The following is a 72,089-nucleotide window of genomic DNA, read 5'->3' on the forward strand; positions in this document are numbered from 1 at the left end:
CATCATTTGTCTCAAAAAACAAAAACAAAAAACAAGTATGAGTAAATCATAGGAATAAGACCCTAGGTTTCAAATCATATAATTGTATTTCAAGTGGTCAACATGGTCCTTTTATGTTCAATAATCTATGTTTTAGAAACCAATATACTATATGTAATAAGACACCTAAAAAGTCTTTTGCTAATATATGCTTTACTATAGATACAGAGATCAGCATCCCCAGAAAGTTTTCATTAGTCATCATCATCTTTTTTTTTCTTTTTCTTTTTTTTTTTTTTTTTTGGAGCTGGGGCCCGAACCCAGGGCCTTGTGCTTGCTAGGCAAGCGCTCTACCAGTGAGCTAAATCCCCAACCCAGTCATCATCATCTTGATAGTGTTATGCTTTGTGTTTTCATCCTTTATACTAGTTTGAGATACATAATGCAATTACTCAGCCATTCATTAAACAAATATTTAAGTACCTACTCCCTACCAAAAAGAGACTAAAGAGACTCAGAATTATGTATAAATGTGAATGCCCTCCCTTGGCAGTAGAAACACTTGAATGAGGAGAAAAACATAATGACAATTTAAAAAAATCAATATAAAATATGTCATGGTGAGCAGTACTCATATATATAGATAAGATGGATGAAGCTAAGAAGTGCATGCTGACAGGAACCGGATATAGATCTTTCCTGAGAGACACAGAGAGAGCATGTCAAATACAGAAGCGAATGCTAGCAGCAAACCACTGAACTCAGAACGGGACCCCCGTTGGAGGAATTAGAGAGAGGACTAAAAGAGCTGAAGGGGTTTGCAACCCCATAAGAACAACAATGCCAACCAACCAGAGATTCCAGGCACTAAACCGCTACCCGAAGTATACATGGACTGACCCTGGGCTCCAGCTACATATGTTGCAGAGAATGGTCTTGCTGGGTACCAATGGAAAGAGAAGCCCTTGGTCCTGCCAAGGTTGGACCCACAGTGTAGGGGATTGTCTGGGGAGGGGTGCAGTAAAGTGGGGGTGGATGAAGAGGGGATCACCCTTTAGAAGGGGAGGGGAAGAGGTTAGGGGGCTTACGGACAGGAAACCGGGAAAAAGAATAACATTTGAAATATAAATAAGAAATACTCAATAAAAAAAAAGAAAAAATAAGCATCCTATGGCCTGCCTATTTCATTCTTACATATACATCCAGAGAAATCCATATCCCCCCGTAGAGATATTTGTACCTCAATTTTTTTTCTGGTTAATTCAATATAGCAAAGAATTAGAATCCACCTAGTTCACAATCAAAATATGGATAAATCACTAAAATTATATGTGTGTATATATTCATATATGTGTGTTTATATGAATACTATTCAGCTGGAAAGGAAAGTGAAGTTTAGAATTTTGCATGAAAATGGATAGACTTAAAATGTATTGCATTAAGTGAGTTTACACAAAAGAAAAATGCTCTTTCTCATTTGTGGAATCTAGTAAATAATATATTTATAAACAAATATGTTTGTAAGTGCAGTATAACACAGAGAATAAAATGACTAAATATAAGGGGAGAAAGAAGGTCTAAAATCAGGTAATGGACAGAAATTATGGAGGACAACATAAAGCTAGTTGTTTTTCTGGTTCTAATTCTGTCATGGGGGGGAAATGATAGTGGATAAATGTGTAAAATATATTCAGTGCTGAAAGTGTAAAATTTAATATGATGCTCCACATCTACCATTGTCAATGCCTGTCCTAACTCTGTAGAAGGTCATGGAGGTGATCTGAATGAAAATGCCTCGCCCGCATAGGCTCATAGGGAGTGGCATTATTAGGAAGTGTGGCCTTGTTGAAGGAAGTATGTTACTGGCTTTGAGGATTCAAATGCCCAAGGCACTCTCTTCCTATGCCAGAAGTTCCAAATGTAGAACTCCAAGCTATTTCTCCAGCACTATGTCTGGCTGAAAGCTACCATACTTCCACCGTGACAATATGGGACTAAACCTCTAAATTGTAAGCCTGTCCCAATTAAATGTTTTCCTTTGTAAGAGGTGCTGTGGTCATGGTGTCTCCACACAGAAATAAAAACTCTGAGACAGTTTTTGAGTTGTATGACTCTGGGTCTGGTTGATTTGAGTGTGTGATCTATATCTACTTGTTTGTGAGTTTTTATAGTAAAGATTTTAGGATTTTAAAACAACTTTAAGTTAAAAAAAATCTACAACTATACTTTACATGATTTTCTCTGTGTAGAACAGATTGAAACTTGTAAATCCATTCTTTAACTTTCACCTGCTAGAATTCATGATCTCCTCTCACTTCGTTTTATCTTTAGATGACTCATTGCTCACTTCCTACTTCTAATCCCTGGGCAATACCTGAACTGTGCCTTTGTTTTTAATCTACTATTAACAAGTGAGTGACCTAGGTAATATCCTGGAATGATCACTGAGTCCACTTCTGATCTTAGAAAGCAGAATATGATGTCAAATCAAAAAACTGTCATTCTTTTTTCTTTTATCTACTTACTACTATTGGTCAACATGGACAGAAAAGATACAGGGGATTCAGAGCATCTGAACATACTAAGAATGTATCTGCCACAACCTCTCAAAGAAATGGTTGGGGAAAACTATACAGATGATATACTAGAATAATTAATAAGTTTGACTACATGCTGGCAGTTTTTAAAGAATAAAACAACTCATTAAAAAGAATGAAGCTAATGATTAAAATAGCTTGAAGGCAAACAAAAGGTTTCTGATTTTAATTTGTCCAGGATAATGTATTCTCCTAAAAAGTACAAATTGTTACTAGTGGTTTTCAAATAAACTAGTTTTTTTATCTATCAGATTTTGAATCACTCTTATGTATATCTATAGAATAATTAACATTTACATATGCATAGAATACTGACAACGTAATAAAAGGAGTAGTCAAGTGAAAATATTTGATAAATTTTGAACATACTCCATCATGTAGCCTAGAACACTTTAATCAACTTATTTTAAGAACTAGTACTTAAAATGTTACACCAAACATATAAGGTCTTCTGTGCACTGGAAATGCACTAAACTGAAGGCAATGTGGTTAATTCCAAAAAAAGCATATTCAGTATTCTTTATCTGACTTTTCAGTTAGGTGTTGCCATGTTGTCTTATTTTTTTTATTTTGGTTTAATGCATACAGAAAGTTACCCACCTTCAGTCAGTTTTCTCAAGGTGATAATGGACAACTCAGAAGCTATACAGCCATTAGCAGATAGGACCTTCCTGCTGTTTGCAGCTTTTCTTGCATCTTCACTTTCCTCAAGGAACATTCTTCAGATAACAAGACCATGCTGTGCACCACACGTCTACATTTTCACTCTCAATCCCAGATTGAGAACAAAAGTTAGTAGTCCATATGTTACCTTGTGAGCATCATTTATTGCTCTCCTACTTTCATGGATGTATAAAAGAAATAAACAGCTCTAACAAGATATGAGATTTACTCTCCCTGGAAAACAATATACTGCACTGCATGAGGCCAGCCAATAGGTATAACAGATTGTCCTAGAGATGATAAGTGGTGTCTTCCCACCTATAAATCATAGATCACACTATTCAACATCCTGTACTCCTTGAATGATGGATTTCACAGGGTATTGTCCATCATATACTCTACTAGTAGTTCTTTTACTTTCAGCTAAAAACAGAGCTGGAGTAGACACAAATTGATGTTAAGAAAAGTGGACACAAAAACATGCTGAGAAAATGAAGTTGTGACTTTGCATTAGCTCTGAAGCACTTTAGAGTATTTGATAAGGTAATTTTCATATAATTATTCTAAGATAGATTCCCATAAAGATATGACAGACAACCTGCAAATGACCCAGGATAAGGAGACAAGATTGACTCATAAGGCTATAATAGAAATCCAAACAGCAAATCAGAAAAATCAGTGTAGAAAAATTGAGAAGTAGTATCAGGAAGAGCCACAGGATAATAATACATAAGATCCTTATAATACATGTGTATGCCATTAGAAAAATACAAAGTAAAACTTATGATATACATTTACAGTTATAAACATGACAGATGGCTTATATGAGATTTGGTGGTTTTTTGTTTTGTTTTTCATTTCTTTCTTTCTTTCTTCTTTCTTCCTTTCTTCGGTGTAATCAAAATCCCTTTGTTTCATGAGGACTGGTATGGAAGACTTCATGTTTTCAGAGAACCAGTCTCTCTTATTGCTTTCATTTTTCATCCCTAGGATATGTGACCTTCATCCTGAAGCTTAAATCATGTCACCAGACTCAAACTATTATATCTGCTCTCATAAAATAAAATTTTAAAAAATGATATAGGGAAAAACATTTAAAAGAGTGTTCCAAGAATTTTTGCCTACATATGTGATTCCAGTGTTTTTATCTGTAGAAGATATCATGACATATAATGTTTTTATGTTGACTTATTTTTATCCCTAAACAGATATAAGTTGTGATTTTAAAATAATGAAGATAAAATATACTTGTTAGGCGTTTAAAGAGATGTACAACAATCCTAGGCAATGTTTATAATCAGTAAGAAATGCTCAACTTTGTGTTTTAATGACCCTGACACCCTCCTTCTCTCTCTTCTTATATTTTGGCTCTTCTTTCTCTCTGAATCACAATCTGGCCTTCAACTCATGATTTTCTTGTCTCTGCCTTCTGAATACTGGGATCACAGGCTTGTCCCCTGAGCCTCCAGCTTGTTATCCCTTCGCTGGTCATGTACTTCCTGTAGTAAGGAAACTTGATACTTGGTGAATAGTCATAGTAAAAGTACAAATGAATTTTGGATGTGAAATTAGTATTCTGTATCTTAACTATAAAGACACACTCACATGTCAAAACTCATCAGACTCTACACTTCAAATGAGTAAATTTGCTATGTGCAACTCATACCTTATAAAAGTTTTCAAATTGTTTTAGTCGGTTTTTGATCAGTGTCACAAAGTGTCCATAGTAATCAACAGAATGTGGGGTTATTTGGACTCACTAAATGTATGAATCCATGATTCAGTTGCCCTATACTTTTGGGTCTCTGGCAACACAATACATCATAAAAAGGAGCACATGGCAGAGGAGGTCTGTTTGCCTCATGGTGGCTGAAGAAACGGCCCAGGCTTCCAATATTCCCTTTTAAGGCAAACTCCTACATAGCTTAACTTTCTTCTTCAATGCCCTATCTCTTAAAGATCCTATCAATTCCTAATAGCAACATAAACTTAAAAAAAAATTCAACATATAGGCCTTTGTAAGTATTGCAGATTCAAACTTAAGCACTGACACAATATTAAAGATATACAACCTTAAAATAACCCCCACCAGCTCTCAGTTCTGTATGCCATATGTCTGGTTTTAACATTGGCTGCTGGGCTTGCTGAATAGGGTCTCGCCAAGTGAAAATGAATATGTCTGGTCAGCTGGTCTCTTACCAAGTGCTCAGAATCCACTTTCAAGCTTATATAGTTGTGAGATAATTCCGTTTCTTATAACTAGGAACTGAAATCCCAATTTCCTTGTCTATAGTGAATTCAGAAAATTCATATGTCTTACCACATGGACACCTCTCTCATTAAATACAACAATGGAGAATTTTTCTTTCTTGGAATCTCTGTCATGCATCAGATTTCTCTTTTGTGGAACAACCTAAGTGCCTCCTAGTGATTTATTCTATCAGTCACTTACTAAAAAATTCCTTTTGCCATAAAATGTTGTATAATCATTGCCAGGCAGCTCCATATTCACTGGTTTTACTCACACTCAATGTGAGCAAATTATAAAGGAATAAAGACTGTTGAGATTATGCTAAAATTCTATTTGCCTCATCCTTCAGTATTATTATAAAGGGAAATTAACACTTAGAAACTGAAGGAAAATTTAAGATTGACATTTAGCAGTTTACATGTATGGCCATAGTTTATTGCCAGAGTTTAATGTTTAATGCATTCATATCTGCTGTCATTTGTTTATCTCTTCAGTCATTTTAAACCTTGTGATTCATCATGCTGCTTTCTTATTGCAGTGTTTCACCCTTTGTCTATCTAGTCACTCAATTAGGTTATAAGGCACAAATTTACACTGCTGTAAGACAGTGTCAGTAATATAGAGAAATCTAAATAAATACTGGCTGATAGTTAAATGAATAGTTGAGATATATTTTGTGTATAAAAGGAATTTGGGGTGATAGAGAGGAGTATCCCACTGAGCAGGAACAGATGTAGAATATTTAATTCTGGTAGCCTAAATGGAACTAAACCTTCAAGTCTATGCGGGAATTGAATAAAATAGAGTTGCTAGAGTCTTTCCATGATGAAGGTTAGTATAAGAAAAGTAACACACTGTTTTCAGAAAGAGTATACATCACATATGAAATGCAGGCCATCAGGAAGTCAACATGTTTGGTGGTGTTTGAACAGTGGGACATTGCTGGAAGCCAAAATGATCTGGAATGGGGACAAAGTCTGTGCTGATTAATGACAGTCTATTTAGTAGAGTTTAGGAATTCAAAGGAGACAAGCCTCTGAGTGTATTTACTAGTTGGATTAGTTGAATCAGCTGAAAACACCTTAAATGTGGGAAGTACCATTCCATGAGTTTTGGTCCCCAAAGTTCATGTAAAAAAGACAGAGGGCTAAGCACTAGCATTCATCTCTGGATGTTTCCTAACTACAAAGACAGTGTGACTATCTAGTTCAAAATCTGTGTCAAGATTTTATCCACCTCTCTTTCCTGCATTGCTAGACTACACCCTCTTAAAATGTGAGCCAAAATCGTCTTTTCTGCCTCAAGCGACTTTTGCCATAAAATTAAGAAAAATAGAGGATGCACAGACCTAATGGGAGAAAATGTAATGTATGTCTGCAAAGGGTGGGAAGACATGATGAAAATTTGTAAGTGCAAGGGTATACGTGAAGTTGGATTTTTAAAATAAGCAATGTGGGTTGGAAAAGATAGCTTAGGAGGTAAAGGCTCTTACCATTAAGACTGACAATTTAGGGCTGGAGAGATGGCTCAGCGGTTAAGAGCACCCGACTGCTCTTCCAGAGGTCCTGAGTTCAATTCCCAGCAACCACATGGTGGCTCACAACCATCTGTAAAGAGATCTGATGCCCTCTTCTGGTGTATCTGAAGACAGCTACAGTGTACTTATATATAAAATAAATGAATACATCTTAAAAAAAAAAAAAAAAAGACTGACAATTTAAGTTCAATTTCAAGATACTCATGGTAGAAAGACAGAACTCTCACAAGTTCTCTTCTAACCCCCTCACACAGATGTGACTACACACACACACACACACATACACACACACACACACACAGACACACACACAGAGAGAGAGAGAGAGAGAGAGAGAGAGAGAGAGAGAGAGAGAGAAACAGACAGGTAGAGAAAGATATACTATTTTTTTAAGAAATTATAGTCAACAATGTGATAAAATGAGATGTATGTACAAAGTATTTATATGTCTCTGTTAATTGAACTATGGAAAAACCAAAGAATTCTATTGTGTCCAAGAGTGGAAACTATCCATTTAAATTTTTAGATTGTTCTTCCTGACCAAGATAGCTTTTTAAAAGACTTCCAAAGCTTATACCTTCTTTTATATTCAAAACATTGCTTGGCAGCTGGCACAGAAAGTACATGTAAAAGGAAGTTGCACACAATGTTGGACAGAGAAAAGGAAGTCTGGTTTTATGCCACAGAAACATGGAAGGGAAGTTTAGATTTAATACAGTTTAAAATCAAGTAATTCCTGCTTTCTGGAGGGATGGCAAGAAAAGGGACAGGATGGTAGGGAAGAAAACCGTGGCTTAGGGAAAATTTATCAAGTCAAGAGATGTAGGATAAATTCATCCTAACAGAATTTCCCATCCTTACTTTGAATCAGTGTGGAGGGTCATATTAGCATTTATTCAACAACCAAAAGTGATATGAATTTCTAAATAGAATAGTTGTTTTTAAATACCATAAAAGGTCAGCATTTCCCCTGGAATTGTGTCAAACTCAATATGTGGTTTTTGTTGTTGTTGCTGTTGCTGTAAATGAAAGTTGGATTTTAAAAGTCAGTAATGTGTTAAAATGAGAGCATAAAAGCATATTTCCTTGTTTTACTCTATTCATAAACATAATTCAACAAATTGACTTTACTGAAAGAAAACATAGAAATTAGTAGGATTTTTTTCCCCAAGATTTTACAACTCTTTTGAGGGAACAAATAAAATCACTAGAGACAGAAACTTTTCCAAATGATTTAATTGTATTCCATAATATGGAAACAGGTGCTTAGCAAAAACTTTAAAATGTACCAAACAGGTGGGTGCTCAGCTAAGCTTATAATTATGTAATGAAAATGCATTGAGTTTTGTGGGTGATGTAATGACTTTATTGCATTTTTCTCTTATTTTGGAACAAAAAGATACTTTTTTTCCAACTCGAGTATTAAATTAAGGGTCTTGTTCACATTAGTCAAATACTCTACCACTTAACTATACACCAAGCTCAAATTACTTGTTAGCTTTGGTTGTAAAAGGACTAGAGTCACTTGGGTTCTGAATTTGTTTATTTAAGATCTGAATTTGTGTTGTAGGTTGACAAATAAGTTGTCTCTTTAGGACAAAAAAAATATTTAAATTTTAATATTCTAATCATGTATATATTTAAATAGTCTCACGAGAACCTGTTCTAAATAAGAAGTGAATATGTTCCTCAGGAGGACCACTTCATTTCCAAGATTGTTCTTCTTAGTAGAAACAGAGCAAAAGGGGTTGAAGAAATGGCTCAGCTGTTAAAAGCACTGGCTGTTCTTCCTTCAATGAGGACCAGAGTTCAATTGCCAGCATCCGCATGACAGCTCACAATAGAACCTCCACCTCCAGGGGTAGCCAGTGCCTTCTTCTGGCCTCTGCAGGCACTGAATGCCTATGGTGCACATACATACACTCAGATGAAACACTCAAACACATAAACTAGAAATACATTTATCTTTCTTAAAAATTAAATGAAGTAATGGCATGATCCAAAGGGCAAGCTGGCATAAAGTAGGAGTCAATCTTCGAATTGATTTTATTACCGTTATAGTTTGAAAAAGTTGCTTCTACTTCATTCTCCTGGGATCACAGTCCATTGCCAGAAGAAAGTTCATGGGAGGTAAAAATTACCAGCACTCACTTTACAATTTCTTACTCCTGACAGCCATGGCTGATAATTGATCAGTTCTTTGGGCAATCAATAAGATTTTCTGTCTTTGTGACTGTGTGCATGGAACACACAAGCACAAAACTAGAAAAGAAACGTACATTTCTAGATTTATGACATATCCTTGATGTAAAATCTACTTATATTGGCAGTGAAAAATAAACAATCTATGATATTTATTGTATATACTCATAGATTTTCAAAATCAGCATTTTGAAATTTTTCCTGACTCAGCTTGTCACTCAAATACTGATATTTTATGCTTAGTAAGTGATATACAAATAATGGCAATATATTATTTCATGAAATCTAGTAGGGAGCATATTTTTGGTGTCTCTCTTTGGATTATAATGGTTTTCTGTTATGGGAAAGTGATACATTTCTGTATTTATAACTAGAAGAGATTGTTAAAATATTTTTCAGTATTTTTATTACAATGAATTGTAAAACAGAAGCACACTTGAAATTTCATGATTATAAAGCTCTAAATTCCTCACTAAACATTTTTAAACCTTCACAAATACATTTGTCTCTAAAGACACATAATCATGAGCTCATTTCAGATGCTTTAAGTTAAATTACAGTAGCATTCTTATTTAGTAAATTGCATAGAACCCTGTAAATGCTATCTTTGTTTAAGGAATGAATCTCCATAGACGATTTGTGCTTTTTATATAACCCTACGTTATATTAAATATAATTAGACTGTGTTCAAATATGAACATAATATTAAGGTTTAGGATACATGACATGTCTCTTCGACTTTTTGTATATTATTCAAATGATATAGAACCTACTGCTTTTCTGATCAGAATGATAGATAATGACTTTGTACAAGTTAATTTAAAATTGGGTCTTAATATTCTCTGATTTAATTACAAAGCAGCATTATAAACTCACTACCAAAATAGTTCACACAGTAGTCTGCTATGAGGAAGCTTTTATGTGAAAGCACATTGTGTAAGCTTGCCAGAAGTGGCAGCATTTTGCTGAGCAAGTCATGGCATTATTAGAGGATGCTGGCATAAACAGAAATGCAGATCAGTAAATGAAATGAAGTAGAGAAAGAAACCAATAAAGATGGTATGTTTAAAATGTTGAATGTAGCTTATTAGAATACACGTTTAATAGTTCAGTGTGAGTAAAGACCTGAAGAAATGACCTTTCATTTCAGCATAAAAGAAATGTAATTATAATTTACTCCAACTATGCTCTTTTACAATAATACAAGATCATTTAGACTTGCTCATGAAAGTGGTTTTGTTGATAACCTGGCAGGAATAATAAATTACCTCTTTATCATGCCAAACATTGATGGGTGGAGAACTTAAAGTAGAGGAGATTTTTCTTTTATTGAAAATAGATTTTTTTCATATAATTTATCCTGATTGCAGTGTTCCCTCCCTTTACCAGCTTATCCCTACTTCCCCTCCCATCCAGATCCACCCCATTTCTGCTTCTCATTAAAAAACAAACAGGCTTTTAAGAGATAATAATAAAATAAAACAAGATAAAAAACCTAACACATTGGGAAAGTAAAAAACAAAACAAAACAAAACAAAAAGAACAAGCAAACAAAAGGGGAAAAAAAGCGCAAGAAAAGGCACAAGAAACAGCTATAGACAGAGACCCACTCACTCATTTGCAGACTCAGGAATCCCATAAAATCTCAAAACCAGAATCCATAATATATTTGTAAAGGAGCTGTAGAGTAAATAAAATAAAATAAAATAAAAATTTAAACACATAATTTTAAATTTTTTATTGGATAGTTTATGCATTTACATTTCAAATGTTATCCCCTTACCTGGTTCCTCCCTTTCCCATCTCCCTCCCTCTTCTTCTATGAGGATGCTCCCCCTCCCACCCACCCACTCCCAACTTAACACCCTGGCATTACCCTATACTCTGGAAATCAGCCTTCACAGGACCAAGAACTTCTATTGATGCCAGACAATGCCAAACTCTGCTACATGTGCGACTGGAACCATGGTTCCCTCTTTGGTTGGTGGTTTAATCCCTGGGAGCTCTGGAATATCTGGTTGGTTGATACTGTCTTTCTTCCTATGGGGTTGCAAACCCTTCAGCTTCTTCACCCCTTTCTCTAACTCCTCCTCCATTTGGGACCCAGTTCTTAGTCCAATAGTTGGCTGCAAGCATCTGCCTCTGTATTTGTCAAGCTCTGGCATAGCCTCTCGGGTGACAGCTGTATCAGGCTCGTGTCAGCATGTACTTCTTGGCATCAGCAATAGTGTGTGGGTTTGGTGACTACATGTGGAATGAATCCCCAGGTGTGGATGGCCTTTTCTTCAGTCTCCGCTCCACTCTTTGTCCCTGTATTTCCTCCCGTGAGTATTTTGTTCCCCCTTCTAAGAAGTACTGATGCATCCATATCTTGTTCTTCTCCTTCTTGATTTTCATATGTTCTGCAAATTGTATCTTGGATATTCCAAGCTTTTTGGCTAGTATCCACTTATCAGTGAGTACATACCATGTGTATTCTTTTGTGACTGTGTCACCTTACGCAGGATGATATTTTCTAGTTCTAGCAATTTGCCTAAGATTTTTATGAAGCCTTGGTAGGACATTATGAGACAAGGACCATCCAAAGTGGCTGTTGAGTCTACTTTGTGTTGGCCCCCTCTGGCTATATATGGGTCCTACACAAGTGAATTTTGTTCCCTTTGGAGAAAACTAAGTTTTCATTTGAAAGTGGTTATCAAGTGGAGAAAACTTCTGGGTTAGGAATGGAAACATCTGACCACCTCTCATTTCAGATCTAGGACTTCACCAGGCTCAGACTCATGGAGGCCTTGTGCATGCTGCTAAAGTCTGTGAGTTCATGCTTATTGGTCATGTTGTATTTAAAAGGCCAGGCTTCCTCTGTGTCTACCATCTTCTCTGGCTCTTATATTCTTTCTGCCTCCTCTTTTTCAGGGTTCCCTAAACCCTGAGGGGAGGGATTTAATGGAGAAATTCCATGTAAAGTTATGTGCTCCAAGATTAAAGAAGATTTAAAAAAAATACATAGAAAATAAATTGTGAAATATATAAAGAGATCTGGGCTCCAAAGGACAACAGAAAAAGTATACTAGGAAAAAAAAATGGTAAGCTAGGAGGCTGGAGAGATGGTGTAATGGTTAAGAGTACTAACTGCTCTTCTAGAAGTCATGAGTTCAGTTCCCAGCAACCACATGGTGGCTTACAATCAACTGTAAAGGCATCTGATACCCTCTTCTGGTGTGTCTGAAAATGCACCAGCTATAGTGTACTCATAAGCATAAAAGAAATAAATCCTTTAAAAAAAGTAATCTGTGTACTTTATTATCATATTAATTACCTCTATTGCAAAACTCAATCTCTATAAAAGAATTAACACAGCCGTCAAATGATCCTAGGCTTGAAACTGAATTAGAAGTAAGAATAGACTTTTTTCTAAGGGAAGTGTTACTTCCTTTTCTCAAGATACCCTGACCACTTTCACTCTTATATCTTACATTTTGATTATAAAAGGGTGGTGAACAAAAAGAAAGCATGTCTGAAAAGAAAATTAAAATATGCTTAAATTGCCTTCTGTGGCCTGGATGTGAAACTCATGTGTTCACTCAGCTGCACAGAAATCAGGGTCTTAGCTCAAAGGGACTTATCTTACCTAAAGCTTCTTTGCATCTCACACCCAGAATTCTCCCTCCTGAGAACTGTTCATACTTTACCACTGCTAGAGAGTTGTTGTTTCTAGGCAATATATAGAGTTGTTTGACAAGTATTTGACTCCTTCCAGCAGTTAAACGGTCCAGTAACAATTCAGAGTAAGGGGAAGAATAATCACACAACTTTCATATAAGTTATCTTGATTGGATTAGTAGGATCCAAATTCTATATAACACTTCATTGACCTGAAACATTTTTATCTTTATGTTCACATGCATCACTTGATTATTTTAATAAGCAATTTATTTTTCCTATATAGGAATAAACATATTGTGGAATATGTTTGGAAGAACAGCAACCTGTTAATTAGTCTATATTTTGAAAAGCTAGCTCTGCCATGCAGCGATTCACTCTTTCTATCAACCTACATTTGCAAGGTATGTCTTCAAAATTGGCTTCTTCCTTGCAAAAATTCTAGTAATTAAGATTGGCACTGTATATAAATAATCTATAAATAATCAATGTTATGAGTTTCTTATTCAACTCCCATCTGAATCTAGGACCTAACTAAAAGTAGGAATACATGTTTCAGAGCAAATTATTACCTTCTTTTCTTGACCCCCATTAAGAGATACAGAAAGGATAGGAAATGCATGTTTAGGAAGAGGAGCAACTATTCTGGTAGGGGAAGGAAGTTCTGTATGAAACAGGTAAGAACTTGTTTGATATAGAAGTCATCAAGCTTCACCTCAGATTTAGTTAATCATAAACTCTGGGGATGTGGCTCAGCCGTCTGTAATTTGTCAACTTTCCCTATGATTTTCATCCATAATAGAATTTGAAGATCATTGCCTAATCTACTAATAGACCTACATTTAGAGATCATATTGTGTACATGGTACAAAATATGGTACTTGGGGAATAAACATAATTACCTTGATTCAGAAAATTTCAATAGTATTAGTAGTATTACCAGATAGCACATAAAATAAACCAAACAACAGAAAGTCATCCAATGTTCAGGGCAAAGTTCAATAGCATATGCTGACATTATCAAATTATAGACACCTTCTACCTGAGAACAAAGTCTTAAGATCTGCAAATTGGGGAATTTACTGATTTCAATGTCTTCCTCTTTCAAACATGAATATCAAAACATTCATTTTATCTAGACAATAATTGGTTTTAGGAAATGAGTAAGGTAAATTGAGGCAACAGAAGCAACCAAAAAATGGACACAGGAAACAGGAAAGGTGGTTCATTTATGCAATGAAGAGCTACTCAGCTACTAAAAACATGGACATCATGGATCTTGCTGGGAAATGGATGGAACGAAAAAATCTTATCCTGAGTGAGGTAACCCAGATGGAAAATGACATGTGTGGTATGTACCCACTGATAAGTGGATATTAGACATAAAGTACAGAATACCCATGATACAGTCAACAGACCCAAAGAAGTTAAACCAGAAGTAATGCCCAAGTGAGCTGCTTGAATCTCTCCTAGAAACAAAAGAATAAAACTGTCATGATCACAGAGGGAAGAAGGGAAAGAGGACGGTGAGGGGAATGAGGGGGAGAGAGGATCAGGCATGTGGAGAGACAGAAGAAAGACCTGAAGGGCCAGGAGAATTAATAGAAATATGAAACTGCTAGGGGCCATTGGGAGCGGGAAGGAAATCTCTAGGCAGTCCCTGAGACCTGGGATGGGGAAGGCTCCTAGGAGTCAAGAAGGCTGGTGACCTTAGCTGAGATACTTAACAGTGGGGACATGCAACCTGAACAGATCACTTTCTGTAGCCAGGCAGGATCCCCAGTAGAGGGATAAGGACACCAACCCACACATAAAACTTCAACCCAAAATTTGCCCTGTCTAAACGAAATGTAGGGACAAAGATAGAGCTAAGTGTGAAAGAATGGCCAACCAATAACCAGCCCAACTTAAGACCAACCCCTTGGGCAAGCACCAATCCCTGACATTATTAATGATATCCATTATACTTACAGGCAGGAGCCTGGCATGATTGTCCTCTTAGAGGTTTTATCTAACAGCCAACTAAAATAGACACAGATACCCATATCCAAACATTGGATGGAGGTCAGGAAAACTTATGGAAGAGTTGGGAGAAGGATTAAAGGCCCTGAAAGGGGATGGGAACACCAAAGGAAGATGAACAGTGTCACCTAACCTGGACCCCTGGAAAGTCTCAGAGAGTGAGCCACCAACCAAAGAACATGCACAGGCTGGACCAAGGCTCCCAGCACATATGGAGCAGAGGACTGCCTTGCCTTACCTCAGTGGGAGAGGATGTGTCTAATCCTGCAGAGGCTTGATGCACCAGGGTGGGGGAATACCAAGGGGGAGGGATCTCACCCACTCAGTGACAAAGAGGAGAAGGAATGGAAGAGTTTTGGAAGAGAGAGAGAGAGAGAGAGAGAGAGAGAGAGAGAGAGAGAGAGAGAATCTGCAGAACAATTGAGAAAGACACTGATATTCACCTCTATCCTACACATGTAAGCACATACATTTATATAAATGTGTGTGTGTGTGTGTGTGTGTGTGTGTGTGTGTGTGTGTGTGTGTGTTAGAAAGCTTGATTTGGTCACTTGAGGCTCCTTTAAGTATTTTTTTCACACTGATGTTGTCTTCAAACATTATTGTTTGTGCAAGTTCACTGTTGTTTTATTTTGCCATGTCTAACACTGTCAATCCCATAATAAGAAATTTTCATCAAAGGGATTTTTTTCATCATTATCATTTCCATTTGGGATATTTTTACATCTACCAGTTTCTTTCTCATATGTTCCTGGTTGTTTCTTTACCTCCATAAGCATATGTAATGTCCTTGTTTACAAATTCTATCATCTCTCATTTTACCATCTGCCTTCTCTATGTTTATAAGTTGCATCTTTTATTATTTTAACACATATAATAATTTTTCTGGATAGAAGACATAGTGAATCTATGTATGGATAACAAGAATTTATAGTATTTTAAAAGCATAGGTGTTGGGCCAGTGAAACTACTCAGTAGGTAAAGGTACCTGTTGCCAAGGCTGACAACCCAAGTTCTATCCTTGGAACTTACATGAGAGAAAATATTTGACCTCCACATACTTTCCCTTCCTTTTTTGCCATAAAAAATGGCAGTTTACCTCTGAAGCATACACAGTACTCTGAATGATATGGACCAAAACTTTAAAAATCATATAGATAAAGTTCAAGTTCATATTCTTATAAGCCACTACGTGCATGAATGGTCCATGGCATCACCACTTTATGTACATTACTACAGTATAGTTCACCAGTCTCTTATTAATACATATAATTTAATAAAAAATACCTTGAGTCTGTACAAAACAGGAATGCTCATGCTGGGTCAAAGGGTACATAATAATTAAATTGAAAGTGCAATATTAAATTATCTTGCATAAAAGTTTACTAGTCTATACACATTGATAACTAGAACATGAGGCTGTCAGTTCTGGATACTAAAATTTTAATCAACATTTATGAACCTAGTCGGCTAAAATATCTCTTTTACACCCTATGTGTATAACAAACACATTAGAGAAATTACCATATTATCTGGATGTATCCTTTCTGTGCAATTTTAGTGGCTATTCTTTTGATTGTTGATGTATAAAGGACCAAAGAGTTTTAAATGTCCATGAACAGAATGAAAAGCCTGTTATTAAAACTTAGTGGGGAACATGCAAAATTACATGGGCAAGGAAGAATAGGAAGAGAAATGCCTGTTTATCCAAGACTTTATTTTATTCCAACAATAATAAAGAGCCAATAAAGGATTTTAGGTGTGTAGCAGTATGACTTAATTTATGTTCTAAAATTTAACAATTTAAATTATTCTGAAAATTAATTAGAAAAAGGAGAAAAATGACAGAGAGAAGAGTGAAACGATGCCTGCTTCAAGAGTCTATGTCTGTGATGATAGTGGCTTAGATGGTAATGGTAGCTATGGAAAGGGAATCATGTTAAAAGGGCAATTTTTAGACACTTCAATCTGCTATTCTTTCCCCATCACATACAATGCACTTTCATCTTCATGTAGTTTCCTTTGTTCCTATTCCGGACCAAGGGATGAGATGCCTTTGCTCTTTTCTGAGACAAACCTCACAGGACATAGTAAAAATCATGCAGTCAAGAAGTCTTTATTAAATGATATGACCCCAGGTAGGTCAACCACATTTGTGGCAGGTCCAATTTCCAAGAGTAGTTAGGCAACAAGCACTGTACTTAATGGGGGATGGGATAAAAGAGTAGATAATAGAGAAATTTGCAAGGGTGAATACACTGTATAAAATTCTCAACAATTAAAAATATTATTTTAAAATATGATTGTACTTTATAGTTCATGAGAGTTTTTAAGAAGCCTTAAAATGACCACATAATCACTTTCCCATGTAAACATTTACCAAAGATTACAGATCATCATATTTTACATATGTTACTTGCCTTTGTTTATATTGGGATGTATGAAGTAAGTTGTTGTTCTCTTTTTTTGTATAGGTTCTTTGAAGTAAGTGATTATGTAAGCTAGAGTATAGTGCAACATATGGCATATAAGTAGGCATTTAATTATTAACAATTTAGAATTATGAAAATGGATATGAAACTTTACATAAGGCATTTATGGTAATACTAATATATTTTCACCTATTAATACCATATATTAATGTTTGTATTGGGAAAAATATATCTGTATTCTTGAAATAGGTCTATAAAATATGATAGATGATTTCCTGTAATGCCAGCTTAATCTACTAGTAGCTTATAATGTTATTCTTCATCTATATTTATGAGTCAATTTGATATTCCTCGATCGTGATTTTGGACCAAGGTTATGGTAACTATAAAATATATTAAGTAGGCAATATAGTAAAAGTTCTTCATTTCAAGGAGCAGAAACTGATAGTACTTAATAGCGAGATTCTAGGGAAAATACTTGGGATAGCACAGCCCTCACAGAAAAATCTTAAAAGGAAGATCAGTGTGAGTACCAGAACCTACCTGAAAATGGGGGTCAGCCTGGGAACCCTAGATGTACACTATACCATGGGACAGTCTGTTCAGTAATTGATATTTCTAACAATCAAATGTTACAGTCAAATTCACTATTCAAAGAAGGAAATATTCCCTGACCCTGCTATTTATTTTCAAATCCAGCCTTGTAATAGGTGACTTTAATAAACTTAGGTCAAAATATATATTGTATGGGTAGAGGCCTAAATAATAAAAGGCAAAACTTGACATTTTCCTTTACTCACTTGGTGGGTGAATTCTTTAACCATACAAAAGAGTTCTGATGTTGGATAGCCATCATATATATATGATACACACACACACACACACACACACACACACACACACACACACTTTATCCTAGAAACAACCCCCAAATTAAGTCCACTAAAGATTATTATAACCATTTTGATGACTTTGAGTAGATGACATTTTATGGTAATTTGTCTGTAAACATTTAAATACCAATAGAATCTCTTGAGTTAAATTCTTAAATATTCATGTCTTAATTTTGTCTATGGTTACTTCCTGTAATAATTAGTCTTCATTGACAATGTCATTAGATATAGAATTATCATGGAAACATATCTCTAGGTGTACTTAGGATGCCATTTCCAGTAAGTTTTAACTGGAGAGGAAAAACTCACTCTGAATGTGAACAGTACCATTCCAAGTGTGTGGTCCTAGACTGAACAAAAAGGAAAAAGCAAACAGAGCACCAACTTCTTTCCCACATCTCTCTGTCTCTTTCTGTCTCTATCTCTATCTCTGTCTCTGTCTCTGTCCGTGTGTGTGTGTGTGTGTGTGTGTGTGTGAGAGAGAGAGAGAGAGAGAGGGAGAGAGAGAGAGAGAGAGAGAGAGAGAGAGAGAGAGAGAGAGAGAGAGGGAGAGGGAGAGAGAGAGAGAGAGAGAGAGAGAGAGAGAGAGAGAGAGAGAGAGAGAGAGACTGACCTACAAACATGCCTTCCAATCACAATGGACTAGATCACCTTACAATGTAAGCCAAAGAAACCTCTGTTAAGTTGCTTCTTGTTATGTAGTTGGCCACAACAGAAAAAAAAAAAAAAAGAATAAAACAAAACTAATATATTACTATTATCCTGATAAATTTTTTCTAGATGTAGAAAAATGAAACAGAGTCACACAAAGTGAAAAGGTACAGTGGGGAAGGCCAAGCATGATTCCACATGCCTATAATGCCAGCATTTGTAGGTAGCAGCAAGAAGAGCATGGTCATCCTTATCTACATAGCAGTATCAAGGCTGGCATGGGCTAAATGAGACCTTACCAAAAAATGCCTTAAAAATCTTTAGAAATCAGCATTATCTTTTATCATTCCCCTATATAATAAATTTTAGCAACCATTTCTCTATGCATTTACACAAACAATGCCAATAGACATGCATTATATGTAGCTTTAGTTTTAAACAAGTAAAATTATCCTAAATATATTGCCAAGATTTCTTTTCACCTGATAGTATAGCAAAGTCCTTCTTGATTCCATTCAGTAGATTCCATATGATTTAAAGGACTGTGTGATGCTCTATCTCCTGACTTACCATAATTTATATAATCAATATTGTCTTGGTGAATATTTTGGTTTCTAACTTCTTGTTTTTACATACTGTAGTGTAAAGAATATACTTCCATTTCTATTTACATAATTGAGTCTACTTAGAGATTAGTGAGTATCTGTCGCTCATTCTCTATTGATTACTTTATTTCATTTTTGAGATTATAATAGAATTCCAACATTTCTCCCTTCCCTTTCCTTCCTCGAATGCTTTCACTATACCCCTTCCCACCTTCCTTCAATTTCATAGCCTCGTTTTTCACTAATTGCTATTACAGGCACTTATTTTAACATCATCATTATGTGTTTAATAAACTCTGTTACATTTTAGTTTATATAGTTCATGGCTAAAATATCTTCACTTTATTATGTTTATAAATTAATATGTGCTAATTTTGCTCCATTATCTTTTTTCTTAAATTATATTGCATTAAGTATCAATTTTCATCTTGTATGTGACTGTCATGCATATATTCATTCATCCATTTATTTTTGACTATGTGTCTAGTGTCTTTATGAAGCAGCACATGTTTGGGCAGGTCACCTCTTAACTCACTGTCTGAATTTTCTTCTTCCATGCATCTGTGTTCCTGCACTTAGAAAGAAAGTTGGGCTCTCTATAAGATCACCAATCTCCAAAGCTATCTTATATGCTTAGATAGTACACTTTTTGATACCAGATGTGCTGGCATAAAATACTTCTAAAATTACTCACCAAATAATTGGTAGTTATAACAGTAAAGCTGAAGCTATCATCAGATTTGGTACTGTAGTAACTTCTTTTCAAGCAGGGCATGGTGACATACAACTGCAGTCTTATTACTAGGCAGGCAAAAGCAGTCAGATGCTTAGAGGTCACCCTAGGCTTTATAAAATGTCTGGTGCCAGCATGAGATCCTCAATGTGACTGTGTTTCAAATAATTTAAACACAAACAAAATTAAAGTTAAATAACTCCTTTCTTACCCAGAGGAGAAAGTATAAAAGAAGTACATAAAGGTAGTATTTCCTCAGTTTCTTATCTTATCCCATCTTTTGATAGATTTCTATCATCCAATCAACCTTCTAACTAAGATCACATGGCTTAACTCCTGATTTTTACTTCTCCATTGAAAGACTCTTTATATAGAATACTGGTATACACTACAGCAAGCTCTACTCCCATGAAACCATATTGTCTCCACTTCAGAGTCCAGATTTACCTTCCCCTGTGTCAATCTACAGTCTAGTGGAATCCCCTTGGATCTAAAATAACATTTATACAAGCATTGAAAAGATAGCATCATTTATCTTTCCTACTTTCTAATATAGGTAGGACAGTGCTGTGCTATTATATTAGACTATAAAACAAGTCCTTCTACCACCTTGGGACCTAGACCATAAGAAATTTTACATTTAGTCACTATTCGAGACTGTTTTTTAAATATATATATATATATATATATATATATCTTTCTAATGCTATTTTACAATTTTTATGTATTTCTTGTACAGCTGAAAATGCCTTTGTCATTTCACCCTACAATTCCCTACATGGATTGATAAAAGGTTGTGAATATATAATAATGTAATAGTTGTATGAAATTTGGAATAGAATAGTAGAATGACTATGTCTAGGATGGATGATACCATGGGAGAAATGGATTATACATTGAATTGTGATTTGTATCGATTGATTGGGTTTGGTAGTAACAGAAAAAATATGTCTATGCTATGCATGTGACCTTTAGTTTCTTTGAAATCCACAAAGGATGTGAGTATATGGAACATCATATTTCATAATAGAAACAGTGGTAATGCTGTTGCTCAATGGTAGAACAATTGCTTTGTAAGCATAAGGCTCCTGGTTCAATCTTCACTACTATACTCACAAAAAAGATCATTTAAGAGAATTCCAATAATACAGTACTACCACCCTGCAATAGTCAAGTCTTTCTGTTCTGGTCTAATAGGGAAGAATAGATCTAAGGAGTCTTCAGGTTGTTTATGAATGACTAATGATATTTTCCTTGTCCTTGTGGCATTTGTCATCTCTGCCTCTATTCCAGATCTGCTCTATGCTCCACTGGCATCATCTGCTTCCACAACACCTCTGAAGTCAACCACCATGTGATAAGCTCATTTCTCTATCACATTTCAACAGTCATTTGTGGTATTATGTGTATAGCAGTACACTACTATGTAATAAACAGCAATGACCCTATGCTTTTGAGCTCTTAGTTTGACTCTAATGATAATTTGATCTACTGCGTATCAGAACTTGGCACTGCCACCCTGACCCTGAGCTTTTAGCACAGAAAACTTCCACGTGGGCTCTACTGAATCACCTCATCTTCCTTATACAAACTATTGTGTTCCTGATTGAACAGATTACGTCAAAAATATAGTTTCATAATGATAGCTCCTTCTGGCTTATTCACCTGGATTCTTGTCTTTGTGCTAGAAGCACAAATCAATGTCAGCTTATCCAGTTATTATAGCTCAGATCAGAATCTGCAAGCCTTCACATAAGTAAATAAAATTCAAATAGGTCTTCTGTGCTAGACATCTAGACACCTGGACATAAATGATTACACACAGTATTAGACTCTCACTGTGGAACTACCACTACACTTCCATAGGTTTTTTAACTAACAGATAACAAGCCAGAACAAAATGAGAGGAAACATGAAAAACATGTATAAATCACAGTGTTTTACAAATACAATCTATTAGTATTTGGTGCCTATTACCTGTAACTAAACTGAAAATGACTTTATATTTTTAGTTTTAAGCAAAAGCTAGAACATAGTATATATTATTAAAGTAATATATACAGTTTACATGTATATAACTAGATAATTTGCTTTTTGTTGACAATATATACATAAGAACATACTCTCAGAGAACAAGATCAAGAAGTAGCAGTTGAAATTAAAATGATGAAGTCTCATATACTCAAAATGACTGCTATAAATGGAGACTACTCTCACAGTTCCTGTAGAAACATAATTAATATTCATGTGAAGATACAGTTTTATTTACAAATATCATGGTTTTCAGTATACTTTGTTTTAAACTGCTCCCATAAAGGAAAATCACATTCACTACCACTGTAGAAATACACACTAATAATTATATGTAGATATAGTTAAAGTTTTCAATATTAATAAGTATATCAAGTAATTTGTCCTAAAGTACAGGCTTATAAAAGAAAATTACTTTCATAACCATTTGAGAGCTTAATTACTAATCAAACATTGATACTGTTTTAGTTTCAAATATTAGAGTTTATTGTGTGATACTTGAAAATAATTGACTCTAAAAACATTTATTTTCTACAATCCTTGAAAACCAAATGCTTAACATAAACCACAAAATGTTCACCATAACAATGCTTTCAAAGTCTGTTTACTAGAACATGAATTTGGAACAAAAATAAAAAATATGATTTGAATGCCAGCAATGCTTATATTCTATCCCAGAAAGACGCAGGAGTGTGTCAATAACATTCCCATTGGTCTAAAGCAGGAATGTCTGCCAGAGCCCTGACTCACAAGCAGCCTGTTGGCAAAATTTAGCTGAAAAGCCTGCAGTTGATTGTGTTCCAACAATAAACAGCCTATCATTACTGCCAATAAAAAGCACTAAGAAGGACGGAAGCATCCACATTTTGGTCTTCCTCCTTTAGCTTCATGTGGTTTGTGAATTATATCTTAGGTAATTTGAACTTTTGGGCTAATATCCACTTATGAGTGAGTGCATCCCATGTGTGTTATTTTGTGACTGGCTTACATAATTCAGAATGATATTTTCTAGTTCCATCAATTTGCCTAAGAATTTCATGAAGTCATTTTTCTTAATAGCTGAGTAGTACTCCATTGTGTAATGTACCACATTTTCTGTGTCCATTCCTCTGTTGAAGGACATCTGCGTTCTCTCCAGCTTCAGTTATTATAAATATGGCTGCTATGAACATACTGGAGTATGTTTCCTTGTTATATATTGGAGCATCTTTTGGGTATATTCCCAGTAGTGGTGTAGCTGGGTCCTCAGGTAGTACTGTGTCCAATTTTCTGAGGAAACTCCAGGCTGATTTCCAGAGCGGTTGTACCAGATTGGAATCCCACAAACAATGGAGTATTCTTCTTTCTCCACATCCTCGCCAGCATCTGTTGTCACCTGAGTTTTTTATCTTAGCCATTCTGACTGGTGTAAGGAGGAATCTCAGGGATGTTTTGATTTGCATTTCCCTGATGACTAAGGATGTTGAACATTTCTTTAGGTGTTTCTCAGCCATTCAATATTCCTAAGATGAGAATTCTTCGTTTAGCTCTTTAACCCATTTTTAATAGGGTTATTGGGTTCTCTTTAACATATTTTCTTGAGTTCTTTAAATATATTGGATAGTAGCCCTCTATCAGATGTAGGATTGGTAAAGATCTTTTCCCAATATGTTGGTTGCCATTTTGTCATATTGACAATATAGATGCTTCAGTTGTTTTTTTAGAAGGGGGAACAAAATACTCAAGGGAGGAAATTCTGAGATAAAGTGCAGAGCAGAGACTGAATGAAAGGTCATCTAGAGACTACCCCACCTGGGGATCCATCCCACATATAGACAACAAACCCAGACACTAAGGTGTATGCCAAAAAATGCTTGCAAACAGGAGCCTGAGAGGCTCTGCCAGAACCTGACAAATACAGAGGTAGATGCTCACAGACAAACACTGGACATAGAACAGGGTCCCCAATTGCACGGAGCCATATTGGATTTGGGCCTAGCCACTTTCTGACTGCATAGCTCAAAGTGACTAGGTGACTCTGGGCTGTTTGGCCACAGATATTCACCCCTAAGATGACTGCCATAAGTCTTAAGATTGTTAGACAAAGCCTCTCCCATGAATTTACGGCACAGGAAGATAACATTCAAGGGATGCCTCAGCTCCCTTAGCAGATACCTGTTATCTCCTGAATCAACACCCGGTGTCTCCACCGCCTGACCTCTTTGCCTCCAGCTATCACTACCTATATCAGCACCTCCCCCTCCTCTGTGTTTCACAAAGGACACTCCCCCTACCTGAAAGCCTTAAAAACTGTAACGTTCACCCCAATAAACGAGACCTTGACAACAGAACTTTTGCTTGGTCTCCTTCTCTTCACCCCCATTTTGGCCCACAGGTAGAAAGCCTCTTCAGGACCCTGAATAACTGGGTCCCCGCTGGCGGGGACACCCAATATAGGAGTTAGATAAAGTACTGAAGGAGCTGAAGGGGTTTGCAACCCTATAGGAAGAACAATAGCAACCAACCAGACCCTCCCAGAGCTCCTAGGGACTAAACCACCAAAAAAAGTGTACACATGGGGGGACCCATGAATCCAGCCACATATGTAGCAGAGGATGACTTTGTAGGACATCACTGGGAGGAAAGGCCCTTGGTCCTGTGAAGGCTCAATGCCCCAGTGTAAGAGAATGCCAGGGCAGGGAGGTGAGGGTGGCTAGGTAGGTAGGGGAGCAAGAACCAGGGAGAGAGAGGATGGAATAGGGTTTTTTTCAGAGGGGAAAGAGGGAAAGGGGATAACATTTAAAATATAAGGAAATAAAATATCCAATAAAAATTTTAAAAAAAGAAAAGTAGTATGATATAGAAAATTATTAAGACTATGGCATAATTCGGCTTAACCAAGCTATAATATGCATACATGACAACTCTTTTTGTTTGTTCATTTCAGGTTTTTGTTCCTTTGAACAGGATCTCATGTACCTGGTCTCAAACTCACTGTGTAGTCTAGGGTGTCCTTAATTTTCCTACCTCTGCTCTTCAAGTACTAAAATTACAGGCTGTGCTACCCCATGCTCAACTAAACTATTCATTCATTCATTCATTCATTCATTCATTCATCCTTTTTTATATCCTGACTGCAATTTCTGCTCCCTCCCCTCCTCTCAGGCACACCTAAAACCTCCTGTCTTCTCAGAATTCCATCTCCTCCTTCTCCATTTCTCTCTAGAAAATGGCAAGCCTCCCATGGATATCAACCAAACATGGCATACCAAAGCTAGGTGAGGCAATACACTAGGAGTAAAGGGTCCACAAGTCAAAGATAGCAAACGGATAGAACTTGAAAAGATTATCCTGAATGAGAGCATCTAGATCCGGAGAGACAAACATGGTATATACTCACTTAAAGTCAATATTAGCAGTAAAGGAAAGGATAATCAGGCTACAATGCACAGACCCAGAAAAGCAAAGTAACAGGGAGGGCCCAACCAGGATCACTTGAGTCTCACTGAGAAGGGAAATAGAACAGACATTGTGGGTAGACAAGAAAAAAAAAATTGGATGGAAGGAGTGAGGATGGAAACAGGTGGGGTGCAATGGGAAGGGGATGAACTGAAAGAATACTGAGAGAGACAACTCTACTGTAGGGCTCATCTCTTGGGGTGAACTGGAAACCTACTGTGATGAAGCTCCCAGAATCTGCGAGGGTGATCCTAACTAAGGCAATGAGGGTTATGGAGCCTGAACTGGCCATCTCCCGTAACCAGCCAAGAAGTCTTGTCTCCAGCACCAATTCTGCCTATGTATTGGTAGACTTCCAGCCATGATGATAATGGACTGTACCTCTGAGAGAGTATCAGCCAGCCCCAACTTAATGCTTTCCTTTATAAGAGTTGCCTTGGTCTTGGTTTCTCTTCACAACAATGAAATCCTAAGACACCAATTCAGCCACAAAACCTTCTTCCCACAATCTGCCCTACCTACAAGATGTCCTGATGTAAAGGTGGCCCAGAAACTGAGAGAGTGGACAACCAATAACTGGTTCAGCTTGAGACCCATACCATCAGAAACAGTCCACCCCTGACACTGTCAGAAGGGCCAAGAACTAGATGCTGGATAGCCCAGAAACTTAGGATAGAACTAAACACAATGGGCAAAAAAAAAAAAAAATCAGTAATAGGATGATTTCACAATATATTCTCATGGAATTAATTTGAGTAGGTATTCGAAGGATGACTGTCAGTGTAGTCAATTCTCTGATTTGGGGGGATGATTAACTTGTTTGTGAATTATCTATGTTCTGCTTTTTCTCCAATGGTTTCCTTTGGTTGGCAGCCTTTGACCATTTCACTGTTCATTAGCACCTGCAAAGGATACCCGAAATCAGATGAGGTCCCACTACTCAATTATATTCCTCATTATCGGCTTCACAGGACTCTGTCCAAGAGGTAGTTACAAATATCATGTAAAATCAGGTTTCTCAATTATCAGTAGATTTCATTTATCCTTGTTTCTTCTGTCCCTCGTGACCTTGCATAATCTGTACTTGGCTGAATATACAGATTTTTGTCTTGCCATATGGAGAAAGGAAAGTGAATCTTTAATAGAAAAATTAAAGATGCTAGCTTTCTCGTGTTTCTATTGAGAATTTTCTCCCCATTTTCCCTTTTATACAGCATTTGAGTCTCTGGGAATACTTAATAATTATCTGTTTAACTTACTACTGTAATTTGTTTAAAAAAAAACCTTGAAAGTAATCTTATGAACATGTGGGTATTTAGCTACATTTTTCAGATTTGAAAGGTTGCTTGTAAGGACTTTAAACACTTGATTTGGTCACTCATTGCTTATACTAACCTCTATCAGATTTATAGTCATGGAATTCCAGTAATAACATGCTATTGAAAGTTCTTCCTATGATGCATGAAAAAGGGTGGCCTCCATAGAAAGTATGACTTGTGCAATTTTATAGATATTTTCTTTATTGTCACCTTTGTTGCTGTGGATTTGCACGTTTGTATTATAAAGCAGTACATATCTCTTTTAGAAATTCAGAGTAGGGGCTGGAGAGATGGCTCAGCGGTTAAGAGCACCCGACTGCTCTTCCAGAGGTCATGAGTTCAATTCCCAGCAACCACATGGTGGCTCACAACCATCTGTAAAGAGATCCGATGCCCTCTTCTGGTGTGTCTGAAGACAGCTACAGTGTACTTATATATAATAAAATAAATCTTAAAAAAAAAAAAGAAATTCAGAGTAATCAAAATGTCCATAGTTCTACTAGTGCTGAAGAATGACTATATTTTAGTATATACTTTAGAAACTTTCTGTTAATAGACAACTCATGTTCTTCCAAGTAGGATTTTATCTATAAAACTGTCTTATCACTTTATATTTTTATTAAATTATTAATATAATTTTATATGTGCTTGTTTGTGTTTCTGTGTGTATGGACATGTACATGACAGAATGAGTATGTGGAGGTCAAATGATAACTTAGGGAGTCAGGTCTCTCCTTCTAACCTGTGCATCATTGAACTTCACAGCAAGTACCTTTATCTCCTGAGCCATACTGCTAGCCCATGAAGTCAATAAATCAGATATATTTTTCTGTGATTATGAATGTACTTTAATAATGTTCTTTAAGTTGACCACATCATATGTAAGTTGTTATGCCAAGGACCAGCCTTGGCTTGGAGAGGGGTTCTTGAGAGAATGGGGTGTTTAAGAGCAGTGAAAAAAGTGACTCAAAGTCAAATCATGGGTTACAAACTGATGGCCTATGTTCTGCTCAAGACAGCTTTCCAGATTGTCTATGTTCTGATTTTTCTGGAGATGTCCAGACAGCTCTCTGCTTGAGACAGCTTTTTTTGCAATTCTAAACACTCTCTGGATAGCTGAGCTCTTGCAGATCAAAATCCCAATTTTTAATTTACATATCAATGTAGTCATTACAACAGGTTCCCTTTTGATTATCCCTCAAATCAGCATCCCACTATCCCAGCCCCTTGATTGTTAGAGACAGCAAACATAATCACAGACAATTAAAATAGCTGAATGGGACCCTGCCCTTAAATGAACATTCTTACTGGCCCTAGACTTTAACTTCTCTATCTTAGACTGACCTTGAACTCAGGCATCCACATGCCTTTGTAAGAACCAACAAAAAACCTTAGTGAGGTGGGGTTTTACCTTGTGATCATCACTCCCTAAATATCTATATCTCCTTCCTTACTATCTTTCTCACAAGCTGGCTTAAAGTACAAGTTCCTTTAGATCTGTGACACTCCTTATTCAATTAATATTACACCCTTATATTTTGCATAGTTGAGAAATTGTAAATTTTCAAACTCACATTTTCAGCATTCTTTCCTACAGCCTTAAGGGCCCTTTTCAGTTTCCCCCTTTGCTACCCCCCTCCCCCCACTTCTATGAGTATGTCCCCCCTCCCATGAACCCACTCCATCTCACTGCCCTGGCATTCCCGTACACTGGGGAAATGAGCCTTTACAGGACCACAGGTTTATCCTCCTATTGATACCAGACAATGTCAACTTCTGCTACATATGTGGCTGGAGCCATGGATCCCTCCATGTGTACTCTTTGGTTGGTGGTTTATTCACTAGAAGCTCTGGAGGTTCTGGTTGGTTGATATTGATGTTCTTTCTATGGGTTTGCAAAAGCTCTTCAGCTCTTTCAATCCTTTAACTCGTTCACTGGGGGCCCCATGCTCAGTCCAATGGTTAACTGCAAGCATCTTCATCTGTATCCAGAAGGCTCTGGCAGAGCCTCTCAGGAGACAACCATATCAGGCTCCTGTCAGCAAGCACTTTATGGCATCAATAATAGTGTCTAGGTTTGGGTTTGGTACCTGCATATGTGATTGAGAATTTTTTTCTATAAGTATTCAGATGTGTATTTAAATACTTTGCTTTACAAATGACAAATTATAATATTAGTGAGAATATATACATTTTCAATAACTGTTTTGTTTGACTTTTCAACATAGGATTTCTCTGTGTAGCTCTGGCTGTTCTAAAACTTGCTTTGTAGACCAGGTTGGCATCGAACACACACAGATACAGATGCCTCTGCCTCCCAAACACAAAAACTAAAGGTGTGTGCCACTGAGCCTAGCAAGATTATATGAATTTTAAAGGAATGAAAGCAGCAATACTTCCCTTAGGATCTAAAACTTCAGAGTTCTGTAGGCTTCTTGTATGTTCATGGGCATCTCCTTCTTTAGGTTAGGGAAATTTTCTTCTATAATTGTGTTGAATATATTACTAACTGGCCATCTAAGTTGGGAATCTTCACACTCTTTTAGGCCTATTATACTTAGGTTCTATCTTCTCATTGTGTCCTGGATTTCCTGGATGTTTTGGGTTAGGAGCTTTTTTAATTTTTCATTTTCTTTGACCATTGTGTGAATGTTTTCTATGGTATCTTCTGCCCCTGAGATTATCTATATTCTCTTATATTCTGTTGGTGATACTTGCATCTATGACTCTTGATCTGTTTCCCAGGTTTTCTATCTCCAGGGTTGTCTCTCTTTGTGATTTCATTATTGTTTTTATTTCCATTTTTAGATCCTGAATGGCTTTGTTCAATTCCTTCACCTATTTGGTTGTGTTTTCCTATAATTCTTTAAAGGATTGTATTTGTTTCCTCTTTAAGGGCTTCTATTTCTTTACCTGTGTTCTCCTGTATTTCTTTAAGGGAATTATTTGTGTCCTTCTTAAAGTTTTCTATCATCATCATCATGAGATGTGACTTTAAATCCAAATCTTGCTTTTCCGATGTGTTGGATAACCAAGACTTGTTGTGCTAGGGGAACTGGGTTCTGATAAGGCCAAGTAGTCTTGGTTTCTGTTGCTTATGTTCTTGTGCTTGCCTCTCACCATCTGGTTGTTTCTGGTGTTAGTTATTCTTGCTGCTTCCGACTGGAGCTTCCCCTCCTATGGGCCTATGAGCCTATGGTCTCAGGAGTGAGAGCACTCCTAGGAGACCAACTCTCTCTGGGCATATTTTGGGTATGGAGGACAGCCTTAGCTCTGGGTGCAGATAGAGCCCAGAAGTGATCTAAAACTTAGGAAGCAGTGAACCTTTCTCAAGGATCTCCAGTCCACATATCCACATCCTAACTATCAAGTGCTCTTTAAAAATTTTATTTGTTTATTTTTATAATCTACTAAGTGCTGCCTATATAGATATCAATGAGTGACCACTTACTAGAATATGGTCAATCTACTAAGACCACAAACCTAGAGAGAACACATTCTCCTTCACTCATTAGCCATCAAATGTCAAAGAGTCTTCAGCTATAGGTAGGGGATCATCTGCCTCTATACAATCCATGCCACAATACTGACAAGCTTGCTCTTATGTAGGTCTTATGCTGCTCAGATTTCCTGAGTGTAACAGTCTTATCATATCCAGAAGGAACTGTTAAGTCCTTGACCTCCTGCTTTATATCTCCTTCCCATTTCTAAAATGTCCCATGAGTACTAAGGGATGGATGTTTTGAACCTACTCTCCATATATTATTTTCTTCACACTTTGACTAGGTATAAATCTCTGTACTATGCACCATCCACTGAACAAAGATACTTCCCCAATGAGGACTAAGAGTTACACTAATCTCCAGGTAAAGTGCATATTTTTAGAAGACAATTTGATGCTAGGGCATTAAATCTTTATAGTTTACTGATACCTATCAGTTTAAGAAGACATGTTCCAATATATCTGGTTTATTTTTATTATAAAATTGAATCACTACCTGAATTTATTTTAATGTGCTTAAATAACCTGCAGTAAAGTATTATTTCTTTGCTCTGTATTCTGAATATTCTATGGATTATATTCAATTATTAGATGTTACATAAAAGAAAGATACTAAAACTCTATGTCTATATTTTACAGGCAAGACCAGCAAGATGGCTCAACAGATAAGTGATTACCACATAAGCCTGATGACCAGAGTTTACTCCTTAGAATCCAAATAAAGACAGAAAAAGAGAATTGACTCCACAAAGTTTTCCTTTCACCTCCATACTCACATCATAATCTCTCTCTCTCTCTCTCTCTCTCTCTCTCTCTCTCTCTCTCTCTCTCTCTCTCTCTCCCTCTCTCTCTCACACACACACACACACACCATACATTCATATAATAATGAAAAATACTTTTCCATAATTTTTGATACCTTAGACAGTTACATTTATGTTTATACATATTTTCTAAAACTCCCATGTAACATTTTATACCCTAATTGTTCAAATGTACAGAGTGACAATAGAGCTACGTGTTTCATGATTCAGGAAAGTACAAAAGTTATTACAGAAACAAATAGTAATTTCCAAGCAATTCCAAGGTCAAGGCAATCTAAAATCATGATGAAATCTTCAACAATTTTTATTCTTTAACATTGTCATATCTGTATATTTTTAATTTTGTTTGTTTTCACCATCAATATCCACTTTTGTTTCCCTATGAGTAATTTCCTTCAAGCAAGCCCCTTTGTACTTTAATATTTATTTTAAATCATTGAGTTTAATTGTGGTGGCTTACTTGAGCGTGAGTGGAGTGTTATTTATTGAAGTATGGACATATTATCAGTTGTTTAAGCACTGAAAAAATGTTACCCCTGTTCCCAGAAACCATCAACTACCATAGTCTCTCAGTGATGGATAGAGCCTCATGAATGCCACCCTCTTTGCATGATGAAATGGTGACAGGCCTAATTTTGTGTAAGTCTCCTGAAACTACAGTGAGTTCGTGAGTACAGTTGCCATTTGATATCCAAAAACACTTTCACAGTAGTCCTTGCCATGCTCTGGTGCTTTCACTTTTCCTACCTGCTTTCCTATAATGTTCACTGAGATTTGTAGAGGGGGATATTGATAACTCATTTAAAGCCAAGCATTCCAAAGTCACATATTCTCAGCTCTTTGACCAGTTAGAGGTCTCTATAGTAACCACTGCCTGTTTAAAAATTAAGGTTCTCTGATGAAGGCTGAGAGTGCACAACACTAATAAAAATCCGGACCACATGAAGGCACCACCTTATGACCACCATATATATTTAGCAAAATAATAGTAATAAATACCTTGGGTTGATGACATTCCCTATCTGCAGGCTCTTGACTATGCTTACAATCCTAGTTTCTTCCTTGGAAGCCATCCTCAAACCCAAGCATAGAGAGATTGGTTATCTATATAATAATCATGATATTACACTAGTAATATTGTCTGGCATATCATTATTGTACCTTGCAGGGTACATAGCCGGGTAAAACAGTTGTTGATTTTTCTTCTCCAGTAGACTGAATAGCATCTTCCAAAGCTATGAAAAGTATCCAGATAGGAGAAAACTTCTATCTCAGTCACAATTTGAATACACAGTGTCCTGCAACCCAAGTGTGTAGTGCCTTCCAAAATAGATGCTTAAAATCTAGTTCTATGTGGCAGCCAAGAGCAATGGCAATTGTCTGAAATGCTTTGAGATATTCTGAAACCTCTCAGATCAACAATTCATGAGGGACTATTCCATACATTGATAATATTTGACTTTTTGGAGGAACATTACATACTCATTCATATATTTTTAAATTATGTTTTTCCAATAGTTCTACAAAATAGAAAGTTTGTATCACACTTTTTCATGTATTCTTAGATTTTTTTTTCTCTTTTTTTTTTTTTTTTTTTATTAACGTGAGTATTTCTTATATACATTTCGAGTGTTATTCCCTTTCCCGGTTTCCGGGCAAACATCCCCCTCCCCCCTCCCCTTCCTTATGGGTGTTCCCCTCCCAACCCTCCCCCCATTGCCGCCCTCCCCCCATAGACTAGTTCACTGTGGGTTCAGTCTTAGCAGGACCCAGGGCTTCCCCTTCCACTGGTGCTCTTACTAGGATATTCATTGCTACCTATGAGGTCAGAGTCCAGGGTCAGTCCATGTATAGTCTTTAGGTAGTGGCTTAGTCCCTGGAAGCTCTGGTTGCTTGGCATTGTTGTACTTTTGGGGTCTCGAGCCCCTTCAAGCTCTTCCAGTTCTTTCTCTGATTCCTTCAATAGGGGACCTATTCTCAGTTCAGTGGTTTGCTGCTGGCATTCGCCTCTATATTTGCTGTATTCTGGCTGTGTCTCTCAGGAGCGATCTACATCCGGCTCCTGTCGGTCTGCACTTCTTTGCTTCATCCATCTTGTCTAATTGGGTGGCTGTATATGTATGGGCCACATGTGGGGCAGGCTCTGAATGGGTGTTCCTTCAGTCTCTGTTTTAATCTTTGCCTCTCCCTTCCCTGCCAAGGGTATTCTTTTTCCTCATTTAAAGAAGGAGTGAAGCATTCACATTTTGATCATCCGTCTTGAGTTTCGTTTGTTCTAGGGTATCACACTTTTTCATGTATTCTTAGATTTGATTAACTCTTTCTCTCACCTTGGCTTTCTGTATTACCTTCATTCCTGTCTATACCTTCTTTCTTCAGTATTTCCTATCTCTACTTCCACATCTATAAAGCAGCATGGCTGCTCTGGCAAGAGATAATATCCAAAGACCTTGTAGGTATATATGATCCAGTTGGAATGCAGATACACCCCAGATTACACTATGCTCTGACTGGGATACAGGCAGACCCTTAATATGCACCATTAATCCCTAACAATGAAGGTAAGGTGAGTTTGTAAAAAAAAAAAAAAAAAAAAAAAAAAACAGCCATATTTTAAAGTGTCATCTAGTTGAGGGGCAGACAAAATGATGAATCAGAGAAAGATTTTACAGAATGAGTCAGAGATAGGATATGCTATGCACAACTCACATGAGAACAGCCAAGGAAGAGAGGCTACTTAAAAGAAGGGAGAGAAAAAAAGGTATGATGGGTAGAAAAATTAGATTGCATGAAGGCTAGAAGATTCCAGGACTAGTCTAGGGAAAGTTAGAACATAAAAAGAAACACTCTGGGCTCAGCCAAAGCTTGGTTATGGCTCTCATCTCATCCTTTACTCTTAGGAAGTAAAAGTTACATTTACACATATCACTTATATTCTATTATCCTTCTTCCTCTAGTGGACTCTCCCTGCTTTTCTTGCCTTCCTTGACACTCCAAGTAAAACACAATGGTCTAAGAATGAAAAGCTAGAATACATATATGAGAAATAAAAAGCAGTGTTTCTCCATCTGGCCGATGCTTATCTCAAGTCAGTATAATTTTATCCAGTTCCATCCATTTACTTGCAAATTTCATAATTTCGTTTTTCTTAACAGCTCAATAATATTCCACTGTAAAATGTATTACATTTTCATTATGCATTCATCACCTAATGAACATCTCGCCTGATTCCATTTCCTGACTGTTGTGAATAAGGGAGCAATGAGCATGAATGTGCAAGCATCTCTGTAAGAGAACATAGAGTCATCTGAGTATACGACCAGCAGTGGCATAGCTGGATAACAAAGAAATGTACTTTTAACGCTTTGAGAAATAGCCATGATTTCCATTAGTGACTGTATCAGTTCTGTACTCTTCCGACACTGAACAGGCCTCTCTCTATACGTGTCACTATTTGTTGTGATTGTTTTCTTAATAATATATATTCTGACTGATATCAGATGGAATCTCAAATTAATTTCAATTTTCAGTTTTCTGATGGCTAAGGGTATAATATAATCCTAATTTCTCCAGTCTTTTAAGTCTGTTAAGACATGTTCATTTCATTATATGGCATCTTTTATCCTTCCATTTGCTCAGGTCCAAAAATTCAGAATTGTCTTTGATCTATTTTCCTCTCTTGCACCCATATTTGGGGGTTCCTATATTCAATCACGCCATGTTATATAACCTATTTTTTTCAGGTGTGGATTTTTCTCTTAAGTAATTTTTTTTAAATTTTTGAAATAGGGTTTTTAATTTTTCTTCAAGGCTGACCTTGAACTCATGATCTTCCTCTATCAACTTCTCAAAAATAACACCAATGAAGCAAGAGAAGAAACTTTTGGAGGTGAATGTGTATGTTTAGAAAATAGACTGTGATAATGGTTTCTTTAATATTTATCTTCAACCTTAGTGTGGTGGTTTGAATGAAAAATGTCCCCTGTAGACTCTGGTATTTGAACCCCTGATCTCCAGACGGGTGGCCCTGTTTGGAGAGGTAATTGTAAGTGCAGTTTTGCTGGAGGAATTAAGGCACTGCGGATAAGCTTTAAGAGGTCATAGCCTCATCCTACTTGAATTTTGCTGTGTAGGTTACTGCTTATGTTTAAAGATGGTGATCATGATTGCTCTGCTCCAGCCTCCTGCTGCCATGCCTCCTTGCCATTGGATTCTCTTGGAAACCACTAATCCAAATAACCTCTTTCTTCCATAAGTTGCTTTGGTCATGGTATTTTATCAAACCAAAAGAAAACTAACATACATAGCAATACACACAGAAACACAAACACAAACACACACACACACACACGCACACACACAGAGAGAGAGAGAGAGAGAGAGAGAGAGAGAGAGAGAGAGAGAGAGAGAGAGCTTTTCCATATATCAATTATGCCTTGGCACAGTGTTACTGTTTTAAACAAATTACATCAGATACCTTAAGAATATTTCCTCAATATGGCCAGTTCTCATAATTGCCAATGCTACAACCCAGATCCAAAACATATTAGGCACTTATTGTAGTATTATAGTTGTTTCTTAACTGTGCTCTTTATTGAACATTTGTACTTCCGTGTTTTATTCTTTACATGATATATAAATAAATACCTGTCAGCATATGTTAGATTGAGTCACCCTTTACCTTGAAAGTTTACACTGCAATCTCACCACACTTTGAGTCAAAACCAAAATCTTCTTAAGGAATACACTAACTCTGGAGAACATTTCATTACATTATCACTTAGGAGTCTTCAGAATCCTTTTTCTTCCTCTCCTTTCTGTCTGACTTCATGTTAGCCAAAACTGATTTCATAATTTTCTTTCATTTTCCCACTTTTTTCTTTATTTTCTTTATGTGTATGTATGTGTGTTCATGTATATAGTATGTGTGCATGTGTGTCTGTATATTTCTGTGTATGTAAATACATGTTATGTGAGTGAAAAGAAAATTGTATGAACATGAAGAGGGCAGAGGTTGATATCAGGTGTCTTCTTCAATCACTCTGTATTTAATGAGACAGAGCATCTCACTGAACCTGGAATTCTCAGATTTGGCTAGCATATGTAATTGACAGTGTTTATTTCCTCAAATTAACAAATGAGATGAGAGCCATACACAAGCTGTACAAACAACCAGATTGGGCTGTTCTAAATATCAAAATGCCTGGAAGGTTTTAATCTCTGTACAAACTATTTTTTTCTTTTTCTTTTAGATTCCTTTTTCTATTTAGGTATTTACAGTTCAAATGTTATGCCCTTTCCCCCATGTGCAATCCCCCTGTTGCTTCTATGAAGTTGCTCCCATTCACACCCACTCACTCCAACCTCAACAACCTGGAATTCCCCTAAACTGGGGAAACGAGCCTTCACGGGGCCAAGGGCTTCTCCTTCTATTGATGCCAGACAATGCCATCCTCTGCTACATATGCCTCTGGAGCCATGGGTCCCTCCACCTCTTTGGTTGGTGGTTTACTACCTGGGAGCTCTGGGGGAGGGGGGTCTCGTTGGATGATATTGTTGTTCTTACTATGAATTGTAAACCCCTTCAGCTCCTTCAGTCCTTTCTCTACCTCCTACATTGGCTATCCTGTGCTCAGTCCAATGGTTACCTACAAGCATCCTGATAACTATCAGTAAGACTCTGGCAGAGCCTCTCAGGAGACATCCAGATCAGGCCCCTGTCAGCAAGCATTTCTTGGCATCAGCAACAGTGTCTGGGTTTGGTGGCTGTATATGGGCTGGATCCCCAGGTAGGGTAGTCTATGGAAGGCCTTTCCTTCAGTCTCTGCTCTACCCTTTGTCCCTGTATTTCCTCCAGTGACTACTTTGTTCCCCCTTCTAAGAAAGATTGAAGCATTCACATTTTGGTCTCACTTCTAGAGCTTCAAATAGTCTGTGAATAGTTTCTTGCATATTCCAAGCTTTGGGGCCAATAGCCACTTATCAGTGAGTATATATTATGTGTTGTATCAATGTTTTTATGGTATCTGCTGCCCATGAGAATCTCTTTTTAATCTCTTGTATTCTGTTGGTGATACTTGCATCTATGACTCCTGATCTCTTTTCTAGTTATTCTGTCTCCAGGGTTGTCTCTCCTTGTGGTTTCTTTATTGTTACTATTTCCATTTTTATATTCTTGATGGTTTTGTTCAATTCTTTCACCTGTTTGGTTGTGTTTTCCTGCAATTCCTTAATGGGTTTTTGGGTTAACTCTTTAAGGGTTTTGACTTGTTTACCTGTGTTTTCCTGTATTTAATTTTTTTTCATTTCTTTATTATTTTTATTGGATTTTTTTTACATTATAAATGTTATCCCCTTTCCCAGTTTCCCATCAATAATCCCCCTATCCCATCCCCTCCTCCCCCTACTTCTATGACGGTGTTCCCGCTCCCAAACTACACACCCCTTCCTGCCTCCCTGCCCTGAAATTTCCCCTACACTTCTGGAGGTGGGGGATTCAGCGACCAAGGGCCTCTCCTCCCATTGGTGCCCAACAAGGCATCCTCTGCTACATATACAGCAGAAGCCATGGGTCTGTCCATGTGCAATCTTTGGGTAGTGATTTAGTCCCTGGAAGCTCCAGTAGGTTGGTATTGTTGTTCTTATGGGGTTGCAAACCCTTTACAGGAATTATTTATGTCCTTCTTAAAGTCCTCTATCATAATCATGACATGTGATTTTAAATTCAAATCTTGCTTTTCCGGTGTGTTAGGGATCTAGTATTTGCTTTGGTGGGAGAACTGGGCTCTGATGATGCCAATTAGTCTTGGTTTCTGTTGCTTAGGTTCTTGAGCTTGCCTCTCACCATCTGGTTTTCTCTGATGTTAGTTTGTCTTGCTGTCTCTGGCTAGAGCATGTCCCTCCTCTGGGCCTATAATCCTGTGGTTGTAGGTATGAGAGCACTCCTGGGAAACCAGTTCTCTCTGGGCATAATTGGGTCTGTAGGGCTACAGGACAGCCTTACCTCTGGGCACAGATAGAGACCTGAAGAATCCTGTTCCAGGAGGCTCTGCAGTTCCTGTGCAATGTGTGCTCCTGGCAGGTCCCTCTTAGGACGGTTATTGGAGCAAAAGTGGGGTCTCATCAATGGGTTTAGGAGTGAGAGCACTCCTGGGAGACCCACTCTCTCCAGTCAGGTTTTCGTTCCGGGGGCTGTGGGACAGCCTTAGCTCTGGACACAGATTGAGACTGGAAGAGACAATCTAATTTTCTAAGATGACTGATTTAATTTTGCTTTTCTTGGCTTCTGACTGAAGTGTTATGATACAACTCATACTGATTTGGCAGTATGTTCTAATCTTCTGGCTTCTTATTTTCAGTCTCATTCTGTCTTGACCTCCATATAGCTTCTTCTCTCTGAAATCTGTCTCTGTAAAACTTCTATACACACCACCATCACCCATGTCTTGCCATTTTCTCTTCCTGCATTGCTTTTAAGTGGCCTCTCTTACCTGTCTGTTCTCATAAGTGTTGGCTGTGTCTTATGTCTAACTCATTCTATCAGATTTTTTTCTGATTCTTCACTTTGCCTCTCATTTAGATGTCACTTTCAAACATGACTGCTTTCTTCTAGAAATTAATGTTACCTTCATTGTTAGCGAATAAAGGTGTGTGCTAAGGGTGTGTCTGCATTCTTGCGAGATCATACTGTAATCCAATACATGTCTGTATTCGAGCTGGATCACATAATCCTAGACGGTTTTTGAATGTAATCCATTACCAGAGCAACTATATCTCTATTAAAATTCCTCTAGAATTATGGCTAGCCATCTTGTACCATTCATCTTTCTCTGACTTCTGAGGGCTAAGAGTATAATGAGCCATCAGTGCTCAGTCAACTTTAATGTTCACACTGGAGATTCTACCTCTGGCCCTTACATCTAGTATATATGTGAGGATGACCTTGAATTCATCCTTTTGTCTCTGTCTCCTATGTGATGCAATTGCAGGCATGTGTAATCCAACGTGGTTGGATTTTACATATTGCTTGGTCTACATTTTTTATAGATCAGAGATCAGTCCACATGTAATTTCTTTGCTTCTGGCATATTCCTCAACAATAAACTATCTACTATATGTGGTGAACATCTGCTCTTTCCAACATAATGTTGTATGTAGTCTTGTAATTTAGTCTCCCAGATAACGTTTACAGCTAATGCATTTATCTCCCTGCCTTCTGGGCCAGTGGCATAAAATATATTTGTACCTTAAAATGTTTTTGGCAATCTTCTACCACAAAAATTCTTATTTAGTCTTCTCTTTTTTTATGCTGTAGGCCTAGCAGTGATTGTCAGTGACCCCCACAAGCATTGCCTAGGCATAAATTTTTATTGAAAACACCATAGTCAGAAATGAATTACTAACCTGCAAGGAAAAATGTATGGTGATTCATCTCATTATTTTCTTATTAATTGTCCGATTCGAGATTGAACCATGGTTACTTAGCGTTATAATAGTCTATCACAAATCTTGAAAATACCCAAATACTTGAGATATTCTGGGATCCCTTGAATTCTCAATTCTGAGACACTGGTTTACAGTGGAACAATGTTTTGGGTTATCCCTAACGGCCTCAAGCAAAACATCCTCTTAATCTACTGAACAGTCTGTCTGTTTAGATAAGAAGAATTTAATTGACTTACCTATTTAGGGGATTCTGCTTAAAGATGAGCTATAGAAAAATATAGCTCTGCTAGGAAATCTCACTTTTCTCTTACTAAACTCTGATTTTCTCATAGTGTAGCTGGACTCACAGGGACTTTACATGGATTAATTAGTGTTTAAAGGCACTTTTGTAAATGAAAAGGAGCCATACTAAGATAATCATTTAAACTCTGAATGCTTGCCTTTTTTATTCATGCTACCATTACAATTTCAGGCTCTCTTCCATAATGTCACCAGATTGTAGGTGAGCTCCCAAAATAGACAGTCACTAAGACTAAAACTGTTGTATGACCCAATATGCAAAACAGCTCTGGGAAAGGAATGATGAAGCTGACTTGATTGTTGCAATGACCTACTCTTTTATATTGGATGGCATCATAAACAGTTTTAGGGAGATTTGGAAATGAGAGAATTTTGTATCTGGTATGGCACAAAAATGCTATTCATGTGAGAGTCATTGCAGATTAATTACAGTGCCCTACAAATGTTTGTTTCAAAAATGGGCTGTATGATCTTACTTTTTGTAACAGCTCAGATTAATTTTCATGAAAGTCTGGTTATTGCAAGTGTTCCTCTTTCCTTAACTGACTGTGATCTTTTCACAAAAAAAGGCTTAATAGATTGATTTGAAGTAACTCTCATCCAAGACAAGTTTAAAAATAATCTTCAATCTGAAAAAAATGGCTCAGTTGACAAAGACACAAGTCTCCAAGTCTGGTGACCTGAAAACAATCCCAAGAAACCACATTGTGATAGCTTGATATGCTTGGCTCAGGGAGTGGCATTATTAGGAGGTGTGGCTTTTTGGAGTAGGTGTGTCACTGTAGGTGTGGGCTTAAGACCCTCATCCTAGCTGCCTGGAAGGGACTTTTCTGCTAGCAGCCTTCAGAAGAAGATGTAGAACTCTCAGCTCCTGCTGCACCATGCCTGCCTAGATGTTGTCATGCTCCCACCTTGATGAAAATGGACTAAACCTTTGAACAAGTAAGCCAGCCCCAATTAAATGTTGTCCTTTATAAAGTTTCCTTTGGTCATGGTGTCTGTTCACAGCAGTAAAACCCTAACTAAAACACACAAGAAGGGAGAAGGAAAGAGCCTTCTTCTGAACGTTGTCCTGTAAACTCCACATGACTGTACAACCATGTCCCTATACACATGCAAAAACATAAAAAAAAGAAATATAAGAAATAATACTTTCACTGAGCATGGTGGTACATGCTCTTAGTTCCAGCACTAGGAATGCAGAGGCATGCAGGCAGATCTCTGTGTGTTTGAGGTCAGTCTGTCTGCATACAAATTATGTAAATAAGAGTGATTTTGTATAAATGATATGATTGTTTCTAACTGTGAGGAAGTTTAAACTTGTTGATGACGCTACAATTCTTATATAGATTCAATACCAAAAGAAGGCTTGTTAGTTTCTTATATCTGCTGAACCAAATGAAATGCAGATAATGATTGACAGTCTTCTCACCTAATTATAAGTATTATAATATTATTTCCAAATTCATTTTTTCTCCTTTAGTAATTCTGCAGCATACACTCAGAGAACTGGAATGAAGAAACTGGCATATTATATCATAAATAAAGGTGCACTAAATTCTCACATAGGTTTCTAAACTATTGCTGTACTTTAAAAAATGGGATGAGGAGTTGGAGAGTTGGCTCAGTGACTAATAGCATATGTTACATTTGCAGAGGACCCAAGTTCAATCTCTGAAATCTTGTTGGAATGCCATCTTATCAACTCCATGAAGACATGCACTTCTGTTCACAGACGCATATATATGCAAGCTGACACAGATGTGGAGAAAGGGGAACACCCCTCCATTGTTAGTGGATTGCAAGCTGATACAACCACTCTGGAAGTCAGTCTGGAGGTTCCTCAGAAAATTGGACACCTGAGGACCCAGCTATACCACTCCTGGGCATATACCGAAAAGATTCTCCAACATACAACAAGGACACATGTTCTACTATGTTCATAGCAACCTTATTTATAATAGTCAGGAGCTGGAAAGAACCCAGATATCCTTCAGTGGAGAAACTGATACAGAAAATGTCATATATTTACACAATGGAGTACTGCTCAGCTATTACAAACAATGATCATGAAATTTTTTTTCTTTATTTTCTTGGATATATTTCTTTACTTACATTTCACATGTTATTCCTTTTCCAGGTTTACTGTCCATAAACCCCATCCCCTCTCTCTCCCCAATATGGGTATTCCCCCCATACATCCCCCTTACTGCCAACCTCCATACTCCCCTGCACTGGGGGTCCAACCTTAGCAGGACCAAAGGCTTCTCCTTCCCCTGGTGCCCCAACAAGGCTATTCTCTGCTGCTTATGCAGGTGGAGCCCTGGGTCAGTCCATGTATAGTATTTTGGTAGTGGTTTAGTCCATGGAAGCTCTGGTTGGTTGACATTGTTGTTTTTATGGGGTTACTAGCTCCTTCAGCTCTTTCAATCCTTCCTCTAATTCCCCCAAAGGGGGTCCTGTTCTCAGTACAGTGGTTTGCTGCTAGTATTGACCTCTGTATTGGACATGCTCTGGATGTCTCTCAGGAGAGCTCTATATCCAGTCCCTTTAGCATGCATTTTTAGCTTCATCAATCTTATCTAGTTTTAGTGGCTGTATATATATATATATATATATATATATATATATATATATATATATATATGGGCCACATGTGGGGCAGGCTCTGAATGGCCATTCCTTCAGTTGCTGCTCTAAACTTTGCTTCCATATCCCCTCCTATGGATATTTTTCCCCTTTTAAGAAGGAGTGGGAGCATCTGCATTTAAGTTATCCTTCTTCTTGAGCTTCCTGTGGTCTGTGAATTGCACCTTGGGTAATTCAAGATTTTGGGCTAATATACACTTATCAATGAGTGCATTCCAAGTGTGTTTTTCTGTGATTGGGTTACCTCACTAAGGATGATATTTTCCAGTTCCATCCATCTGCCTATTAATTTCATGAAGTCATTGTTTTTGATAGCTGAGTAGTACTCCATTGTGTAGATGTACCACATTTTTTAAATCTATTCCTCTGTTGAAGGGCATCTGGGTTCTTTCCAGCTTCTGGCTCTTATAAATAAGGCTGCTATGAACATAGTGGAGCATGTGTCTTTGTTGTATGTTGTAGCATCTTTTGGGTATAAGCCTAGGAGTGGTATAGCTGGGTCCTCAGGTAGTGGAATGTCCAATTTTGTGAGGAACCTCCCGACTGATATCGAGTGTGGTTGTACCAGTTTGCAATCCCACCACATCCTCGCCAGCATCTGCTGTCACCTGAGTTTTGATCTTAGCCATTCTGACTGGTGTGAGGTGAAATCTCAGGGTTGTTTTGATTTGCATTTCCCTTATGACTAAAGATGTTTTTTGACCATTCAGTAATCCTCTGCTGAGAATATTTTGTTTAGCTCTGCACCCCATTTTTTTTAATTACCTTGAGTATTTCTTATTTACATTTCGAATGTTATTCCCCTTCCCGGTTTCCGGGCAAACATCCCCCTAATCCCTCCCCCTCCCCTTCTCTATGGGTGTTCCCCTCCCAATCCTCCCCCCATTGCTGCCCTCCCCCCAACAGTCACGTTCACTGGTACCCCATTTTTTAATAGGGTGATTTGGCTCTCTGGAGTCTATTTTGTTGAGTTCTTTGTATATTTTGGATATTAACCCTCTATCAGATGTAGGATTGGTAAAGATCTTTTTCCAATCTGTTGGTTGCTGTTTTGTCCTAATGACAGTGTCTTTTGCCTTACAGAAGCTTTGCAGTTTTATAAGGTCCCATTTGTCGATTCTTGATCTTACAGCATAAGCCATTGGTGTTTAGTTCAGGAAATTTCCCCCAGTGCCCATGTGTTCGAGATTCTTCCCCACTTTTTCTTCTATTAATTTGAGTGTATCTTGTTTGATGTGGAAATGGATGGAACTAGAAAATATCATCCTGAGTGAGGTAACCATATCACAAAAGAACATACATGGTATGCACTCACTAATAAGTAAATATTAGCCCCAAAACTGGGAATGTCCAAGATACAATTCACAGACCACATGAAGCTCAAGAAGAGAAGGAAGACCAAAATGTAGGTGGATCAGTCTTTCTTTGAAGGGTAACAAAATACTCGAGGAAATACAGAGACAAAGTATGGAGAAGAGACTGAAAAAAGGCCATCCAGAGACTGTTCCCTGGGGATCCTTTCCATATACAAACACCAAACCCAGACACTATTGTAGATGCAAAGAAGTACTTGCTGATGGTAGCCTGATATAGTTGTCTCCTGAGATGCTCTGACAAAATCTGACAAATAAAGGGGTGGAGGCTCACAGCCAAGCATTGGATTGAGCATGGCATCTCCAATAGAGGAATTAGAGAAAGGATTGAAGGAGCCGAAGGGGTTTGAAACCCATAGGAAGAACAACAATATCAACCAACCAGACTCCCCCAGAGCTCCCAGGGACTAAACCACTAACCAAAGAGTACACATGGATGAACCCATGGCTCCAGCCACATATGTGGCAGAGCATGGCCTTGTAAGACATCAATGGGAGGAAAGGCCTTTGGTCCTGTGAAGGATTGATGTCCCAGTGTAGGGGAATGCCAAGGCAGGGAGGAGGAAGTTTGTGGGTAGGTAAGGGAGCACCCTCATAGAAGCAAGGTTATGGGGGATGGGATAGGGTATTTCCAGAGGGAAACCGTGAAAGAGGATAATATTTGAAATGTAAATAAATCAAATATCCGATAAAAATTGTTGAACATTAATACTGTAAAATGGTACATCTGTAAGATGCATTAGGCAAAGCAACAAAACCACTTATATGTCTTGGATGTTGAAGAGTTTGTTTTTTGATTTAAAAATCAGAGAATAATGAGTTTATGACATCCAATAGGTAAACAGACTTGCTAAACTCTCAAAGATGAAAAGTATTTGCCTTTTTGAAAACAATAGCATTCTCACATCCTTTTGTGACTTTCTATTAAATTCAGCATCCGACATGTGTCACTTCAGCTTTAATTTATAATGTATATAAGTGGTAGAACTATAATGATAAGACTAAATTACAGATTTTCAGTGCTGTATTCAAGGTTTATAGGGAAGTGCTAGAGTCACATGGATCAGTGATAGTGCCCCTATTTTGTCAATTAAGAGCCTAAAGAGGGATGGATGTTAGAGTTAGTCAGTATGTAAGGAGAATTATAAAATGCCCCTGGGTAGCTGAGCAAATATTATCACTGAACAACAGATGAGAAATGACAGATACATTTTAATATCTCTGCATATAAGTCAATGCACGTAGAAAAATGTTGAATTGTTTTGCGCCCTGTAAGATTCTGAATTAATATTTTTAAGAGGGGAAAGACTTCTAAGTGCCTACCACAGGTAATGAGATTGTTTACTTGAGGTTCAGCTTTGCTCAAAAACTTAGCAAAGTTTTAAAAGTTTTATGAAACAAATGAAAGATATATTCATGTTGCCATAATATACATACACAAGCTTTGTGACAACACATACACACATGAGCACATACCAGAAAATATATAGGAGGGAATGAATAGTGATTTTTCCTTGCTAAAATAAACGTTTTTCAACTTTATTTTGGCATTGTAAAACAAAATTATGAATATATTTAGCATTCTGTTATCTCTTTGTGCCAAAAATATAAATTAAGGAAAAAAGGAACAGAATTGTGGCTGTTTAGCATAGGAATGAATGTCTAATTGTAATAAAAGATGATGATAGTAGGGAAGGCCACATGCTTCAGTATGAGACACATGTAATTCCTACTTCCACCTCATTGTTAAGACAATCTCTACCTCAAAAGGATAACCAACTATCCAATAGTGATTCTTAATACTCAAAAAGTGAGTGTTTAAAATGTAAATTTCTCATCATAAATGCTCTCATAGAGCTTACCAAGCCAAATCTGATTAAAAATGTCACTGATATGTATGTGTTTATATTGAAATTTTACAACTACATTCCCAAAAATATACAAAATTAATGATCACACTTCAGTAACTTTACACTGAATATATCTGTTTAACCCATCAACCACCTCAAGAAAGAACTTCAGTAAAGTCTTTCTTTTTTCTTGTTCCAACTCATTTCCTTCTTCCTCTAAAGGGAAATCATTATTGTCAGAAATAAGCCTTATATCTTTAAAATGTATGTAAATGTAATCAGAGAGAACATTGCCATATGTATGTGGAAGCTCTCACTCAGTGTTATTTTGGAGAGATTCATCTACATTGTTGTGTATTATGTACTAGTTTGCTCATGTTCCAGCAATGAATCATCCATTCTTCTTGTGATTTACATTGTGGTTTTTGGTTTTGGCTTCAATATTTTCCCTTGCTACAAAAATCTCAACAAACATTTCTTGGTGAATTCATGTATACATTTGTCAAGTTTGGGGTTTTTCTGTCACAATTAAGCATATAATTAGATTTAATCAAAGTAGACAAGTAGTTTTACAAAATGCTTCTGGCAATTTACAATTCCCCCAGTATATGAGAATTCCAGTTGCTTCACACCCTATTGGGAAATTTTGAAAGCTTGTATAATTTTTTTTTAAATTTTAGTCTCACTGGTGAATATAATCACTTGCTATAACACGTGTCTCCAGATGTTCTTGTTTATATAGAAGATGGAAAACAGTGGTGGAAGTCCTTGATTATCTAGATTAAAGAGAATTATGTTACTTAAGTAGAATTCCTTTGCTATACCTATTGGAGATGGAACTGGAATGTCCCACAAAGATTCATGTATTTGAATACTTAGCATCTAAACTGGTGGCACTGTTGTGAGGAGGTTGGAACATTTAAGAGGCAGTGGAAAACTTGAGAGATACAGCCTGGTTAGGGAAAGTAGGTTGTTGGTGGCATGCCTTTCATGCTATACTCATAATTGTCCCATCTGTCTGTCTCCCTGTCTATCTATGTATCTATATATTTTTCTCTTTCCCTCTCCCACTTCTTCCTTTTTCTCTCCTTCCATCTTGTCCTTCTTACATCCTTTTCCTCCCTCCCTCCATCCCTCTCTCTGTTTCAATTTCTGGGCATCCATGTGCAAATACATAAATATTTAGACAGATCTAATATTCTTAACAACAACTACTTCCAAATGGCCCACAGACATTATTGTGAAATGTAAAACCACAAAAGATCATAGAAGATTCTACGGGGATTGAATTTATGACTCTTTGTATGATACCAAAGATGTGGTGTATTAAAGAATTCCTTAAATAGACTTTCAAAGCAGAACTCCTGCCAAGTGTGGTGGTACATGGTTGAAATCTGAACAGTTAGAAGGCTGGGAAATCAAGATGCAATCTACAGATCGAATGTAGCTCAAGAAGAAGGATGACTAAAATGCAGATGTTTCATTCCTTCTTAAAAGGCAGAACAAAAATATCCATAGAAGGGAATATGGAGGCAAAGTTTAGAACAGAGACTGAAGAAATGGTCATTCGGAGCCTGCCCCACATGTGATATATATATATATATATATATATATATATATATATATATATATATATATATATATATTTATCTCCACCAAAACTAGATGGATGAAGCTAAGAAGTGCAGGCTGACAGGAACCAGATATAGATCTCTCCTGAGAGACACAGCCAGAACATGTCAAAAACAGAGGCGAATGCTAGCAGCAAACCACTGAACTGAGAATGCTACCCCCTTTGGAAGAATTAGAGAAAGGATTGAAAGATCTGAAGGGGCTTGAAACCCCATAAGAACAATAATGCCAACCAAGCAGAGCTCCCAGGGACTAAACCACTACCCAAAGACTATATAGGGACTGACCCATGGCTCCAACTGCATAGGTAGCAGAGAATAGCCTTGTTGTGCACCAGTGGAAAGAGAAGCTCTTGGTCCTGCCAATGTTGGACCCCTAGTGCAGGGGAATATGGGGTTGGTGTAAGAGGGGGGATGAGGGGGGAACACCATTATGGGGGAGGAGGAGGGGATAGGGGGCTTATGGACAGAAAACAGGGAAAGGGAATAACATTTGAAATGTAAATAAAGAAATATATCCAAGAAAAAAAAAGGCTGGAAAATAAGAGTGAGTTTGTGGTCTACCTGGACTGGCCACATATGAAAACGTCATTATCATTAATTAATTAGTTAATCAGTTAATTTTAGGTCTGTGAGGTAGATGTCAAAAGCATAAGAATGGATACAGGCTAGATGAAAATATTTACATAATATATTTTTCTTAAAAAAGTGTTGTTCAACACATCCTAAGAGCACTTGAAATTCAACAATAGAACAAAAAACCCAATGAAAAATGGGCTAAAAGTCTGACACCTTACCAAAGAATATATACAGTGGTCAAGTAAGCATATGGAAATATATTCAATTCAAAGGAATTAAAAATCAAAATAATGAGGCTTGTATTGTTCCATTATAGAGGGCTTATCTAACATACAGGATAAGAAGAACTAACTTTAAGCCACACCAGGGGGTGGGGTGGAATTCAGGAAAGGAAAACAAGGAGAAAGAGAGAAACTTAAATGTATATCGTAAAGGGAAAGAAGTATGGGTCTAACTTTGCGAGATTCTGAAAAGTGAAAATGAAGAACACATAAAGATCAGTGAAAGCAGGGAGAAATAACTAGGGTGAACTTAGAGGCCATTTACAGCAGAGAGAGTTCTATATGGTGCTTTAATTGTTAGTCTACATCATCATGTATTTGTCTAAATCCACAGAATATACCACCAAGAGTAAACCCTAATATGAAATACAGACTCAGCATGATAATGATGCCTCAGTGTAGGTTCCTTCATTATAGTAAATGCACAAGCCTAGAAGGGAACATTTATGATAGAAGACCTGTGAGGAGCTGAGGGATGTTAAAAAAGAACCATGTTTCTCTCAGTTTTTTTTCTATGAACCTGAAAGTATTCTACAAAAAAGAAATTCAATTTTTAAAATGTAAAGCAAAAGATAATGTCTTAGTGGGGATACAATGGGACACAGCCATTGGGAACATTGCAATAAGCATATTTAAAAGGTGGCTGGAAGAGTAAGCCCCACTTCTAAAAGTAGTTGGACAAAACAAAGTGGAAAACCCAATGTTGAAATTCTCAAGGAAATATTAAAAATATTATTTTGAAAGAATAAATATAGACACCTGCCATAGTCCTCCCAAGATCTCATCCTCCTAGTATCATCCCTAGCTCGGTTTCTAGAAACCTGAAGACTCTCCCTTTCCCATCTGAACTCATCCGCAACATACCACACAGATCTTCTCTCCCAACTTTCCCCAACCCATCTCATTATCCCAGCCCCAACAGCAGCAGACTTTCACTAGGAATACACCAGATAAGAACAGGGAAACAAGCTAACTGAAGACCCTTACCATTCACTGTTCCCCTCCAAATCCAATACCACAGTCTCTTCTCCATAACTGGATCAAAACACCAGCTGCAGTCTTACATGCCTCCGATCACATCTGTTGATCCTACAGTCCATCCTCTCTGAGCTGTCCTGCTCTCACTGGATAATTTTTTTTTTCGGAGCTGGGGACCGAACCCAGGGCCTTGTGCTTCCTAGGTAAGTGCTCTACCACTGAGCTAAATCCCCAGCCCCCTCACTGGATAATTTTATCCCAGTCCCCAACTCCAGCAGGCCACCCCTGCCAGAAAACTAGGTATACTGCCCTCTGACCTTCTCTTCTTTTTCTTTTTTTTTTATTTATTTAATACTTAATAATAATTCTTTGGTTTCCGGGCAAACATCCCCCTCCCCCCTCCCCTTCCTTATGGGTGTTCCCCTCCCAACCCTCCCCCCATTGCCGCCCTCCCCCCAACAGTCTAGTTCACTGGGGGTTCAGTCTTAGCAGGACCCAGGGCTTCCCCTTCCACTGGTGCTCTTACTAGGATATTCATTGCTACCTATGGGGTCAGAGTCCAGGGTCAGTCCATGTATAGTCTTTAGGTAGTGGCTTAGTCCCTGGAAGCTCTGGTTGCTTGGCATTGTTGTACATATGGGGTCTCGAGCCCCTTCAAGCTCTTCCAGTTCTTTCTCTGATTCCTTCAGCGGGGGTCCTATTCTCAGTTCAGTGGTTTGCTGCTGGCATTCGCCTCTGTGTTTGCTGTATTCTAGCTGTGTCTCTCAGGAGCGATCTACATCCAGCTCCTGTCGGTCTGCACTTCTTTGCTTCATCCATCTTGTCTAATTGGGTGGCTGTATATGTATGGGCCACATGTGGGGCAGGCTCTGAATGGGTGTTCCTTCAGTCTCTGTTTTAATCTTTGCCTCTCTCTTCCCTGCCAAGGGTATTCTTGTTCCCCTTTTAGAGAAGGAGTGAAGCATTTACATTTTGATCATCCGTCTTGAGTTTCATTTGTTCTAGGGATCTAGGGTAATTCAAGCATTTGGGCTAATAGCCACTTATCAGTGAGTGCATACCATGTATGTCTTTCTGTGATTGGGTTAGCTCACTCAGGATGATATTTTCCAGTTCCAACCATTTGCCTACGAATTTCATAAAGCCGTTGCTTTTGATAGCTGAGTAATATTCCATTGTGTAGATGTACCACATTTTCTGTATCCATTCCTCTGTTGAAGGGCATCTGTGTTCTTTCCAGCTTCTGGCTATTATAAATAAGGCTGCGATGAACATAGTGGAGCACGTGTCTTTTTTATATGTTGGGGCATCTTTTGGGTATATGCCCAAGAGAGGTATAGCTGGATCCTCAGGCAGTTCAATGTCCAATTTTCTGAGGAACCTCCAGACTGATTTCCAGAATGGTTGTACCAGTCTGCAATCCCACCAACAATGGAGGAGTGTTCCTCTTTCTCCACATCCTCGCCAGCATCTGCTGTCACCTGAGTTTTTTATATTAGCCATTCTCAGTGGTGTGAGGTGAAATCTCAGGGTTGTTTTGATTTGCATTTCCCTTATGACTAAAGATGTTGAACATTTCTTTAGGTGTTTCTCAGCCATTCGGCATTCCTCAGCTGTGAATTCTTTGTTTAGCTCTGAACCCCATTTTTTAATAGGGTTATTTGTTTCCCTGCGGTCTAACTTCTTGAGTTCTTTGTATATTTTGAATATAAGGCCTCTATCTGTTGTAGGATTGGTAAAGATCTTTTCCCAATCTGTTGGTTGCCGATTTGTCCTAACCACAGTGTCCTTTGCCTTACAGAAGCTTTGCAGTTTTATGAGATCCCATTTGTCGATTCTTGATCTTAGAGCATAAGCCATTGGTGTTTTATTCAGGAATTTTTTTTCCAGTTCCCATGTGTTCCAGATGCTTCCCTAGTATTTCTTCTATTAGTTTGAGTGTGTCTGGTTTGATGTGGAGGTCCTTGATCCACTTGGACTTAAGCTTTGTACAGGGTGATAAGCATGGATCAATCTGCATTCTTCTACATGTTGACCTCCAGTTGAACCGCCCTCTGACCTTCTCTTCTCTCTCTGCTTCCTCAAATGCAACCCCTGGTCTCATCCCCGGCTCTGCAGAAGAACAGTTGTGGCAGCATCCCTTGCTTCACTGCTCCTATTTTTGGTGAATCCACAGAACTTCCCCTTCTAATGATCTTCCCCCAACTCATTGCTTTGTCCCATGTCCTAACCCCACCAGGCACAGCATTTAATCCCAAGGGTTGCTACTTCCAGGAAAGCAAGTTGACTGGAGCAGACGCACACATCTCATACTGCTCCAGAGATCCAATCCCCCTATTCTCATCTCTAGATCTGTAGCAGCAAACCCATTGCTTCCCCCTCTCCTCTCTGACCCCAACCCCAACTTATCACAAAGACCTTTTCCCTGACCTTCCTTCTTCAAACTAATCTCATTATCCCAGCTTCCTACAGTAGCAATCATTCCCCAGGAGTACACCAACTGAGCAGGCCAGGAAAAAAGGCAACACATACTCTTCACACTCTCCAAAAGTCCAGAGAGGAAACAGAATCCAAGGAAAGACACATCCACTCAAAAAAGACAAAGCCAAAAGCCAGAAGTCAGTACCTGGACACACACACACACACACACACACACACACACACACACACTCACACACACCCAGATGCCCACATGCCTAGATGCAAGAAAAAAACGCCTACAATCAATAACAACTAAGGCATTAAGTCTCCAATAGAGACAAGCTACTCTACACTCTACAGCAGGGGGCCCTTAATATTTCAACATAGCTGAAGCACAAGGAAAAAACTTAAAACCATCTATATGCAGATGGTAGAAGTTCTCAGAAAGCAAATTAATAAGTCCTTTAAAGAAACCCAGGAAAACACAACCACAAACCCATAAACAGTTGAAGGAAATGAAAATTATTGTTCAAGACCTGAAAAGAATTAGAGAAAATAGAGAAACACACAAACAGTAAATTCTGAAAGTAAAAAAAGTTTGGAATTTAAACAATAACTACAGAAGCAAGTTTCACCAACAGAATATAAGAGATGGAAGGGATAATTTTAGGTGTTAAGAAAATAATAGAAGAAATGGGTGCAATGGTCAAAAAATGTTAAATATAAAAAAAATCCTGAAACAAAACATCCAGAAAATATGGAACATTATGAAAAGACCAAAGCTAATAATAATGAGACTAGAAGAAGGAGAAGAATCCTTTCTCAAAAGCTCAAAATATATCTTTAATGAAATCATAGTTGAAAAATTCCCTAATCTCAAGAAGGAGATTTCTATAAGAAGCATGCAGAAGATCAAGTAAACTGGTACAGAAAAGAAAGTCCTTTTGCCACATAATAATCAAAACACTAAGCATATCAAACAAACAAAGAATATTAAAAGCTGCAAGGGGAAAATACCAAGAAAGGTATAACGGTAGATGTATCAAAATTATATCTGGCATCTCAATGGAGACTGAAAATCAGAAGTTCCTGAACAGATAGATGTGCTGCAAACTCTAAGAGATCATCAATTCCTGCCCAGCCTCCTATACATAGAAAATACCATAAATGAAGAAAATAAGACAGTACATCAAGAAGCCGAAGTTAAACATTATCTATCTATAATGCAATCTAAGGAGGTTAACTACATCTATGAAAACAAAGGAATAATCTCACATCAGCAAAATAAAAAGAATGAAAATATACACACATACTCATTCACTCAGATTAACACACAGCACCACCACCTACAACAACAGCAACAACAAAATAATCAAAAATTATGAGTCATTGATATCTCAGAATAACAATGGTCTAAATCCATACCCCAACACTGCCAGGAAAGGCACAGAATAACAGAATGGAGGCAAAAACAGGATCCATACTTCTGCTACATACAGGAAACATACATCAATATGAAGGATAGACATGACTTAATGGTAAAGCTTGAAAAAAGATATTTCAAGCAAGTAGTAGTGTTTCTTTAACAAACTGGCTGTTTTGGGCATATATTTTAAGAAATGAAATATCTTCTTGGTGGACTTTTTTCCTTTGATGAGTACATAGTTTTCTTCATCTCTTTTGTTTCATTTTGGTTGATGTCTACTTTATTACAAATGATATACTAGCTTGCTTCTCTGGTATATTTGCTTGAAATATCTTTTCTCAAACTTTTACCAGAAGTACGCACAAAAGGATAGGTGACAAGAAATAATCAAACAGGGATGAAACCATTAAAATAGAAATAAAGAGAAAAATACAAAGAATCAATGAAAGACAGTTGTTAATTTGAGAAAATCAAGAGGACACAAGCTTATCCAAACTAAGAGACACAGAGAGAATAACCAAATTATGAAAATCAGAAACAAAAAGGTAGACATAACAACATACACCAATGAAATCCAGAGAATCATTCTTTTAAAAATGTGCTGTGTGAAACTGAAAAATCTGCAACAAATGGATAATTTTTCTCAATAAGTACCCCTTAACAATGTTAAATCGATATTAAAAAATAGAACTATAACCACTAGTGAAACAGAAACAGTCATTAAAATTTCCTCAACTAAAAAGAAATTCCAGGACCAGATGGCTTAGTACTGAATTATATCAAACTTTTAATGAGTTAATGCAAATACTCCCTAAATTACTCCACAAAATAGAAACAGTAGGAGCATTAACCAATTCATTTTATGAAGCCACAGGTATCCTGATATCCAAACCATATAAAGATCCAAAAAAGAAAGAGAACTAGAGACCAATTGGATGAATACGGCTACGCAACATTCCATCCCACAATCCCCTGTGTCCTTCTGGTTCCGGCTAAGAAGGGTGGCGAGAAGAAGAAGGGCCGTTCTGCCATCAACGAGGTGGTGACCCGAGAATACACCATCAACATTCACAAGCGCATCCATGGAGTGGGCTTCAAGAAGGGTGCTCCTTGGGCACTCAAAGAAATTCGGAAATTTGCCATGAAGGAGATGGGGACTCCAGATGTGCGCATAGACACCAGGCTCAATAAAGCCGTCTGGGCCAAAGGAATAAGGAATGTTCCATACCACATCCGAGTACGCTTGTCCAGAAATCGTAATGAGGATGAGGATTCACCAAACAAGCTCTACACACTGGTAACTTACGTGCCTGTTACCACATTCAAAAATCTACAGACAGTCAATGTGGATGAGAACTAACTGCTGAATATCAAATAAAGTTACAGAACTGCCAAAGAAAAAAAATAGGTATGGAAATACTTAATAAAATACTTGGAAACTTAATCCAAGATACACATCAGAAAGACAATCCACCATGCTCTAGTAGGCTCCATCCGAGAGATATAGGAATACTTCAATATATGAACATCAATAAACGTAATCCACCATATAAAAAACTGAAAGAAAAAAGTATATGATCATCTCATTATATGCAAAGAAATCCTTTGACAAAACCCAACATCCCTTTATGGTTAAAGTCTTGCAGAGAATATGGATACAAGGAACATAGCTAAGCATAATAAAGGCAATTTACAGCAAGCCTATAGCCAACATCAAATTAAATGGGGAGAAGCTCAAAACCATTCCATTAAAATAAGGAACAAGACAAGGTTGTCCACTCTCTCCATGCCTATACAATAGAGTAGAATAGCTTTAGCTAGAGCAATAAGACAACTGAAGGAGGTCAAATTAGAAATAAAGAAGTCGAAGAAAAGAAGTCGAAGTGCCTTTATTTTCAGATGGTATGATAGTATGCATAAGTCACCCTAAGAATACCACAAGGGAATTATTAAAGCTTTCATCAGAGTAACTGGATATAAGATTAACTCAAAAATTCAGTAACTCTTCTGTATACAAATGGCAAGTGGATGGAGAAAGAGATCAGGGAAGTAACTCCTTTCACAATAGGTTCAATTAATATAAAATATCTTTGGGTAACTTTATCTGAGCAAGTGAAATATTTTTATAATAAAAACTCCAAGTCTTTGAAGAAAGAAATTGAAGAAAATATCTAATGATGGAAAGGCCTCCCAAACTCGTGGCTCTGTAGGATTAACATTTTAAAATGGCCATATTACCAAAAGCAATCTGCAGATCTTGAAAGGACAACTATCAACTTCATATGAAAAAACAAAAATGTAAATTAGGTAAAACAATCCTGAACAATAAAAGAACTGCTGGAGTTTCCACCATTCCTGATTTTAAGTTATACACCAAGCTATAGTAATGAAAACAGCATGATATTAACAAAATATACATTGGTCGGTGGAATCAAATTGAAGATCCAGACATAAATTCACACCCCTATGGACAACTGATTGTTGATAAAGACAGAAATACACACTGGAAAACAAGCCAGCATCTTCAACAAACAATGCTGGTCAAACTAGATGTTTACAGGTAGAATACAAATAGATAACATGTTTCAGGATATTTGATCACAATATGAACCCTGAGATTGTGTTATTTGCTTAAAAACACAACAAAACTGTTTATGATTGTGGTGTGGCTCACCTTTAGCCCACACCTTTGATCCTTCTGGCTGGAATACAGACATGTCTTTAGTACACACCTTTAATCTCAAACAATTAAGGTGAAGTTAGTTTGTAGAAGGAAGCACAATGTTTAAAAGTGATGTCTAAATGAGTGGCAAAGTGACAAATATTTGACAGAATAGGTATGTTCATCTCTCATGTGAAGAGGGAGGAAAGAGAGACTACTTAAGAGAGAGCAACATAAAGAGAAAACGAAAGGTGACAGAGAAAAACATGTTGCAGAGAGAGAACAAGCTAGAAACAGGTGAAGACAGAATAAGTGAGAGAATGAGAAAGAACCAGAATATTAGAACAGAATCCTAGAATTAGTTTGAAGTCAAAGAAGGTAATCCAGGAAAAACCCAGAGAAGCCAGGTTGAGTTATTCAGCTTGGAGAGAAGTTTGAGTCAGAACGGCTGAGTTGAATCAGCTAGCCAAAGTTAGAAAGAACTAGGAAGTGGTGAGTTTATTCAGCAACAAGTGTTAGAGGCTGAAAATATTCCAGGTCTAGATTAGAATGTATGGAGCCTAGAAGCTTCCAGGACCAGACCTAGATTAGCAGATTGAGGCATTAGGTCTCAAAGACAACATTTACTTCAGGAGAATAAAACTTACTTTGAAAATCAATGTTTATTATGTGGTTCAAAACACAAGTCCAAGTGGATCAAACTTTTCAACATAAAACCAGATAGACTAAACGTAACATAAAAGAAAGTGGGGGATAGCCTTGAAAGCATTGGTACAGGAGAAAACTTCCTGAACAGAACACCAGTATTTCAGGCTTAAGAAAACTGTTAATAAATGAGACCTCATGAAAATGAAAAGCTTTGGTAAGGCAAAAGAGACTGTCAATAGGAAAAAATGGCAACCCACAAAATGGGAAAAGATTTTCACCAACTCACCATCCAGTAGAAAGACTACTATCTAAAATATATAAAGAACTCAAGAAACTGGACACCAACAAACCACATAATCTAATTTAAATATGGGGTACAGATCTAAACAAAGAATTCCCAAAAGAGAAATCTCAAATAACTGAGGATCACTTAAAGAAATATTCAATGTTCTTAGCCATAAGAGAAATGCAAATCAAAATGAAATTTCATCTTACACCTGTCAGAATGTCAGAATGGTTAAAATCAATAACAATAAGTGACAGTTCTTGCTAGAGATTATGTAGAGCAAGGGGAACACTTCTCCATTGTTCGTGGGAGTGCAAACTTGTAGAGCCACTGTGGAAGTCAATATGTCAATTCCTCCAAGAATTGGGATTTCATCTACTTCAAGACCCAGCTAATACCACTTGTGGGCATATACCCAAAGGTGTCTCTATCCTAATATGAGAACACTTGCTCAACTGTATTCATTGCGGTATTGTAGCCATGCACTGAAAACAACGTATATACCTCTCAATGGAAAAATGAATAAAAAATGTGGTATATTTACACAATAGAGTATTACACAGCTGTTTAAAAAATAACATCAGGGGTTGGGGATTTAGCTCAATGGTAGAGCCCTGGGTTTGGTCCCCAGCTCTGAAAAAAGAAAAAGAAAAAAGAAAAAAAAATAACATCAGAGATTTTGAAGGGAAATTGATGGAAGTAGGAAAAATTATCCCCAGTGAGGTAACCAAGATGCAGAATAAATATGGTATTTATTCACTTATAATTAGATATTAACCATTAAGTCTTAAATAATAAGTGACAACATGTAGACACAGAGAAATTAGGTAAGGAAGAGAGGATGGGAGAACATATGGATGTTCCTGGGAAGGCAAAATAGAATAGATTTTATAGGTGGACTCAGGACAGGTAGAGATAGGAGCAAGAGGGATCAGATGATGGGGGTTCTGGGAGAGAGTGTCAGGAAAGACTGCTAGAATGGGGGGTGTTTTGGGGGTACTGTACCTACCTAGTGCAATGGATACTTCCTGTAATCTATGAGGGTGGTCTTAATGAGGACTTCAAGTAATGAGGGATATGGAGTCTCAACTGGCCATCTCTTGTAGCCGGGCAAGGTTTCCAGCAGAAGGCCTAGGTCACTTTCTGTTGACTTCTTGGGCAAAGAGATTCCCTGGAAACCCCCATACAATCTAGGTTGATGTTAAGATAAAAAGTTGCTTTCTGCAAACTGAGAGCTGGGCCACATTGCCAAGGACATCCTCTACACAACACAATGAACACTGAGAAGATCTGGTGTCTGCATGGCGCCTTCACCACTACGTTCTAGACTCTTTGGTACAGAAAGACACTCTGCAGGCTACCAAAAATAGAAATGTGGAAAGCAAACCAGTCACAAAACCTTTGACATATGATCTGCCCTACCTGCAAAATATGCTACAGCAATGGTGGCATAGAACTTATAGGAGTAGCCAGTGTCTAATTTGACTTAAGGACCACTACTAAAAGGAACCCATACTTGACACTGCTTAGGTAACCAAGAACCAGAAACCAGATATCCGAGAGAACTAGGATAAAAGCAAACACAACTTTTCTTAAAAAAACAAAACAAAATGATTCCTTAGCTATATTATGCTATACTCATGCATTGGCTATCAGAGAGATGACTTCTTGCAGCACATGGAAACAGATGCAGAGATCCACTGCCAGACATTGTTCAGAGTCCAAATGGGAGGTCTCCTTTAAATCCCTTTTCTTACAGCTTAGGAGATCCTGTGGACATAGAGGTGGAAAGATTGTAAGAGTCAGAGGAGATTGAGGACAATAGGAGAACACAGCCTTCTGAACCAACAAAGCAAGGTGCATATGAGCTCGAAGATACTGAAGCAGCAAACACAGGACCTACATGGGACTGTATCAGGCCCTCTGCATGTATATTATCACCATTGGCTATGTTTATTGGGAAACTCCTGACTGTGAGAATAAGTGGGCCCCTGATTCTTGTGCCTGCTCTTGAGAGTCTGTTCCTTCTGTTGGGTTGCTTTGTCCACCTTGGATATTATGTCTTTTGCTTCACCTTATTATATTTTATTCTGTCATACTTTGGTTTTATCTTATAAGCTTTTTTTAAAATTAAATATATTTCTTTACTTACATTTCAAATGTTATTCCCTTTCCATAAGACCCACATCCCCACCCACTCCCCCATACAGGTATTCCCCCCATTTATCTCCCTTAGTTCTCCCCATATCCCCCTGCACTGGAGGGTCCAGTCTTGGAAGGACCAAGGACTTCCCCTTCCACTGGTGCCCCAACAAGGTTATTCTCTGCTACATATGCAGTTGGAGCCCTGAGTCAGTCCGTGTATAGTCTTTCAGTAGTGATTTAGTCCCTGGGAGCTCTGATTGGTTGGCATTGTTGTTCTCATAAGCCTTTTTTTTTCTTTTTTTCTTTTTCTTTTTCTTTCTTTTTTTTTTTTTTTTTTTGAGCTGGGGACCGAACCCAGGGCCTTGTGCTTGCTAGGCAAGTGCTCTACCACTGAGCCAAATCTCCAAACCCCTTATAAGCCTTTTTAAAAATGAATTCCAGGAAGGGAGTTCTGGATGGAACAGGAGGTAGCACAAAAAAAAAAAAAAAAAAAACTGGGATGAGTAGAGGGAAGGGAAAGTATAATCAGGATATATTACATGACAAAATAACATATTTTCAAAATAGAAAAATAAATAAACATAAATAAATAAGTAATGGGGCTGGAGAGATGGTTCAGTGGTTAAGTTTGGGGCAGTGACAGTATCACCAGACAGAAAATCTAGTAAGGTCGAGCAAATTTAGGAACCCTAGCAATTATCATAATTGAGAACAGTAGGAGTTTAAATCTTCTCCTAACCATGTTCCTCTCCTGGAACATGTGGCCATGACACCCCATTGAGAGGACTGTGACAATCCATCATGTAGGGATAGCACCAGAAGTCCTTCCACATGCATATGAGGCATGCCTAACATCTCAGACCAAGCCAACGGAAAGCATCTGCCTCTAGATCTCAACCCACCTCCAAATGTTTGAAGGTCCTATCCACAAGGAGTAGAGTTTCACCAACAATCTTCTAAGAGTGCCTGTCTTATTGAGCTATAAAAGCCACGAAATAGTACTTTCTCTTGAAGCTTTAGTCTCTGGACTAAACAGCTGGCCCAACCAGCCAGACGTGTGAGCATGACCACAGCCACTTCCTGTTCAGTGGCTGACCCCAACTGCCTGCTGCATCCTGATTCCTGCCACCAAGTCAGGGGCAGCTGCAGCCATGGTACAGGTGGAACAGCCTGCCTTGATCCAGCTTCCCCTCAGAGAGCTGTAACTCTTTGGCTGTTCCCGCTGGGCCGGAGCCCTGTGGATCTCTGCAGACAGTGCCCAGTTCACAGACCTGCAGTTAAGTTCATGTACTGGTTGTACAAAGGACAGGTCCTCAGAACTTGTGCCAGGCATCTCATAACTGCCTCTAACTCTGACCCTAGCTGATCCAATTCTGTAGGGCACTTCACTTACACACATATACTCCCACCACCACGAATACACAAATACACACACACACACACACACACACACACACACACACACACAATTTAAAATAATGATTACAAAAAGAGTATCAGAAAACAAGTAATTAAATGAAAGGCTTCATGTTACACACCTCCAATCCCAACATTTAAGTGGTAGAGACCGCAGGATCATGAGTTCAAGGTCAGAGTGGACTACATAAATGAGGCTGTATTTTTAAAAACATAGATAAAAATTGTCAATATTTTTAAAGCGTATAGGTTTTCATTAAAATTCACCAATTCAGGCTAAAAAGATTGCTCAGTGAGGAAAGGTACTTCCTGCCAAACTAGACAACTTGAATTAGATACCGGGAATTCACATGGTGGGAGGAAACACTGACTCATAACAGTTTTCCTTTGATTTCTACATGCCTGCTATGCTTTGCATGGACCTACAAACATACAGCAATTATAAAAATTTTTGTTATTTTTAATAAATGGAAGATCCATCAACTTTCAAGTAAAATGATACCTATATTGTTTGAATTATCTAATAGTAACACTAAAAATACATTTCTGAAGCTATCTTTATTCTATTCTTTAGGGCTATTCTTTAGGAAGCTAGCTAAACTACATGATGAAATACATATTGTTTTAGTTACTGTTCTATTTCAAAGACACATCATGTCCAAGGCAACTTAGAAGAAAACATTCTATTAAAGGTTTGCTTGCAGTTTCAAAGGTTTCATGGTTACAAGCAGACAGTTAAGGTACTAAATCAGAAATGGAGAATGTGGAGGACTTTACCTTATCGACAGGCAGCAGACAAAGAGGTGGTAGACAGATAGGGCGTGGGGGAGGGAGAGGCAGAGGGAGAGGGAGAGGGAGAGAGAGAGAGAGAGGAGAGAGAGAGAGAGAGAGAGAGAGACTTGGTGTGGCATAAGCACTTGAAAGCTCGAAGCCCACTCCTGGTGACACACCTTCTCCAACAATAATACTACACCTTCTGATCCTTCCCAAATAGGTCATCATCTGAAGACATTCAAATAGATGACACCATGGCAGTCATTCTCATTAAAACCACCATATATATGTTGCTTATAAGTCTGCTTTCATCCTACTGCTCTGTCATGGTATACCAGTCTTTTTCTCCTGGTTCCTGTGTGTGTGTGTGTGTGTGTGTGTGTGTGTGTGTGTGTGTGTGTGTGTGTGTGTGTGTGCATTTGGATGGTTGCTTGAATTTATTTTTATTTTATTGTGTAGGTTTCTTTGTTTTAAAACAGCATCTCACTATGTAAACCTGGCTGGCCTGGAACTGCTACAAATACCAGGCTGGCCACAAACTCATAGAGACCCTGAGAGGGCTGCCTCTGAATACTGGAACATCATGGCTGTCTTGGTTGACTATCTCACCTTGTACCTCAGGCTGGTCTCAAACTCATTGCTAATCTCCTACCTCAGTATACTTAGTATTCAAGATATAAGATAATGTGTTCAGAAAACTGTCTTTTTGATCTACAGACCTAGTAGGGCTAGGAAAGTGAGGCCTGAGGCCAGATTTTTTTTTTTACATATTAAATGAACTAACAAGGTGGCTGTAGCCTTGGGGGAAGAGATAGTAATCTTGCTGCTATTAAAGCTACAGCTATTCAGTCAATATCAGAGATCTAAAAAAATAAATTATAGCAGGAGATTATGCTTAAGCATACAAAATGAGCAAAGACAAGGAAGCTAGACAAATATGAATGTGAACCATAGTAGACCTTAGAAACTTATAAACCTTATTTATCAAATATACTTTATCAAACATACATTGCTACTTGTTTAAATTTTCTAGAAGTCTGGTGTTGAACAGTTAGCAAAGACATAAATAGTTAGGTTTAAATATATACGTCAGTTTTTGTTAATCTGAGTATACCTTTATAATCTTAAAATTGTTGTCAACATATAATAATTCATACCAATCCAAAATGTTATAGAGGCCTTCCACTGTCTCTGTAGTCTAAAAAGAAGATGAAACCATAAGCAGAGGGTTCTGTAGAATTAAGAAATTTTATAAGTACTGCCTTAGTTAATTTATATCACAAGGCTGTCTTAAAATGGTGATGAAGTCACATGCCATGTATCCTTAACCTCAGTAAAGACTGCTCCCAGCCATGTGACTGTTATTTAAAATGTGTATTTATTATAGATCTATTTTTAAACAAGTGTTGAATCTAAGTTGCATATGCATATGCATATTTTGAACAAGAGCAGAGCATAGTCTTATAAGACTTTTTGAGATCATAGTACAGAGAAAGTCTAGAGATAAAAGATTTTTCAGAGTGGGAAGTTGAAGAAGTATAAAGCAGAGCAAGTTTAGATATAAGAGATATTGGGATCACTTGTTTTTGCTGAGGCAGAAGTCGTTAGCATATGAAAGAATTTGAAAATAGAGCATGCCAATGTTTGGCCATTGATCTGTTCTGAATCCAAGCTGTTTGTAGTCCAAGGAAGTGAGGGGAATTTTAATCTAGTAACTTAGCTGCTCTAGCAAGGGATGACATCCAGAGACCTTATAGGTCTATTTAATGCTGCTGGAATGCAGACACAGCTGGATTACAGTATGATCTGGCTACCAGATTTGCCTTTAGTACATACCTTTAATACTAAACCATATAGGTAAAGTTATTTTGCAGAAGGAAGCAGTCATGTTTGAAAAACATCACCAAATTGAGGGGCAGACAAAGTGAAGAATCAGAGGAAGATTTGACAGAATGAATCAGAAACAGGGTATGCCCAACTCCCATGAGATCACCAAAGGAAAGAGAGGAGATTTAAAAGACCGGTATAGGGAGAATCAGTGCAATTTAGTGCAGTTCACTTGAAAGCAACTGAGTTCAGTTGAGTTCATTCCTGAGTCCTATTGAGTTTGTGCAGTTTGTACAATGCATATCAGCTGAGGCAGTTGAAGTTAGCAAATTCAGAATCAGAAGATTGGAACAAATTTCCAGACTTACTTTGAGGCCAAACAAAGCAATTCAGTCAGAAGCCAAGAGAAGCCAGTTTAAATCAGCCATCTTGGAAATGAATTTGGGCCTGAACAGCTGAGTTGAACTAGCCAGTCAGACTTCAGAAAGAGCCAGAAAAGGTGACTTTATTTGGTGGTAAGCCTCTGAGCTGACAATCTCAGAGACTGTCATCATCTAGAGATGATTTAAACATCTGGGGAATAAAAGATACTTTTACGAGACCCTGTGAGAGAGAGACCCAACCGCCTGGTCAGGTGGGCACTCCTGAGGCTGCAGAGCGGAAGACACCACCAACACTGCTCACGCCTGCCCACATCCCTGGCCCAAGAGGAAACTGTATAAGGCCTCTGGGCTCCCGTGGGGGAGGGCCCAGGAGCGGCAGGACCCCTGTGCCTGAGACACCACCAGAACCAGAAGGAAACAGACCGGATAAACAGTTCTCTGCACCCAAATCCCGTGGGAGGGAGAGCTGAACCTTCAGAGAGGCAGACAAGCCTGGGAAACCAGAAGAGACTGCTCTCTGCACACACATCTCGGACGCCAGAGGAAAAAGCCAAAGACCATCTGGAAGCCTGGTGCACTGAAGCTCCCGGAAACGGCGGCACAGGTCTTCCTGGTTGCTGCCACTGCAGAGAGCCCGTGGGTAGCACCCCACGAGCGAACTTGAGCCTTGGGACCACAGGTAAGACCAACGTTTCTACGGCAAGAAAGCTGCCTAGTGAACTCAAGACACAGGCCCACAGGAACAGCTGAAGACCTGTAGAGAGGAAAAACCACACGCCGGAAAGCAGAACACTCTGTCCCCATAACTGACTGAAAGAGAGGAAAACAGGTCTACAGCACTCCTGACACACAGGCTTATAGGACAGTCTAGCCACTGTCAGAAATAGCAGAACAAAGTAACACTAGAGATAATCTGATGGCGAGAGGCAAGCACAGGAACCCAAGCAACAGAAAACAAGACTACATGGCACCATCGGAGCCCAACTCTCCCATCAAAACAAACATGGAATATCCAAACACACCAGAAAAGCAAGATCTAGTTCCAAAATCATTTTTGATCATGATGCTTGAGGACTTCAAGAAAGACGTGAAGTACTCCCTTAGAGAACAAGTAGAAGCCTACAGAGAGGAATCGCAAAAATGCCTGAAAGAATCGCAAAAATCCCTGAAAGAATTCCAGGAAAACATAAATAAACAAGTAGAAGCCCATAGAGAGGAGACACAAAAATCCCTGAAAGAATTCCAGGAAAACACAATCAAACAGTTGAAGGAATTAAAAATGGAAATAGAAGCAATCAAGAAAGAACACATGGAAACAACCCTGGATATAGAAAACCAAAAGAAGAGACAAGGAGCTGTAGATACAAGCTTCACCAACAGAATACAAGAGATGGAAGAGAGAATCTCAGGAGCAGAAGATTCCATAGAAATCATTGACTCAACTGTCAAAGATAATGTAAAGTGGAAAAAGCTACTGGTCCAAAACATACAGGAAATCCAGGACTCAATGAGAAGATCAAACCTAAGGATAATAGGTATAGAAGAGAGTGAAGACTCCCAGCTCAAAGGACCAGTAAATATCTTCAACAAAATCATAGAAGAAAACTTCCCTAACCTAAAAAAAGAGATACCCATAGACATACAAGAAGCCTACAGAACTCCAAATAGATTGGACCAGAAAAGAAACACCTCCCGTCACATAATTGTCAAAACACCAAACGCACAAAATAAAGAAAGAATATTAAAAGCAGTAAGGGAAAAAGGTCAAGTAACATATAAAGGGAGACCTATCAGAATCACACCAGACTTCTTGCCAGAAACTATGAAGGCCAGAAGATCCTGGACTGATGTCATACAGACCCTAAGAGAACACAAATGCCAGCCCAGGTTACTGTATCCAGCAAAACTATCAATTAACATTGATGGAGAAACCAAGATATTCCATGACAAAACCAAATTTACACAATATCTTTCCACAAATCAAGCACTACAAAGGATAATAAATGGTAAAGCCCAACATAAGGAGGCAAGCTATACCCTAGAAGAAGCAAGAAACTAATCGTCTTGGCAACAAAACAAAGAGAATGAAAGCACACAAACATAACCTCACATCCAAATATGAATATAACGGGAAGCAATAATCACTATTCCTTAATATCTCTCAATATCAATGGCCTCAACTCCCCAATAAAAAGACATAGATTAACAAACTGGATACACAACGAGGACCCTGCATTCTGCTGCCTACAGGAAACACACCTCAGAGACAAAGACAGACACTACCTCAGAGTGAAAGGCTGGAAAACAACTTTCCAAGCAAATGGTCAGAAGAAGAAAGCTGGAGTAGCCATTCTAATATCAAATAAAATCAATTTCCAACTAAAAGTCATCAAAAAAGAAAAGGAAGGACACTTCATATTCATCAAAGGAAAAATCCACCAAGATGAACTCTCAATCCTAAATATCTATGCCCCAAATACAAGGGCACCTACATATGTAAAAGAAACCTTACTAAAGCTCAAAACACACATTGCACCTCACACAATAATAGTGGGAGATTTCAACACCCCACTCTCATCAATGGACAGATCATGGAAACAGAAATTAAACAGTGATGTCGACAGACTAAGAGAAGTCATGAGCCAAATGGACTTAACGGATATTTATAGAACATTCTATCCTAAAGCAAAAGGATATACCTTCTTCTCAGCTCCTCATGGTACTTTCTCCAAAATTGACCATATAATTGGTCAAAAAACGGGCCTCAACAGGTACAGAAAGATAGAAATAATCCCATGCGTGCTATCGGACCACCACGGCCTAAAACTGGTCTTCAATAACAATAAGGGAAGAATGCCCACATATACGTGGAAATTGAACAATGCTCTACTCAATGATAACCTGGTCAAGGAAGAAATAAAGAAAGAAATTAAAAACTTTTTAGAATTTAATGAAAATGAAGATACAACATACTCAAACTTATGGGAAACAATGAAAGCTGTGCTAAGAGGAAAACTCATAGCGCTGAGTGCCTGCAGAAAGAAACAGGAAAGAGCATATATCAGCAGCTTGACAGCACACCTAAAAGCTCTAGAACAAAAAGAAGCAAATACACCCAGGAGGAGTAAAAGGCAGGAAATAATCAAACTCAGAGCTGAAATCAACCAAGTAGAAACAAAAAGGACCATAGAAAGAATCAACAGAACCAAAAGTTGGTTCTTTGAGAAAATCAACAAGATAGATAAACCCTTAGCCAGACTAACGAGAGGACACAGAGAGTGCGTCCAAATTAACAAAATCAGAAATGAAAAGGGAGACATAACTACAGATTCAGAGGAAATTCAAAAAATCATCAGATCTTACTATAAAAACCTATATTCAACAAAATTTGAAAATCTTCAGGAAATGGACAATTTCCTAGACAGATACCAGGTATCGAAGTTAAATCAGGAACAGATAAACCAGTTAAACAACCCCATAACTCCTAAGGAAATAGAAGCAGTCATTAAAGGTCTCCCAACCAAAAAGAGCCCAGGTCCAGACGGGTTTAGTGCAGAATTCTATCAAACCTTCATAGAAGACCTCATACCAATATTATCCAAACTATTCCACAAAATTGAAACAGATGGAACCCTACTGAATTCCTTCTACGAAGCCACAATTACTCTTATACCTAAACCACACAAAGACACAACAAAGAAAGAGAACTTCAGACCAATTTCCCTTATGAATATCGACGCAAAAATACTCAATAAAATTCTGGCAAACCGAATTCAAGAGCACATCAAAACAATCATCCACCATGATCAAGTAGGCTTCATCCCAGGCATGCAGGGATGGTTTAATATATGGAAAACCATCAACGTGATCCATTATATAAACAAACTGAAAGAACAAAACCACATGATCATTTCATTAGATGCTGAGAAAGCATTTGACAAAATTCAACACCCCTTCATGATAAAAGTCCTGGAAAGAATAGGAATTCAAGGCCCATACCTAAACATAGTAAAAGCCATATACAGCAAACCAGTTGCTAACATTAAACTAAATGGAGAGAAACTTGAAGCAATCCCACTAAAATCAGGGACTAGACAAGGCTGCCCACTCTCTCCCTACTTATTCAATATAGTTCTTGAAGTTCTAGCCAGAGCAATCAGACAACAAAAGGAGATCAAGGGGATACAGATGGGAAAAGAAGAGGTCAAAATATCACTATTTGCAGATGACAGGATAGTATATTTAAGTGATCCCAAAAGTTCCACCAGAGAACTACTAAAGGTGATAAACAACTTCAGCAAAGTGGCTGGGTATAAAATTAACTCAAATAAATCAGTTGCCTTCCTCTATACAAAAGAGAAACAAGCCGAGAAAGAAATTAGGGAAACGACACCCTTCATAATAGACCCAAATAATATAAAGTACCTCGGAGTGACTTTAACCAAGCAAGTAAAAGATTTGTACAATAAGAACTTCAGGACACTAAGGAAAGAAATTGAAGAAGATCTCAGAAGATGGAAAGATCTTCCATGCTCATGGATTGGCAGGATTAATTTAGTAAAAATGGCCATTTTACCAAAAGCAATCTACAGATTCAATGCAATCCCCATCAAAATACCAATCCAATTCTTCAAAGAGTTAGACAGAACAATTTGCAAATTCATCTGGAATAACAAAAAACCCAGGATAGCTAAAGCTATCCTCAACAATAAAAGGACTTCAGGGGGAATCACTATCCCTGAACTCAAGGAGTATTACAGAGCAATAGTGATAAAAACTGCATGGTATTGGTACAGAGACAGACAGATAGACCAATGGAACAGAATTGAAGACCCAGAAATGAACCCACACACCTATGGTCACTTGATTTTTGACAAAGGAGCCAAAACCATCCAATGGAAAAAAGACAGCATTTTCATCAAATGGTGCTGGTTCAACTGGAGGTCAACATGTAGAAGAATGCAGATCGATCCATGCTTATCACCCTGTACAAAGCTTAAGTCCAAGTGGATTAAGGACCTCCACATCAAACCAGATACACTCAAACTAATAGAAGAAAAACTAGGGAAGCATCTGGAACACATGGGCACTGCAAAAAATTTCCTGAACAAAACACCAATGGCTTATGCTCTAAGATCAAGAATCGACAAATGGGATCTCATAAAACTGCAAAGCTTCTGTAAGGCAAAGGACACTGTGGTTAGGACAAATCGGCAACCAACAGATTGGGAAAAGATCTTTACCAATCCTACAACAGATAGAGGCCTTATATCCAAAATATACAAAGAACTCAAGAAGTTAGACCGCAGGGAAACAAATAACCCTATTAAAAAATGGGGTTCAGAGCTAAACAAAGAATTCACAGCTGAGGAATGCCAAATGGCTGAGAAACACCTAAAGAATTGTTCAACATCTTTAGTCATAAGGGAAATGCAAATCAAAACAACCCTGAGATTTCACCTCACACCAGTGAGAATGGCTAAGATCAAAAACTCAGGTGACAGCAGATGCTGGCGAGGATGTGGAGAAAGAGGAACACTCCTCCATTGTTGGTGGGATTGCAGACTGGTAAAACCATTCTGGAAATCAGTCTGGAGGTTCCTCAGAAAATTGGACATTGAACTGCCTGAGGATCCAGCTATACCTCTCTTGGGCATATACCCAAAAGATGCCTCAACATATAAAAGAGACACGTGCTCCACTATGTTCATCGCAGCCTTATTTATAATAGCCAGAAAATGGAAAGAACCCAGATGCCCTTCAACAGAGGAATGGATACAGAAAATGTGGTACATCTACACAATGGAATATTACTCAGCTATCAAAAAGAACGACTTTATGAAATTCGTAGGCAAATGGTTGGAACTGGAAAATATCATCCTGAGTGAGCTAACCCAATCACAGAAAGACATACATGGTATGCACTCATTGATAAGTGGCTATTAGCCCAAATGCTTGAATTACCCTAGATCCCTAGAACAAACGAAACTCAAGACGGATGATCAAAATGTGAATGCTTCACTCCTTCTTTAAATGAGGAAAAAGAATACTCTTGGCTGGGAAGGGAGAGGCAAAGATTAAAACAGAGACTGAAGGAACACCCATTCAGAGCCTGCCCCACATGTGGCCCATACATATACAGCCACCCAATTGGACAAGATGGATGAAGCAAAGAAGTGCAGACCGACAGGAGCCGGATGTAGATCGCTCCTGAGAGACACAGCCAGAATTCAGCAAATACAGAGGCGAATTCCAGCAGCAAACCACTGAACTGAGAATAGGTCCCCCGTTGAAGGAATCAGAGAAAGAACTGGAAGAGCTTGAAGGGGCTCGAGACCCCAAAAGTACAACAATGTCAAGCAACCAGAGCTTCCAGGGACTAAGCCACTACCTAAATACTATACATGGACTGACCCTGGACTCTGACCCCATAGGTAGCAATGAATATCCTAGTAAGAGCACCAGTGGAAGGGGAAGCCCTGGGTCCTGCTAAGACTGAACCCCCAGTGAACTAGACTATGGGGGGAGGGCGGCAATGGGGGGAGGGTTGGGAGGGGGACACCCATAAGGAAGGGGAGGGTGGAGGGGGATGTTTGCCCGGAAACCGGGAAAGGGAATAACACTTGAAATGTATATAAGAAATACTCAAGTTAATAAAAAAAAAGATACTTTTACAAGCAGAAAAAGGGGTCATAAAATTAAATTCCACTGGAGGGAGTTTCTATAAGTTCTGGAAGGGGCCTTCATAAGAACGGATGGGCTCAGGTTTAGAGAAGCTGATAGAGAAGCACAGTCAGAGAGTGAAGACACCTAGGAACACTTAAGCAAGAGGCATAGCAGGCAGTTCCAAGGGAAAAGAGAATTTTAGGAGAGATTTAAGAACAGAAGTTATAGGACACTTAGAATGGAGCTAAGAGACAGAGAGCAGAGTTGCGCAGGCCTATGGGCTTAAGGAAGGTGAAAGATTGAAGGCATGAGCTGAGAAAAAGACAAGACTACAAAATACCATAGAAGCCATGAGTTGCTGGACTACAGAGGTCTTACTGGCACAAGATGGTGAAATATGTCACAGGCATTATGAGCAGGACTGTAGTTCCAGGGGGAGGTTAGAAACACACACACACACACACACACACACACATACACACACACGGGAAGAGAGAGAGAGAGAGAGAGAGAGAGAGAGAGAGAGAGAGAGAGAGAGAGAGAGAGAATAAGACAGAGAAAATAAGACAGACAGACAGACAGAGACAGACACAGACACAGACACAGTGAGACAGAGACAGACAGAGAATACGAGAGACAGAGACAGACAGAGAATAAGAGAGACAGAGGCAGACAGCGAATAAGAGAAAGACAGAGACAGAGAGACAAAAAGGAGAGAGAGAGAGAGAGAGAGAGAGAGAGAGAGAGAGAGAGAGAGAGAGAAGCTGGGGTAGGTAAAGTGTCATTCTGACAAGAATTTCATCCAGGAAGTCCCCAAGCAAAGTGAGACACTTGTCAGAGAGAAAAATGTTCCAGATCACAGAGGAATGCTATCTCTTGTCCTTGTGATTGGAGCCCAGTAGGGCCAAGCACAGCTTCCTGAACACCAGTGTGGCTTTTGGAATAATAGTAGACAAAGCAAGCAGTTCAAGGTGATTTTTTTCCAGTAGAGAAAGATGAGCAAGCAAGAGAAACGGGGAAGGGACTAAATGCCTTTAATAGAGATAACCGGATTGTTATTAGCAGGCCAGAGCCTAAAGATCCAAGACAAGGGCACAGTTGGATGTCTTTGCTAAGGCAGAGTGTATTGAAGGTTCTACAAATTGTAGAAACACTTGTGGAATAGACAAGGAGAGAAAAGGTTAGAACATATGGAGGGGAGAAGTAGCTGAGAAGGCAGATTCTAGAATTTGGAGTCTAATTTGATGGATAGCAGGAATCAGCAGAAACAAATGATCCATACATACCTTAGGAAAGTCAAATCATAATCTTGCTTCAGGGAGACCAAGCTCTTTGAGAGATAACTCATTTATCCCACTATCGGGATTTCTGTACCAGGAGAATGAAAGAAAGAAATTATAAAGGAGGAAGACTATGACTGCTCCTAGGAATAGTAGAGAAAGTTTATTGTAGATAAAAGGGAGAGCATAGCCAAAGGCAGGAACATCTGATAGAGTAAAAAGTAAACAGCACAAGACTGAGCTGGGTCATGTGAGAAAAGTGGGGAGGGGAGAAGGGAGAGGAGCCACAGATCAAGAGAGGTAACCTGGGCAAAGAGACTGGCCTAGACAAAATGGCAAGATATGGCTATATATGGGCCAGAGGAGCTAGTGGGAGGGAAGCCCAGCATAGTAACTGTGCTGAAGAGTTCAGAGTAGGTAGAGGAAGGTGTGAAAGTCGGGAGAACCCTATAACAGGTCGCGAGTTTTATAGGTAGAGATGCTGGAAGAACCTAGGAGCCAGCATCCATTTTGCTATGTTAATAGGCACCTAAGCCATTTGGCACATATTTGAGACCTAGCACAAATAATATGATTTGAATCAAAAAGGATCTTTCAAAGTAGAAAGTCCAGTTGGTTTTGATTTGACCGATGATGCAATTGTCTACACTCAAGTGTAAATAGGGCTGATTTCTCTACTTGAGTTTCTACAATCTCTTTGAGTGTGTGTGTGTGTGTGTGTGTGTGTGTG

General features: G+C 38.1%; 1 pseudogene; it reads left to right on the plus strand.

Moving 5' to 3' along the window:
* Window positions 1-16,775: 16,775 nt before the first annotated feature.
* Window positions 16,776-54,658, plus strand: Rpl31l1 (ribosomal protein L31-like 1; annotated as a pseudogene).
* The last annotated feature ends 17,431 nt before the right edge of the window (window positions 54,659-72,089 follow it).

This window comes from Rattus norvegicus, chromosome X (assembly GCF_021556685.1).
Source record: "Rattus norvegicus strain SHRSP/BbbUtx chromosome X, alternate assembly SHRSP_T2T, whole genome shotgun sequence".
Lineage (NCBI taxonomy): Eukaryota > Metazoa > Chordata > Mammalia > Rodentia > Muridae > Rattus > Rattus norvegicus.